At 37.2% G+C, this 60,948-nt stretch overlaps 4 protein-coding genes and 4 pseudogenes across 7 annotated transcripts; 6 read left to right on the top strand and 2 right to left on the bottom strand.

Annotated features, from left to right (window-relative positions):
- The first annotated feature begins 14,248 nt into the window (after nucleotides 1-14,248).
- LOC147478148 (alkane hydroxylase MAH1 pseudogene) lies at nucleotides 14,249-17,321 on the top strand (annotated as a pseudogene). The gene has a single exon (XR_015207938.1). The product of XR_015207938.1 is annotated as an alkane hydroxylase MAH1 pseudogene (transcript).
- Nucleotides 17,322-23,689: 6,368 nt separating this feature from the next.
- Nucleotides 23,690-24,976, top strand: LOC147478147 (transcription factor-like protein). Its single transcript, XM_086583765.1, has one exon. It carries the CDS (start codon nucleotides 24,044-24,046, stop codon nucleotides 24,764-24,766), a length of 723 nt encoding a protein of 240 aa, XP_086439891.1. The 5' UTR covers nucleotides 23,690-24,043; the 3' UTR covers nucleotides 24,767-24,976.
- Nucleotides 24,977-26,791: 1,815 nt separating this feature from the next.
- Nucleotides 26,792-27,781, top strand: LOC147478146 (protein DOG1-like 4). The gene has a single exon (XM_086583734.1). It carries the CDS (start codon nucleotides 27,047-27,049, stop codon nucleotides 27,722-27,724), a length of 678 nt encoding a protein of 225 aa, XP_086439860.1. The 5' UTR covers nucleotides 26,792-27,046; the 3' UTR covers nucleotides 27,725-27,781.
- A 1,509-nt stretch (nucleotides 27,782-29,290) lies between these two features.
- Nucleotides 29,291-31,849, bottom strand: LOC147478145 (uncharacterized; annotated as a pseudogene).
- A 1,781-nt stretch (nucleotides 31,850-33,630) lies between these two features.
- On the top strand, nucleotides 33,631-37,407 carry LOC147478144 (uncharacterized). Its single transcript, XM_086586178.1, has 6 exons — nucleotides 33,631-35,963; nucleotides 36,047-36,343; nucleotides 36,454-36,553; nucleotides 36,625-36,999; nucleotides 37,088-37,235; nucleotides 37,355-37,407. The coding sequence occupies exons 1-6, from the start codon at nucleotides 33,631-33,633 to the stop codon at nucleotides 37,405-37,407; spliced, it is 3,306 nt and encodes a 1,101-aa protein (XP_086442304.1).
- A 3,232-nt stretch (nucleotides 37,408-40,639) lies between these two features.
- On the top strand, nucleotides 40,640-44,303 carry LOC147478143 (uncharacterized). 3 transcript variants are annotated; one of them, XM_086583306.1, is made up of 9 exons: nucleotides 40,640-40,695; nucleotides 41,303-41,548; nucleotides 41,815-41,909; nucleotides 42,136-42,209; nucleotides 42,309-42,382; nucleotides 42,499-42,720; nucleotides 42,803-42,876; nucleotides 43,199-43,260; nucleotides 44,017-44,303. In XM_086583306.1, the coding sequence occupies exons 2-8, from the start codon at nucleotides 41,546-41,548 to the stop codon at nucleotides 43,224-43,226; spliced, it is 570 nt and encodes a 189-aa protein (XP_086439432.1). In that variant the 5' UTR covers nucleotides 40,640-40,695; nucleotides 41,303-41,545; the 3' UTR covers nucleotides 43,227-43,260; nucleotides 44,017-44,303. The 3 variants fall into 3 exon arrangements, with proteins under 3 accessions (XP_086439432.1, XP_086439431.1, XP_086439433.1); XM_086583305.1 differs by having other exon boundaries at nucleotides 42,306-42,382; XM_086583307.1 differs by lacking the exon at nucleotides 43,199-43,260 and having other exon boundaries at nucleotides 42,306-42,382.
- A 10,975-nt stretch (nucleotides 44,304-55,278) lies between these two features.
- On the top strand, nucleotides 55,279-58,347 carry LOC147478142 (protein DOG1-like 4; annotated as a pseudogene).
- Nucleotides 58,348-58,471: 124 nt separating this feature from the next.
- Nucleotides 58,472-59,886, bottom strand: LOC147478141 (uncharacterized; annotated as a pseudogene).
- Between the last annotated feature and the right edge of the window lie 1,062 nt (nucleotides 59,887-60,948).

The following is a 60,948-nucleotide window of genomic DNA, read 5'->3' as shown; positions in this document are numbered from 1 at the left end:
CAGAATGTCTTAGAAAAAATAATGGCGCGGACGAAAATTTTTCGCGAAAATTTTTTCGTAGAAAGATCGGCACAATGCCTTAGAAAAAATAATTAAGCTGACGAAAATTTTAGCTCGAAATTTTTTTCGTAGAAAGATCGGCACAATGCTTTAGAAAAAATAACGACGTTGACGAAAATTTTCGCTCGAAATTTTTTCAGAAAAGATCGGCACAATGCTTTAGAAAAATAATAAAAGTTTCGACGAAAAATTTTCGCCGAAAATTTTTCAGAAAAATCGCGCAATGCCTTAAAAAAAATAATGACACTGACGAAAAATTTCGCTCGAAAAAATTTTCGTAGAAAGATCGGCACAATTCCTTAGAAAAAATAACGACGTTGACAAAAAATTTCGCTCGAAATTTTTTTCGTAAAAAGATCGGCAGAATGCCTTAGAAAAAATAATGACGCTGACGAAAATTTTCGCTAGAAAATTTTTTTCGTAAAAAGATCGACATAATGCCTGATAAGCACCCAAAACTGTAATATTAAACCCCGAAAGACATAGCATTTTAGTCGATTATGTGTTTAATAATCATGTAATAATTATATTTTCGTACTTTTGCAGGTTTCCGCAATTAAAATGAATATAGTGATAAAACATGCATCGAAGTACGAATACGGGAATATTTAGAGTTTCCCACTCGACCGCGGAAGCGAAGTTTCCAAAAGAACGTAACCCGGTCGGAATGGGCCCACATATGAAGAAGCGAAGAAATTTTCAAAGCTCAAATCGGATAAATCTAGATGCCGACGTTGGCTAGTGAAGCCGCCAAGTACAGAATACGAATATTTGGAATTCCCACTCAATCCCCGCGTGAAGCCCAACAAAGCCCGATTAGAGCCGGTTCCCAAAAGAACGAGAACCAAAGGCGAATCGGGCCCACATATAAAAAAGCGTGAAACTTTCAAGATCAAATCGGATAAATCTAGGTGCCGGCGTTAGCTAGTGAAGCCGCCAAGTACAAGAATACGAATATTTGGAATTCCCACTCAATCCCCGCGGAAGCCCAACAAAGCCCGACTAGAGCCGGTTTCCAAAAAAGAACATGAAACCAAGGCAGATGATCGGGCCCACATATAAAGAGGCATGAAACTTCCGCTCAAATCGGATAAATCTAGGTGCCGACGTTGGCTAGTGAAGTCGCCATAGCGACCGGCGACGAACTCTGCGCTAGCGACAAAAGTCGTAAAACGCCAAAATCGGGTATACGCCATCGACACACTAGGTGGACACACTCTGCGGGCCCGTAAGGCATGATGAGTCAAAGATAGCAGGTGGCAAAGGATGGTTTAAATTTGATACCACCGGGCAGAGAGAAAGATATCGCACTCAATTCAAACCAAAGTGGGTTTGAATTGAAATGAGCTAACAAACAAAACATAAAATCAGCTAAAGGACAAAAATTTAATACAGGTGAAACAAAACTTTGAGAAACGTTTCAAATAGGTAACAAACAAACCTGATTTAATTGTTAGGAATTCACGTGAAGGGACATCCGCCTATATATATGAGGGGTTCGCCTTCATTATAAGGTCTTCAGCATATTAATGCTTTAGCTACGCTTAGTTTTTTTTTTCTTCTTCAGTACTTACATTCCGCCATTTTTATTTCAGCAGCTTAATACAGTAAGTTATTTTACCCTTAATAATAGTCATTTCTTTTCTAGTTTAATTTCTGTCCTGCATTTATTTACTTAATATATAAAGAAGTTTTATTATTCCTTCTATGATGATGAGCTAATCCCCTCGGGGAGGGTTATCTTTGCTTCGTGTAAAAATCCGGATTAACTCGTTAATATTCTAGAATCACTACTTAGAATTAGGCATAGAATTAACATCCGGTCCCCAAAATGATCGAGATCGCATAAAGTTGGATCACGATGCTCCAGATAGTTAGTCGCCGCGATCTAAAATGTCTCGCTACGACTCTCTCGTCGTCGTCGACAAATCTCATCTCGGCCCAAATTGATGTGAAATCGAGCCGAGGCGGAAATAATATACCGTAGATGCGGTATTATTAAAACTCCTTATGCTAGTGAAATGCGACCTAGAGATGTGGGCATGCACTAGGGATCAATACTCGACGTCGTCTCCGAAACGAGACGAATTAGAGATGTAGTGATTTGGTAATAAAAACTGTTAAGAAATGATTCTTGCATGAGCATGATTAACTCTCCCTGTTCTACATTTTGTTTACCTACATATAATCGCCGTAGTAATTTATTTTATTTGCATTACCGTTATTTTAATTAAAAACCAACTAAAAAGAAACCTAAAAATCCTTCTCACTTAAAGTTGTAACTCCAGTTGTGAACCTATCCGAGCCCTAAGGTTTGGACGATCCCTTACTCGACCTATCCTACCAATCCCACGTGAGTAAGGTAACTTGACTAAAACGTACGACTATACGGACGTTGGACTTTAGACTTTGGACTTGGACTGTGGACCTCGGACTTTGGACTGTGGACCTCGGACTTAAGAAAATAAGTAACTGAAAGCCAATAAACGTGTGTAAAGACCGTTCTATCAATGCCTTAGAAAAAATAACGACGTTGACGAAAAATTTTCGCTCAATTTTTTTCGTAGAAAGATCGGCACAATGCTTTAGAAAAAATAATGAAGCTAACAAAAATTTTCACTCGGAAAATTTTTTGTAGAAAGATCGGCAGAATGCCTTAGAAAAAATAATGACGCTGACGAAAATTTTCGCTCGAAATTTTTTCGTAGAAAGATCAGCACAATGCCTTAGAAAAAAATATTGATCATGGAAAATGGTTAACCGAAAAGTGCTAAGCCGGTTTAATGCAGATTTCAAAAAGAAAAATAAAGATTTAATCGAACAATCGTAAGACAATTGACAGAGACAATTGATTAGGTAATTGTGTGAATGTAATACCATAGAGCTAAAACTTCTTTTGATGAAAAATAAAAATAAAGATGAGTTTGTTATTGAATATTGTTGTTGTATCAGATAACATACCTGCGGAAAACTGACAATGTTGTAGATTTATGCAGTTGAAATGAAATAGAACGAGACGGCATAGAGAAAAAAACCCCAATCGCATTTTATCTTTGCAAAATTAAGCTAAGCGAGCATAAAAACGTTCAAACTTAGGCTGACGAAGCTAAACGTGGTAATCTCGTCAGATTTTGTAGGAACGATAGTAATTGACTAAGCAAGCGTAAAAGCGTTCAAATTTAAACTGACGATGCTAACGTGGTAACTTTGCCAGATTTTGTTATAGTGATAGTAATGAACTAAGCGTTTAAAAGCCGCATAAACTTAGATCGGGCGGTTAAACGTAGTAACTTCATCGATTTTTCAGAGTGATAGTAATGACTATCGAAAGCGAACAAATTCAAACGTAAACTGACAAAGCTAAATGTGGTAACTTCGTCAGATTTTTTTGTAATGATAGTAATGAACTAAGTGAGCATAAAAAGCGTTCAAACTTAGATTGACAAAGCTAAATGTGGTAACTTCGTCATATTTTTTTGTAATGATAGTAATGAACTAAGCGAGCGTAAAAAGCGTTCAAACTTAGACTGACAAAGCTAAATGTGGTAACTTCGTCAGATTTTTTTGTAATGATAGTAATGAACAAAGTGAGCGTAAAAACGTTCAAACTTAGACTGAGGAAAAGATGACTGCAAAAGTGATGTGTCTTGACCCTCGCTTCTAACGGCGGCAGAGAGATAAGCCAATGAATCTGCATGACGTATGTCATTTCGGGGTCTTTGAGTGATAGAGATGCTATCAAATTGTCGAGCAAGACTATGTATCAAACTAAGATAAGCCGCCATACGCTCACCTCTTGCTTCAAAAGACCCACCAAACTAATTGGCAACAAGGTGAGAATCCGGTATAACCGAGCTTTCGGCGCCTCCAAAGGTCAAAGCCGTTCTCAAGGCACAAATGGCGTTCCTCATACTCGGCCGTTATTTGAAGCGACGGCCAAGTCGCATTTTTTCCAATTTTTTCTCCGTCGGGTTTAACAAAAAATGCATCCAATTCCAGACCCAGATTTACTATGGGAGCCATCTGAGTAAACAATCCATAGGTCAATGGGATTAGGAATTGCGTTTTCCGTTGAAGGACTTGTCAATATAGGAGGACTGACTAAGTATTTCTCCAGTTGTTGCAATGCCATCTCACAATCAACGTTCCAAGTTGCCACCCCCTTTATAATCTGGAAGAATGGATGACAACGATCGGAATATTTAGAAATAAATCAATGAAGAGCGCAAGCCGACCAGTAAGTCATTGAATTTCCTTTTTATTTTTTGGTGATGACATATCAATAACGGCACGTATCTGATCAGGATTAGCCTCAATACCTCTACGAGCCATGAGGTATCCCAGAAATTTTCCAGAAGAGAGGCCAAAAGAACATTTGGCGGGATTGAGTCTCATGTTATACTTGTTAAGCCTATCGAAAACAAGTTGAAGATCGGAAAGATGATCACCAGTATGCTTCGATTTAATGACTATATCATCGATATAAGCCTCCATTATTTTTCCCAGCAGATCGGAAAAAATTGTATTGATAAGCTTTTGGTAGGTTGCACCGGCATTTTTCAGACCAAAAGGCATAACAATTAGCAGCGAAAAATGCCTTGGTCGGTGATGAAGCGGTGAAACTCTTAGTCATCCACATTCAAAGATATCCGGTAGTACCCTCAAGAAGCATCCATGAAAGATAGGCGTTGAAGCCCGGCGGCGCTCACCGGCCGAAATTCGCGGGCAACGGATACGGATGAATCGGACAAGCTTCGTTAAGGTTCGTTAGGTTCAGATGAACTTTATGATGAGTGGGAAGTTACACCAAAGGGACTTCGTGTTAAGTGGAGTGAAATCCATTTTATCAAGAAGATTTAAACAGACAGATGCCCCCGGTCGAGCCTATATGGAAGATGACACCTGCCATTACCTCTTACAATAGTTAGAGATTTTAGGTGGTACACACGTTCGGGTCCGACTGGAGATTGTCTTTTTCTTTGCGTGTAACCAATCTATCTAGGTCGGTAGTTTGTCTGGGATTGTGGTCTTCCCTCTAGTTGCTTCTGTGACACCTTCCTTCCTTATTGGATCAGACTTGTCTAGGACGGCGATTTTCCTCAGGTCAACGAGGTCGACCTTCCCTGTCAAGTCAGTCTCGCTTGGGATATTGGTATTCCTTATATATTTTTCGGTGACGCCTTCTTTCCCTGCTTGGTCGGACCTGTCTGGGATGGCAGTTTTTCTCAAATCTGCGAGGTCGGCCTTCCTTGTCAGGTCGGTCCAGTCTAGGATGAAGATTTTCCTTATACTTTCTTCCATGACGCCTTCTTTCGGAGGCGTTTGTATCGCCGTTTACGGTAGCGGCGGCGGCGGTGCTGCTGCAGTTGATGTTGAGAATTGATCCTACCACTAGGAGCAACTCGATTGTTCAACGGTTCTTGCATTGCCCGACTTGAATTTCGAGGGTTGCGATTCGTATTGTCTGTGGCAGGAGGAATATGTTGTCTGTTCGGTCTGCTTCTTGTGCTTACCATCTTGATTGTTTTACGTGATAATGGATTCAAAAAACCCACAGACGGCGCCAATTATGTTTCAGCAATAAACTGCTTCAACACAACGAGAGCAATGGTAAAGAACACACTAAGAAACAGAGGAATTTGATGTTGGGGGAGATGAAACTGAGCCAAATAATGGCTGCCTACGTACCCAAGATCTATTCTCTAGGGATCAAGTTTCCACGTAGTTCCTTATGAAAAATAGTTTGGTATTTATAGAGGTAGAGTAGAGAGTCCTTGTAGCTCAAGTAATTGTGATAGACTATAACTCTCAACTGATAATTATCTCTTTGATAAGAAATGAATCTGGACATAAATCAGTGTACATTAGTGACAAACCATGTGGCTAAGGTTCAGCCTTAGACACATGAGTTAATGGCCCTGTACATTGATCCATGGTATTGCAAATTAGGCTTTAGCCCTGTCGATTAAATGAATAAAATAGACCCCTAATAATGGACGTTTGCCACGTATATGGGGGTCGAAACAATTATTCGAGTCCAAATCACCAGTCAGGTCAAACTGATCAACCATCAAAAAGCCCAAAACTAAAGTCCATGAATATGAGCCTATGTGTAGTTTGATTCTCATAAAAACGTATATATCTAAGTCTTATAAGAATTCCCATCTTGTTACGTGCCAATATTTATATGCTTTACCCACTACTCACGCCAAATCTTAATTAGACAATTTTGACAATATTTTATTACTATATTTGTCCATATTCTTAAATATGTGAAAATTTGGAAAAAGTCAACATTCCACAGTCAATGGTCAATGGTTAATGTCAAAGTCAACATGTCATTGTCAAAGTCAAACTGTCGTTTCCATGTTCAACAGGTTCAGGGTCATAGTCCTGGTTCATGGCTAAGGGCAAAGGTACATGGCTCATGGACTCATGACTAAGGAAATGGTTCGGACCCAACTAGCCAAGCCCAAACCCAAACCTTAGGACCTGACCCCAAAAGTCTAAACCAACTTATTTATTCCACCTGACCCAATTGGGGACATAAGGACCAACCCACATAAAATTAGAAACCGGCCCAAAAGAAACTAATTAGTTTTGGCCCAAACAACTTAAACTAAACTGGCCCAAAACCTAAAATAGATTTTTGACCCAAACAAAACCAACCCACTTGGTCCCGACCCAATCCCAAGCCCAAGCCCAACCAAGTCGTCTCCCTCACCGCTCCAAAGAAACCTCTTCCCTCCATCGCACCAACTCACGCCCCGCTGTCATCACATTTCAAAATTTCTAAACAATTAAAAAAAATGAATATTTGAAATATAAATATATCAAACATCACTCGATTCAATTGTCTAAAAACCCAGGCTATGACGGGGTGGATACAATACCTGTCAAAACCTAAAACCCACATCATAAAGAATCTTAACAACAAAAATAATCTCCAAAAATTCTCTTTATTACTTTATAAAAAGTCTATCTTCCGTCCCAATAAAACATCAAACCACTCTGAGAATAACAAGTCTTCAACATCGTATTTTCATGTCATATGAAAAGAAAACTACGTTATTACATACTTTCAAAAGATCAGACCTAAAAGAAAACTAACGGACTGCTCCAGGCAAGAATCCCAAATCAAACGCCGCGGTTCTACTGCCTTTCCACCTATGTTCCCAAGAACACACCCACGTTGTCAAAACAAAGCAAACATGGGTCAAGAAATGGAATTTGGCTGTATGAGTAGACTAACCACATAAAACCATTATCATACTTTAATTATTCAAACAATCACTTTATATTATCCCATAACTTAATCATTCACGCTTTGAAGGCAGTGTAGTTCCGTCATTTTAACCGCATATAATTTCTTCCCAAGCAAGACTTCCATTATATTAACTCATTCAAATAACTCGCTTTAATATCTAAATCATTTAATTAAAACTTACCGATATCCACTGCTATATAAGGGTAGGATCGCATCCCTGCACAAAATGTTATTAAGTCCTACCCTCCTGCAAAAGAAAGTTAGAACTTCTATATAACCTTTGTAGATATTATATTAGGCATTCAAAAGTAACCCAAACACTCGTATAATCAAATCAATTTCTCTTATCAATTAATCAATTACTTTTCTTATACACATATTTCATAACCTATGTGCCTTAGGTCATTCCCGCCACATTCAAGGAATACAACTAACCCGCAAGGCAAATACCTTAGTTCCTCTCTAGGGCAGTCCAAAGAATCTGGTCATTTATGACACATTCAATGAATACACGGGTCATTCATGGCACATTCAATGAATACCCATATTTTAACGCTAACGGGCCATTTATGGCACATTCAATAAATGCCCACCTAACATATGACATCAACAGTCATAAAACTAAATTCCAAAACTTGAGGCGTGGAGAGTTCTAAAAGAGTGCGGTAAATTGGTTTACGCATTGAAATTTATTACATATATTATTTAGAGAACAAAGGAGTATCTTGATTCATGTATTTTTTTGTTACACGTTATTAATTAGATTGATGTCTAAGTGTCATAACGTCGTATATAAAACTGAAATATCACATAGTATTTAATGCACGTACACACGTATATATAAAGGGTCTTAGCCTAAAGCCAAGCATGCTAATAGCCCTAGACCTATCTTAATATCCCAAATCATAATCCGAGTTAAAAGGTCAAATTGGGTCAACTGGTCAAAGTCAACCCCGGGTCAATCAACTCGGTCAAAGTCAACACGTCATTGTCAAAGTAAAACTGCCGCTTTTCCATATTCGACAAGTTCAGGGTCATAGCCATGGTTCATGGCTAAGGTCAAAATGCATGGCTCATGGGCTCATGACTAAGGTAGTGGTTCGGACCCAACTGGCCAAGCCCAAACCTCAGAACCCGAAAGTCTAAATATTGAAAGACCCAAAAAAGATCTATTTTAAGTCCTATGGACTGGCCCCAAGCAATATTAGAAACTGGCCCAAAAACTTCGGGATCGAATCGCCCAAAACACAACCGAAGTTCGCCCAAAACAAATGGGAGAAGGCCCAAACAAAACAAACTAAAATCGGGCCAAAACAAAACAAAAATAGAAATGGCCCAACATAACTAATGTGGTCCAGCCCCTAACAACTTAACTAAAATCCGGCCCAAACTAAATTAGATTTCGGCCCACACAAAACCAAAAGGTTTAGGCCCAAAGCCCAACCGAGATTTACTGTTTATCTTCTCCAACCTTCTTCCTCCACCACCAGCCACCAAAAATCGGCCACCACTCCTCACTTCATCAAACCGATTTTACTCCTTATCAAAACCAAACACTTTTAATAAAACAAAACCCCCAAATCATTCAATCCCTATCTCCTTCAAAACTAGATCTAAAACTTTTATCGCCATTATCATTAATGGCTTCCGCCACCTTTCAATGTCCCCCATCCACATTCCAACATTCACACATACATCAACAACCCACCAAATCAAACAAAACCGCCCAAACCATTTTAAAACGCGATAAAACCCAAGTCCCAAGTCGATTATCCGAATGGCAAGAACGCCATTAACGCCTCCCTCCGAGCTTCACTGCCCCGACATCACGCACTACACAACCCAATATACCACAACACTTCAACCATAGGAGTTTACAAACCAAAACAAAGAGTTAAATTATACAAAACGATTTCTGTGGGCTGACGCCATTGACGTCTGTCGAGATTCAACAGTTTACCCAATTTTAACAAAGTTTCGACAATTTAATTACAAATCCGAAATCAACAAAGTTTAATAATACAAATGGCACGAAGTCCAATACAACAGGATAATGAGCAGTATATATAAAAACAGAAACCTATACACCGATATACGAAAACTATAATTTTCGGTGAAATAACAAAAATAGCTACTCACCTTTAGCGCGCTCCGACTATCAGCCAGCTACCAGGAAAAATCTTCCTTTTCTGTTGTCATTAAAACTTCTTCCTTTTATGTAAAACTCTCGCGGTGTTTTTGACCAACCCTATTCTTTTTTTCTGCTCGCTCAAAAAAAAACCCCGAATAGGGAAGAAGGTTTATCCCATAAACCCACGTCTCCTATTTTCCACTAACACTTATCCTATTTTATTTTATCTATTATTTATTATTATTATCTTTATTATTATTATTATTATTAGGAAAATAAAAGAATTAAAACACGGGGTGTTATACCGCCACTCCTCACCTCCTCCTTCCAGCGGTTTTGTTCATGAACAAAAACCCTATAGCTTTAATGAAAGCTCCAACTCAATTCCTCACCTCCAGCGCCAGCAGCCTCTTTCGCCACCAGCCACCACTAGATTTTCCTCCTCCTCCAATTTCATCACATCGGTTTGACTCCTATTGAAAAACCCGACACCTTTAATTAACCCACCACACCTTTTCAACAACTGTCGAGATCTCTCCCTAATCTAGATCTCGACCGCCATTACCACCTCTTTCGAAGCTCCACCAGCACTCACCCCAAACCATTACACAACCAAAAGTCCAATATAACAATTCAACCAACACAGTCCACCCAACAACCGATTCTAATCACAGTTCAATCAACACACTTCACCAATACCCCCGACAGTTTAACCACCGATTTCAACCAACAAAAAAACAACCCACACCACAACAGTATAATAGTTTCAACGATATACAGTACAAATGTTAGTTTGGGCTCGCGCCATTAATAGCCCCATAAAACTTTAGCACTTCATTTTCAGAGTTCCACCAGTTCCGACAGTTTCAATAATAACAAAACAATATACTCATATTTAACCATTTTAACAATAACGACCGTAATGTAACGAAGAAGAATGAATAGTAAAAACTCGAAAGAAAACATTGACAAGAAAATCTTTTTTGTATACCGTGAAGTAGAAAACTAACTACTCACCAGATTAAAAGCACCACTTAATCCCTCAGTAGTCCTAATCGTCACCCCAATGCTCTAGCAATCAAGCTTTTATCTCTGCCTCCATTTTTATTTTTATTTTTTTTTCTAAAAACCCTATTTTCTGGAAAAATATGAATATATACTTGGGTTTGAAACCTAAGCCCAACACAGACTCGGGCCCAGAAATCAGGCCCACGTATCCCAAATCCAATCCAGTGAATTTTAAATAAATAAATAAATAAATAAATAAATACGTATTTTAAATACGAGTGTTACACCTCTTCTCTGACAGCGATGCTGCGAGTGGTAGCACCACTTTTTGTCTTCTTAGTTCCTACCATCACAACGTAAAGAGTGCTTAAACTAAATCAGTCAACCGAACAAATGTTACCTGCTACCGTTCCCGGCAGACGACGCCAAAAGATGTAGGGGAATTTTTGAGTATCCTACGATCCTCCTATGTGTCGTGTGATGAAGAACTTTGGGAATATAAGAAAGAAATGAGATGTGTTTATTGAATAATCAGGGTTGAACCGCTATGTGGTTGCCTACGTATCTTCCTATATGCTTAGAATAATCAAACCCTCTTTTGCGTAGTTCCTAAGAGCGAATTCCTACTGTTTATATAGAAGGTAGGGCTGTCAATGGGTCGGGACAAGCCCGAAGCCCAATTGAATCCGAACCGATAAGATAAGGACTTAGACTTTAAATTTATCCCGATAAGATTATTGGGCCAGGTCTGGACATACCTATGTCCGATCCGATAATGTCCCGGCTCGAAATTTATAATAGTTTGTGTTTTATATTTAATATTATTAATATATCTATTATATTTATTGGAAATTGACATAGAAAATTGGAAGCCATATTGGTTAGTATTGTGTCTGCCACACAAGAGTTGTGGGTTTGATTCTACCACACAAAAGTTGTAGGTTCAATTCTTCCCACTTACAAATTTGATTAAATTTTAGACAAAAATAACAGTTCCCATGTATTGCTAATGGACCTGGGCCTGGCCCGAATCCGAACTTGCCCAATAGGACTTAGGCCGGGCTTGGACTCAAGATATCAAATATGATTTGGGCCGAGCCTGGACCTGCGTGTGTCCTATTCAGGTCCGGCCCGTTGATAGCCCTAATAGAAAGAGTCTAAGGAGTCCTAGGGTTTGGGCTTACCTCACTGCTTGTGAGTTTCCTCCCCTCATTGGACTCTGCTTTCTTATTAGGAATCCTCTCCTTTTGGAAGTCTGAACCTAGACCATATCTTATCAGAGATAAGTTTCCCTTTAGATCATAATCACCCGTCATGTACGGGAAGATTATGCCTAAAGAGTAACTTCTTAGAGATATGTCATCTTGATTCCTTCTGTTCAGGAACTGTCTATATCAGTTCCTAACGACTTGGCTAACTGTTATCTCTAGAGGTGGCATGTCACGTGACTAACACATGTTTATAAAACATTCGTGATAAACACGAGATTGCTTATTCCCAGAACTAATCTGATGGGTTCTCATCTCATTCTGGGTATTTATAGTTCCAAGTCATTCTCTGTCCACGTGTCTTTTAGCAATTGACGAGAAATCCTAGCCCCCTTACAGTTTCCCCTCTATTTTCTACCAAAAATTCTGGGATATTGTAGGGAAAAATGTGTCTAACATGGTTAAAAAAAAATCTTAGAAGGACACACTCGGCCTCTAAAGATAACAGTTAGCCAAGTCGTTAGGAACTGATATAGACAGTTCTTGAACATAATGAAACTGATAAGGACGGTCTTTGATGGTAAGGAAGGAATCAAGATGACATATCTCTAAGAAGTTACTCTTTAGGCCTAATCTTCCCGTACATGACTGGTGATTATGATCTAAAGGGAAACTTATCTCTAATAAGATATGGTCCACATTCAAACTTCCAAAGGGAGAGGATTCCTAATAGGAAAGCAAAGTCCAAGGAGGGGCGGAAACTCACAAGCAGTGAGGTTAGCCCAAACCCTAAGACTCCTCCTATATAAACAGTAGGAATTCGCTCCTAGGAACTACGCAAAAGAGGGTTTGATTATTCTAAGCATATAGGAAGATACGTAGCCAGCCGCATAGCAGATCAACCCTGATTATTCAATCAACACATCTCATTTTTATTCTTCTATTCCCAAAGTTCTTCATCACACGGCATAGAGGAGGATCGTAGGATACTCAGAAATTCCCCTACATAAACCATTAGGGCCTGGAGACTTGAGTGTTGGTCGGCTATAAGAAGATAGTTTTGAATGTTCTTCAAAGTTCAAACAACTACATACAAAAGAGTTTTTGTAAGTTGAGTAGCTCACAGGGGTTAGCAGTGCACCCGATGGATCTTCTTGTACTTAATCTGAAACAACAAAGATTCTGTGCCGGCAGAGTATCTAGATCATTCTCTTTAGTCCTTGTCCACTACTAAAGAAACAAAACATCCTGATCTTTCTCTATAGTGCTTACATTCTTTTTAACTCCGCTTCTGATCCATCGAAGAAACACAATCAATCACACATGATACTCATTAAATAATTACTAGTACAACACGAGATCATAATCATCAAATTTGGCAAAAACAATTCTTCAATTCCATCAGCAGCGTCAAGTTTGTCTCGTTCCATGGAACATTTTCCTACCAACCACTAATGATTTCCTCTTACTCAGTGCATCAGGCGAATCAACATTTATGGACCACAAATATATTTATGGCAACTAATGTAGTGTGAAGGTTGCGGTAGGTGTTTAGTCCCATATTTATTTATTAGGCACGCTGAAGGTTCTTAATTTCTTATTGACTATTGATCTATACTTCGACACCACATTTTAATTATTGAAAATAAAGCAACATTTTCCAATAAACAGAGGATATGCAAGGGAACTTCTGGAAATTTGACTCTGAGAAATTTGGAATGATCAAGTCATGAATGGATACATGAATGGTTAGAGGAACTCTTTTCATTTTGTCAGTGCACTGGAAAACTTAGATAGTTAGATGCCATCTATAATTTCTTCTTGCTTGCAATATGCACAACTTGTTCCACATTTACACGTGGAAGTGCTGTCGCATGACGTCCGTAATTAGAAATATTCCCGAAGATTCATGCTTATGGTGTGGAGGTCAGTGTACCCTCTTCATGACTTAAAGATCGAAAATACAAACAGGACTCTCAAGCATCTTAGCAAACACTTAACCGCATTACTAGCTGCATGGTAATAGCATGTAACGTAATGGTAACCATAAAAACTAACATTAGTGTTGTGAGTACGTTGCTGTACAAACTTAAAAGTTATGGTTTTATTTAGCTAGAATTTTCTCCCTTCGATATTAATATACTTCAATGATTTCAATCCTACTTTGCAAATAAAAAGAGTATCAACTAGGCCACAAGTCCACAACTATATCGTAACAAGACATCACACAAAGAAAGTGCTTTATTAACATTTTGGATTCAGAGACAGAGTCCTCAAATTAGTCCTAACTCCTAACCATCCTAGCTGTATAATTTATGCAACGTACCATGCATCAATTAATTCAGACAACATCGCACAAGACGTACGTACGTCTCAAGTCTTCATATCTTCTGGTATTTTGTATGCTTGTTTTACTGAGATTTCAATTTATCTTTTCAATAATTGATGGTACTTTATAGTTCACTACTAAAAACAAATGGATACTATGTACTTAGAAATTGAAGATGATGAAGACACTCAACAACTTCAATAAGTATCAGTTGTTGTAGCTTATGAGAGTTTCGTTTACGAAAAACGATTAAAAGAGTATCAAACTTTACACTTTTTGACAGTTTGGGGACTAAACTTTTTTTCTTGACAGTTTGGGGACCAAACGGTTTGCTTTTTGCAATTTAGAAATTTCTGTTAAATTTTTCTAACACTGTTTCTAATTTATATTTTTTTTTTTGAAAAATAAAATACATACTGACGTGTACAGCTATAATAAAAAATACAGACGTTGGAACTTCATCTTGTTGAATGGAGCTGTGGGTTTGCGAGACTTATCAATCTCCCGCTTTTTTTTTTGCTGGAAATTTCTCTCTCTCCGTCTCTGTTGTTATACCTTTGTGAATGAATCCACTTTAATGTAGCAGTGCAAGGTATTTAACTTCCAAAAGAAGATCAAAAGCTCCACACCATGGATATTGATTTGATAGGCTGGAAGAAAGAGCAAGAAAATAAAACGAACTGCACCCAAATCTTATGATATATTGATATTTACGTCAAGCTTCTTGTCAAGCTAAATAGTAAGGATGTTTTTAACAGCCAAGCTTCCTGGCTGAAAGGAGCAAATGAAGAGTCTCTGCATAGGTTTGACGAAAAGGTTTACATCAGCGGCCCAGTGTTCAGATCCCTTGCTGCAACAGTTCTTGAGAACTCAAGTTTCTTTTGTTTGTGATAAATTGCTGGGAATATTGACACAGCTTCAAATGAATTATCAGGAGAAAAGATTCTGTTTTGTTCAGAGATCAGTCCTTGCACTTCAGATTTCAGGTATAGTGATTTTCCATAATAAGCATGGAAGCTGTCCGAGGAACTTTGGTTTATCAGAGGGGTTTTTAAACAAGGCTTTTTCTCCACTTTATTATACAGACTCTATGATAAGTTCTAAAGACACCAATCGTCGGGAAAAAAAGTAGTGCAGTGCAGACAGTGGGTTTAGTTCTCATGAAAATCTGAAATCCTTCAAGGATTCACTAATGAATACTGGATGGGCTATCATATTTCTTTTTTTGTCAAATGAAGTAATTGACGAATTGACATGGGAAATTCGGCATAGAAGTTAATTGATAATTTTTTTAGGTTGCTGCTATTGCATTCACCTTGTGTGAGTTATAGTTGTACATGTCAGCATGTTTTTTATTTTTCAAAAAAAAAAAAACATACAAATTAGAAACAGTGTTAGAGAAATTTGACGGAAGTTCCTAAATTGCAAAAAACAAATAGTTTGGTCCCTAAACTGTTAAAAAAAAAATTTGTCTCCAAACTGTCAAAAAGTGTAAAGTTTGATATCTTTTTAGTCGTTTTTCCTTTCCTTTACATATATGGGTTGAAGTCGATCTAGAACTCATATTTTCATAATTAACCACCACTGGCAGAAAACAATGGAGTATCATTTGGTTGCACAGTGCCTTGCCTTCTTTCTATGTTTAGTCTCAGGGTGCGTGTATCTCAAACATAAGAATCACGCGCTATATTATTGGCCTATCTTCGGATCACTTCCTTCACTACTTTGGAATTCGTCCTGCCTACCCGAATATATGACTGAAATTTTCAGTTCACTTGGAAAAGGTTCATTCTTTGTAGACGGAGGATTCTTCTCCAACCTTAGGTACATTGTTACCTGTCACCCTCAAAACCTCGAGTACATACTCAAAACCAACTTCGACAACTTTCCCAAAGGCTCTGACTTCAACGAGGTGTTCGACCTACTTGGTGATGGGATATTCAATGCTGACAATGAGTTGTGGCGTTCACAGAGGAAGGTGGCACATGGATGTTTCTCATCAGCTAACTTTCGAAATCTTGTTGCTAAGTCCACTCGAAAAGTAATAGAGGATCAGCTAGTACCTTTTTTTGCCCATGTGGCAAAAGAAGGTACTATTATTGATTTGCAGGATGTGTGTAAAAGATTTGCATTCGATAGCAATATGGGAACCATACTGGGGGGAGATGAGAAGTACTTATCTATAGGTCTTCCAGTTAATGAATTAGCTGATGCTGTTGATGATGCACAAGAAGCTATATTTTATAGGCATGTAATTCCTAAGCTTTTATGGAAGTTCTTAAGATTGTTAAGTGTTGGCCGAGAGAGGAAATTAGCCAGGGCATGGAAGAGTGTTGATGTTAGCTTAGGAAAGTACATTTCACAAACTAGAGAAAATCTACTTAGAGGGGTAGAAACATCTGATTTGTTATCTATGCATATCAAGTCTCAAGACGAACTGTTTAGGGACGATAAGTTCCTAAGAGACGCCATGCTAAACTTATTTATTGCAGGACGTGACACAATTGCATCTGGTCTTATTTGGTTTCTATGGTTGGTTGTCAAAACTCCGCGTGTGCAGGCAAAGATTCTCTATGAGCTAGAGCTTATATTCTCTAAGAAGAATAATGAGTTGCAGTGTGGAGGTATTCCAAGGACTAAGACACCAGTGGTGTTCGATTCCGAAGATCTAAAAGGCTTAGTATACCTGCATGCTGCTCTATGTGAATCCCTAAGGTTGTATCCTCCACTTCCTCTTAATAGCAAAGCAGTTCTTAAGGAGGATGTTCTTCCCGATGGCACTCGGGTGAAGCCAGGAATGCAGATTATTCTCTCTTTCTATTCTGAGGGTAAAATGCCATGGATTTGGGGAGAGGATAGCCTGGAGTTCAAGCCTGAGAGATGGATCAATGAAGAGGGTAAGCTAAAACATGAACCTTTTTCCAAGTTCTTTGTCTTCAATGCTGGGCCAAGAACTTGCATAGGTAAAGACATTTCTTTCACTCAGATGAAGGCTGCTGTTGCTGCCATACTATTCAACTTCAGTATTGAATTGGTGGAGCATCACCCTGTATGCCCAAAACCGTTCATAAATCTTCACATGAAATATGGGTTATTGGTGAGGATAATAGAAAAGTAGTACTATGTATTTTTATGTTCATTTCTATATAAATAGAAATATGTACGGTAAAAACAGTTTCCATAAGAGGAGAAAAAGTTGTACTCCCAAATTCACCAGCAAATATGATGGTGAAACAAATTCGGACTCGGCTATTTTATTTGTACTACAATACGAAAGTATTTTTAAATGGTCCGGTTCCGGGGACTCAGCCAGTTCAACTCAATTTCTTGACCCTCATTTTGAGTCCATCTTACGGTTTAATTTCTTTCCGTTTTTGCATTGATGGAGGGCAAATTGGGTTTTTCAAAGAATTGTATTTGATTCATACTAGCTGCCTGAGGTGGTGATTGAGAATGATTCTTACAACATCACCGATTCACCGGTTCTTTTTTGTTTGAAACTCTACCCAAAAACGTCACTAATAGCATTACGATAAAATTGCTATTTTGTACAATGAACTTTCACTTTTTTATCACTTTAGCCCATAAACTTTTTTATTTTTCCCAATGATTTAGACCAAACTTTGGGCCAAAGGTGCAGTTCTGTTAAAGGATATGCCTATGTGCACAAACGGGTACCTAAGTGGCTAAGTGTACTAATGGGAGCTAACTTAGTGGTTATGTGTAATTGTGTACTAATGGAAGTTGGCATAGTGCCTATCCGATTAGCCACATAGGCGTAACAGTGGCCCAAAGTGAAACTTTTAATAAAGTTTGTGGCCTAAATCATTCGAAAAAAAAAAAAGTTCATGGCCTAAAGCAATGGCTGAGCCAGGAATTTATCTCACCTAGGGCACTCATTGATTCATATGCTAATAATTTTTTAATTTTAAACAAGTACTAGTGTACAACACACAATTTTATTTCGCAAAAAGACTACCATTGTAGTATACTAAAAAAAAGCTAAAGTTGTCAAAATACATTTCACTCTTTTGAACTCTAACAATTCTAAAAATAAAAGTTATAAATTACCTTTATGATCCACATCCTGTAAACACTTCAAGATTGCCTCATTGCTGATGTTATCAAAAATATCTTTTTCTATGTATGTCACCAGGTAATCATTCAACCACTCGTCTACCATTCGATTCTTTAAACGATTCTTCACTATGCCCATAACTGAAAATGATCTCTCAACTATAGCAGTAGAAACTGGTAGTATCAGTGAGAGCTTTATAAGCCTATAAACCAAGTTAAAAATAATATATTTTCCCAACTCAACTATTTTTCTAACCAAACTACTAATTCCTTTAAATGTTCTAAAGGCATCATTGGATTTCATATCAATCTCATAAATCTCTAGTTGATTTTGAAGGACTAAACACTCTTGCTCGGAGAAATTATCAGGATAAAATTCAGCAAGACGAATCAACTTGTTAGTATCAAACACACCAAATTAAACAAATCATTGGAGTTTAATCAAGCCATACAAAGAAGCAACTCTGTATTCACCTTATCAAAACAATTATCAAGCTCAACACGTTGCTTATCGATACAACCATAAAAAATCTAACCTGATAATAATGTAAATTAGTTGCCTCTTTTGCTTTTCTTCGGGATCTTTCTCGATGAACAAACTTAGCATTCATTTAAGGCATGTCTATACCATGTTTTGTACAAAATGCAGAAACCTCGCCTAGTACCGAATCCCAACCACATTTCCTCATTTTCTGCAAACGCTCCTTGCATACTTTTACTAAAGCTAAAGCATTCACTATATTTTGATCTTTTCGTTAAAATGCTTTTGAAAGATCATTAGTGATTCCCAATAGATTCTTCATCAAATGCAAGATGAAAATGAACTCAGACGAATGCATCAAATCTAATAAAACTTGTGCTTCTCTCTTTTGATCTGAACTTGAGCTCTCTTCCATCACCTCATCAAGAACTTCAACCACGGAGGGAAATATAACAATGAAATTAACTAATGTACCATACCATAATGTGAGCCCCAACATGTGTCGCTAGGTCTTTTAACACCAAGCTTTTGATTTAGTTTTTTACCGCTTGATAGTTCACTATTTTTAAGTTGCTCAAACACTCTAGCAACTTCTTTCTTTTGAAGGTTGTCCCTATGCTTGCACGAGACCCCGGCCAATAGCATTCACCACATTGCTAATAGAGGTGAAAAATGAAGCAATCTTTTTGATATCTTTTGCGACATGGACAAGCGCCAACTGAAGTTGATATGCAAAACAATGTACATAGATTGCAGACTTGTTCTCATTCAAAATGAGCGTTTTTAGCCCATCATACCCTTGACCACGCAATCTCGAGAAACTCAATCTATGTATGCCGAAGAATTTTTCAAGTGATGTCTTAAGTTAAGCTGATGTAGTATCAAGGACATGCATCATGCCTACAAACCACTCTATCACACAACCTTTCTTGTCAACATATCACAAACAAATAGCCATTTGCTCCTTAATTAACGTATCATGAGCTTCGTCAATCAAAACAACAAATAATTCTTCTCCAAGGTCTTTCATAATAGCATTAACAGTTTCAACAGTAGCTGCATTTACTAAAGCCTTCTGAATATCAGGTGATGTCAATTTGTGATTTTTCGGAGCATTGTTAAGAGCGACACTGTCAACAACTTTATTGTAAAGAGTTAAGAATATTAAAAGCTCAAGAAAGTTTCCTTTGTTTTTGGAGCTTTCAGATTCATCGTGACCACAAAAAACTAATCCTTGGCGCAAAAGAAATCGGATAACATCAAGAGATGCAATTAAATGAAGTCAATAGTTAATCCGTTCTTCATCCAAATGCTTAACAATTAAGTTCTTGATGTGTTGGTCTTGCTTTATTAGATTCTCACTCTTTATACACACTTCGTTATGAGCACTATTATGATTCTCAACATGATCTTCAATCCTTCTGCAATTTTTCCAACTCCTAAACCCACCATTTGATGAAAGCATCTCTATTATCTCCAAACTCTCGCCTCCATAAGTAATAGTGTAAGCAAAAAACAGCATCTGTGTGAATGCTATACTCCAACCAATTTCCATACATAGTGAAAAAGTCTTTCTTGAAATGCCGAACCTTATTTCCATCTTGTGTTGGTGGATAGTGAGCTTGAAATGGATGACTAGGCCCTCTTAGCAAGTACGCCCTTCTTGATCCTTTGGATGATAATCAGAAACTTTAGGTCGTAAACCAAGATCGGATTCAAGATTATTCGACACATCAACCTCAATACAAGTTAGACTTATCTTTTTCGATCTAGGCTCCATCTCCATTTCCTCATTGTTATGAATATTTTGAATATGAGCCACCGGATTAGACACGTCTTCACGATTTCTTTTTTAATTGAAACAAACTATCGATTTTATGATTTTTCATTACTTAAAAAAAAAAAAAAAAAAAAAAACGTCCACACAGAGAGAGAGAGATACCACTGTAGAAAATAAAAAATGGAGAATGAAAATTGAAGAGAAGAAGCTTTGAATAATGAAGAGAAGAAGTCGTAGGAATGTAGCACTAGCAGGCTAGCAACACCTAGTTTGAATTTTTGAAATCAAAAAGTGAAAACCCCATTTTTTTTATCTGTAAGAAGAGGTGAAAAATGAGAAACCCTTTTTATTTTACTAGCATCTTTGTAAAACCCTCCTATTTTATTTTATTTTTCATTAATTTATGGAGAAACTACCATTTTATCCCTGAAAACAAAATAAAACAAATAAAACCATGAGCTTTTTATTTTGATAAGTTGGAAAAAAAAATAATGGCGTGATGAATTTACTGTTGAAGCCCTCGTTTTCTTTAAAGAAGTTAGATGTTCGGTTCAATCAGTTGGGTCTGGGTGTTTTGTTCTCGCCCACAGCCACACTACTTGATTAATGATTTATTATATTATAAAAAGTCAAGGTGCTGGACTATTGGGATTGACTACGTACAGTGATTAAGTGATGCACTGATTCATAGTATTTTTTTTTTCTGGACAATTTTACCTGGGGCACGTGCTCCATGTCACTACAACGTGGCTCCGCCACTGGCCTGAAGTGATAAAGAGGTGAAAGTTCATGGCACGACAAAACGACAATTTTTTCTCGATTCAAACGGCAACCAACATGACCACACCTACAGTACATAAATTGGAAATTTAATTAAGAAATTAGCATTCTCATTGGGAAAAAAAAAACAAGTTTTTGACATAATTCCTAGTGTTTACAAGATGAATTGAGATTATCTTTTAATGGTGGTTTAAATTAGCTAGACAAATTCATCCAACTTTAAAGTGACAAGTTCTACTGAGAACTTAACGAATATAAAGTTTTGTTCACAAATCACAACACTGAGAAAATTCGCTCCAATTAGTTTTGTTTGATTTAATAATAAATATGGGATAAAAAGAGGAGATAGCCGAATCTTTTGTTCATTGGACTTCTGCGAAGAAAATGAGTAGAAACCGATAGAAATGGTGGAAGAGAAACCCGAAAAGGCAAATAAAATGAAATGGGTCCTATGTGATAATTTTAACCATTATATGAAGTCAATCTCATAGTCATCAAGAAAATGAGTACAAGTCCTACTTAATTATATGAAGCCGTGTCTCTTGAAAACACATAAATACCACCTTTGCTATTTTCTTGAGGACACCAAATTAAAGTATTAAACATACCCCTCCCAAATAATTGACATAATGTGGCAGTGAACTGGTGTTAGAATGTTAATTTTTGGATCTAGTCAAAATTTCCTGTTTTTTATTTTCTTTTATGGGTGGGATTTGAAGAACTAAAAGGAACTACTTGAAAGCAACATCCCTTTATATAATGGAGGATGGATATGAAATGTCAATAAGCATTATCTAAGCTAATAAAGAGGCTATATCATCTCCGCCTAAAAATTAAAGTTTTACACGTTACAAAAATAAATCAACACATGTCCACTCATTTTACTCCAAAGTTAATACAACAAAGGGTGTTAGATTAAAAAAAAAAAAAGAAAGATTCCATACATGGGTTGATAAGACCCAAAAAAAAAGTAACAAGGAAAGGAAACTCTCATGCATTACTCATATTACTTGGGGAATAGTTTTCAATTTGTTTTCATGCTTATATACATTTTCAACTATTTCTATAGCTAGCTCTTGCCGTACTCGTATATATCTTACCACATAGATGGTAGTTAATTCCATTATCATTGTTACTTACGATTAAGGTTATTGTAATACATGCATATATTTTTGTCTGTTGAATGCATTATCATTGTTACGAAGTTCTTTTGGAACTGTCAGTTGATGATTAGGGGCGATCCTGAACTTTGAGGGGCCCAAGGCGAATTTCTTAAAATGGGTTCATATTTTTTAGAAAAAAAAATTTTTTTACACAAGGGGGTCGTGGCCCAATGTTTGAGTGACGTGAACTAGATTGGACATAATTTGACTGGACCGAACAACCTTTACATGTGGCCTAGTGGGTATAAGATTATACTTAGGGTCCAAATTTTGAACAAGAAGTTGGGGGCCCTAGGCGGCTACCTAGTTGGCCGGCCTTGCTGATCGATGATATGTTTTTCTTGTACATTATAGCGTCGTTTTTGGAATCAGCAAAAGAATACGATGCAGCAGAATCCCCTATTGGATTCCAGGGTATTAATTGCTTCAAGTAACATAGCAAGGACTCAAAATCATAGAGTAATGCATTCAAGTTTCCTTTCCTTGCTAATTTTTTTATTTTTTTATTTTTATTTTTATGTACCCACGTTAGGGGTGCAGGTGGATATCCAAATATTCGAATCCAATTCGAATTCGTATTTGAAAAATCAGATATTATCCGAAATTTCGGATATCGGATTCGGATTCGGATAATATTGACATTCACATCCAAATCCGAACCTATCCGTTTGCACTCCTAACCCACGTTACACACTGAATATCTTCCTAATTTGAAGCAATTTTTTTTTGGTTTTTTTGTTATATATCTCTATTTAACACCATTAGTTGCATTAACTTTGGGTGTGAATGTCAATATATATATAAAGAGTAAAATCTTAACTTTTCCACCCGGGTGGAGAAGATCTAGTTTCTTATCTAAATATTGATATAACTCATATTTGTTTTGATATATGGCAGTAATGCTATACCGATCCACTTATTTGACCTACTATTTGAATCTACTGATGTGTCAAAAATCCTAATTATTGATTTACATAGAGATATGTGTCCGTGTGTATTGCAATAAAAACCAACGTTATTCAAATAGTGAGTCACAATAGTAGGTCTAAAAGGTAGGTCGGTCGTCCGACACTACTCTGCTATATCGGCTCTATGTAGTTTCATATCTTTTTCGTAAAGATATCAAATATTATTTAGAATATTAATATCTGATACTGCCGAGGGTATAGCTATATTTAAAATCAACGTTTGTGGCTTTGTGCCATGGATCCATCGAGTATCAAAGTATAATGCCAGGCATGCTATCCACGTATACATCAATAATATCTAGTACAACCTAGATGATTTACAAAGTGAGAAATGTAACTAACTAGATTGGCTGCTTGCCCATCAGGCCCTCACTAGTCACTACTTAAAGGACGCTTTGAAGGTGAAAACAGAGAGAAGAAAAATGGGAAGACTAGAATTTAATCTCTCAAACTCCCCCAAAGGGCAAAGGTGACTGAAAAACGCTTACTCCTTTTCAGTGCACACGTACAAAGCAGGATGTGTGTTTTTTGCTTGCTTGTAAGTCATGCAATAGCCACGCAGTTCCCCAAACTTAACACCCGGCCACATGCAACGGGTGAGCTCTACACACTACACCTGGTCTCTTTTCACCGTTCTCTCTCCTATATAACCCTCTTAATTTAGAACTACACAATACAAGTGCTAGCTTATTTAGAACTTATTTACAAGTGCTACACACTACACACTACACTTATTTAGAACCCTCTTCTTTGATCTCATATCAAGTGCTGGCTTAATTTCTAAAACAACGATGCAAAGCCAAGTGCAAGAGAAGTTTTCAGAGTATTATGAGAGATGGATTAGTTTACAAGAAGCTAATATTTATCAACTTCTCTCTGTATCAAGAGATTCCGAAAATGAACAAGAACACAAGTCATTAGTCTCTAAAGTTCTAAATCTTCATAAAGAATACTACACAATGAAATGGGCTGGTGCTCATAATGATGTTCTTGGTTTCTTTTCTCCAACGTGGTTAACTCCATTAGAAAATGCGCATATCTGGATAACTGGTTGGAAACCATCTATAGTTTATAAACTTATTAACTCATTAAGACGAGCTCAATTAATTCCAGGTTCAAGTTTGGCAAATCTAAGTGAAGAACAGTTGAAAAAGATTGAAAAGTTGAAGTTGAAAACAAGGTTAGAAGAAGAAAAGTTGGATAGAGAAGTGGAAAGGCAACAAGTTTCAGTAGCTGATAGAAAAATAGTGGAGTTGGCTAGGCTCAGTGGTCATGTTAGAGAGCACTTAGAAAGGTCTGTGGAAGCAAATCGGTTGGTTGATATTGCTGTGAACACACTGTTAGCTGGTTTAGAAAAAGTTATGAAGACTGCAGATTGTGTTAGATTGAAGACTATGAAAGAAGTGCTTGAAGTACTTACTCCTTTGCAATGCGTGGATTTCATGGCTGCTTCGTTGATGATTCAAATTCAGCTAAGAAATTGGGGTAAGAAAAGAGATTGCCGCAAGATCTAGCTAGTTGCTGCATGTAGACATATTAGCATATAGATGGTACGGGTTTCGTATGTAATTATGTATACGAGCTGAGCTGAGCCGCTTATCAGTCCTACATAGAAGCCGTCAGAAATCTTGTCTGGTTCCAATATATATGTAGTAAGTTTATTTGTGGACCTAAAGATGTTAGATTCTACTTTAAATCAAGCAATTAAATTTCAGTTTCGATCATTTTTTCGGTGACCACAAAAAAAACGAAAATATAGAAATTTTCACGAAAAGTAAGAGAAAAATTACGAATACATTAGGAAAAATTATAAATATGGGTAGCAATTATATTTTAAATTTAAATGTCCATATACCAAAAATGACCAAAATAAGTAACTCTCTTTATTTCAAAATTAATAATCCTCTCATATATATCTCACTAATCAAAATAGAGGGAAAAGAGAAAGTCTATTTAGGTGAAATTAGATGAGTCTTGAGAAAAATTAGATCATTAATGATTAGTAATTTAGTCAATAAAAATACAAAATAGACAAAACTAGTCTCTATTTTAAATCTATATCTTAATATTAAAGCTCTCCCAGCTCCCACCAAGGATATTTTTCGAACTCTATTAAAATTCCACGAAATCTCTTATTAAAACATAAATTTATCTCATATTTGAAAACGGAAATCTTTTTTTACAATGGGAATTCCTCTCCTATTATAACGGAAATTATTCTTCTATTAAAATAAATTCTAGCACTTTTAATTAAAGCGGGAATCTTTCTCCTATTAAAACATAATGTCTCTTCTAATTGAAAAAATAGATTTTTAAAATTTCATTAAAAATAATTTGTTATAAAATTAAAATGGATTAACCATTAAAACGGTAGTCTCAATTTTCTTAAAACAATCTACATGTTTTCAAAAGAGTCGTGCATATGCACAGGCCTACAAACTAGTATTTATTGTATTTACTATTATTTTGAAATTTTTGAAATTTTCGTGAAAAACTATAAATTAGTTAATAAAATGGACGAAAATCATCGATAAAATATCAAAATTTTCGTGAAAAGTGACGTCATCACTTCAAAAACTTGCAAATAGAAAGTGTAAAGTTTGAAATGTTTCTATGCCCACGGAAAACGAAAAATTTCACAAAAATTTTCAAAATTTTGTTCCTTGCTTTGAAGTTTAAGTAATAAGACTTCATTCGCATGTGTATATGTGCAACCCTTTAGAGGCCCGAGTCCCGAGGCCTCCAATATCCACCAGAATGGCAAACACACCTCATGCATGCGCTAAACCAAGACCAGAATATACATATTGTAAACATCTTGCCGCACATGATATACCAGACCCTCCAAATTCGAATAAATATCACTGATAAGTCATTAAAATATCTCAATGCATAATATATCGATAACTTGACAAAATTCAGAAACAAAAACAACAAAAATGTCACTGAACTGGTAGAAAATATATAGATATTCATATATATCAAAAACATCTGTAGCCAAAGGAGCACAGGGTAGATGCAGCCTATTCAATTCGCTTCAAAATACCCTTCCTCAACTCTCAATGAATTAATGATATTACAACTTTACAAATTACAAGTACGCCCAAATGTGTACAAAAGTAATAAGGAAAAATGCCCAGACATATCATGCAAACATATAAATCCAACTCCCAAGCCCCATCTTTCTTGCATCCTTCTATGTTCTTAGGGGTATTACCAACAGGAATATGTAAAATCACTTTTAAGTTGAAAATCACTCATTCCTCTCCAATTACTATCACTAGTAGTAACTGGGATCCGAAGTTCAAATGCATAGGAGTTTGAAAATTTTATAAGATTGCATTTGATTCGTGGATGTATGTACACACGATATGACTATATGCGCCAATCAATGCCTAAGAGCCTCTCAAGTTTCAATCTGGCTCCTCGTATGTAGATGTGTAAATTCATTCCAATGCAGGTGATGCTCTATATTTCCATTTAAAACAATTTTATATGACGCAAGTAGTTTTATTTTTCCTTTTAATAAGTTACATAATTTTACAAATATCAAGTCTTTTTCATTGATAAATTCAACCACTTCGAGCAGACACACAAGTCTAATTCCTACACTAGTCCCTCACACAGTAAATAGACACATATTGAAGTACTACAACAGAATCACACTAAGCTGTCAACCCAAAATAGGATCATAATACAAAACCTCAAGTTCCAGGGTCCAGATAATCCCTGACACCACTAATAAATCCAACACCCAAGCCCCATCTTTCAACAACACACCTACAACAAAGCCAATGAACTTCAGTCGCTTTTATCATGTTTGGCTTCAACACCTTCAGCTTCTTCTTGAACAACTAGCTGCATCGCCAAAACCCATTACTAATGAAGATCAACACTATACCATTCAACTCATTAGCAGAGTCATGAGTCACTATGATGATTACTACAGAGTCAAAACACATGCAGCTAAAAACGACGTCTTCTCCATGTTCAGTGCTTCTTGGCTAACTTCCCTTGAACAATCACTTAACTGGATTGCTGGGTGGAGACCCACTACGATTTTCCACCTAGTATATACTGAGTCAAGTGCATGTTTTGAAGCTAGACTTTTGGATCTTCTTCAAGGAAATAGAACTGGAGATCTTGGTGATTTATCACCAGCTCAACTCGCTCGAGTTAGTGAGTTACAATGTGAGACCGTAAGGAAAGAAAATGAGATTACTACTGAGTTAGGTTCGTGGCAAGAGAGTGCATGTGATATCGTGTCATTGTTACTTGATCAAGAACCTGAGGTCGAACGGTTGGTGAAAGTTTTAGAGAAAGCTGATGATCTGCGACTGAAAACTATAAAGAGTGTTGTTGAAGTTTTGACTCCACAACAAGCCGTTGAGTTTTTAATTGCTGCTGCTGAATTGCAATTTGGTGTTCGTGGATGGGGTCTGGCCATAGATCAACGGCGTGGAAACACCTGATGATGATAGTTTGACGGTTCTGAGAAAATGTAGCTTCTTTTTTAAGTATCATGAATAAGTGGTGTTTTTCTTGTGTCTGTTGATCTGATGGTAGCGGAAGTGAGAGCAAGTTACTATCAAAGGCTGTGGTGCTTTTCGTTTCATGGTTATGGTTGTGTCAGAAGTGAGAACTTCGCATGAACATGCAAGGGTAACACTTGTAAGTCGGGGGTTGAATAAGGTGACACGTATCATCTGTGTAATACCAGTGGCATTAGTGAAGGACGAGTTTATTCTAGTCCTGTTTTCATTAGTTTGAAAATGCCTCGCAGTCTGTAATTTTCTTCCAGACAGAATCACATCAAGAATCTATTCAATTAGAATACTAATGGCATCCATGTTGAAAACTTTTGACTACAACTAATCAATAATAGGATGGATGAAGACGATTAGACGAAGTATCACTTGTCAAAATTGGGTTTCCACTGTTCCCGATTCCATTATACCGATTGTACCTACTTGCATTGTCACACCTCGACACACAGCAAATTAGAAATAAACTTCCAAAAAGTGTCGGTGTCCGAGTACTGACATCTGCGACACACCAACTATGAGATAAAACTTTAACGAGTCTCTCCACAGAGAGCAACAAGAAATTACACCTTCCATAACCTAGAAAATACTATAAAATGAACATAGAAAGAAGAGAAGAATTTGGTGTCAGTTCGTTCAGGACTATTCCAAACAATAGTTGGAGATATAGCCTAAAGTTACAGCCTTACACTCAATTAAGATGCATTGGAGTGTTAAAGCAGCATGGGAGCAGCTCCAGACTAAAGCAGCCTGGGATCTACATCCCCATTCCCTAGTACATCGAGTGTATGACACTATACCTAAACTATAAAACAACTAACTCTACCCAAAGGAGTTAAAAATAAGTAGGAATGGCAGGGCACCCTTTTTCAAGAGGACCGAGCGACAATATAATACCTACTACAGATTTGTTCACTAAAGTAGTATGATAAAAGGAGTGGATCTATAACTCCTTATCAACTACCTGTAACATCTTTCCTATTCTAAGGGACGATATATAGCTTCAGACATTGTTTCGTTGATTCTTATTAACATTGTCTTTTTCAAGATAAATAACAAGCCTAATTGTTTGTATACCCATATGATTGAAATATGTGAGCATCTTCAATAGCTTTTGATACTTAGGATGCATGTTAAAATGCTTTGGAAAATCACAGTAATCTTCTAAAACCTTCTCCAAATATTTGCGGTTTCCTCCAAGGACGCCAACCTGCATATAGAAGATGTGATTCTATGTTCTAGAGCTACTCTATAAGATGATTCTACGTTCTACAGGTACCAACTCAATAAGACTTAAAAGGAGATACCTTCCGCATCCAGAATGTTCTATACCTTCCGCATCCAGAATGAATAATAGAATCTCAAAATGCACTAGACAAATTTGCTTCATTTTCAAACATTTTTGAATCTTAAATCACAAACCTCGATAAAATTATAAGAAATTCAGCAAAAGATTCATACATATATTGATATTTCTATATATTCATGGCATAATTAGCTTATAAAGAACACATATTTCATCATCGAAGTACATAAATTTACATTACCGGGTGGATTGGAACCTTCCTTCAAAGCGGTGACTTAGAACTGAAGCAACTATCTCTTCCAAATCTTGTCAAGCTCCTACCGCTTTTGGAGTCCCTACCATTGGGCTTGCACCACGGTAGTAATGGCACGAAAGAGTTTCATCAATTGTGCTTGAAGACTTAGCCATGCTTCTAACAAACTTCGGCGGCCGGAGAAAAGAGTTCTGACACTTGGACTAGCACTATCTCCACGAAATGGGTGAAGGCAATGGAGGTTTCAAACATCTTAGACCTCTCCCTCGTTTTACGAAAGCGGCTTCCCCTAGACAAGGAGTGAGCCTTGACATCTCTAGGAGACGGATATGCAATACTGAATTGAGGCCCTCTACTACCTCCAATACCAACCGGTGTATCCTCCCTGTTCGATCTCAAAGGTGTCCCTTCAATCTCTCCCCATGTAATAAATCGGTGACTCATCAACACCAAGTGCGAGAGACGGCGTCTTTACATAGTTATACCCATTATCCGCCTTCTTCCCGGACTCAACATAAAACAGATTCGAGTTTTCCTCATATCTTCCAAATCATACTTCCTAGTTTTCTCCGCTTCTCTTTCCATCTAATGAAAAAAACACCGGAGTTCCTCCCCGACGAGGAGTATACATCAACTGCAATAGTATCCTCTTCCTTCGGTCTAGAATCCACCGACTTTCCATGAAACCTAGTATTCGTCCTCTGAATCTCCTTAGTCAAACCCTTAATCCTCTCCGCCTTCTCTTCTTCCGTCAACGCCACTTCACCATTATCCACCGGATTATACATAAACAAATTCTTCACCAGATATTTCCACCCTCCAATGTACTCAACGGCTGATCCGAAGTCCCGTACCCATCCGTAACACGTTCTTTCTTAATATCTTCCAACAATTTCACTTCCACTTTCTCCCCTTCTATTAAAAACCCATACCTCTCTCTCTTCTTCCTATTAACCTTTTCTAATATCTTACTAAAACTATCATTATCTTCACTAGTATACCTTCTACAAAACTTATCTAGACTATACGACCCAACAATGGAATCAACATGCCCATCACCATCACCACCACCACCAACAACAACATTATTTCCCTCAACAACTTGCGGAGTTTTATCGAAATCGAAAGGAGTAGTCAACAAATTAACATAATTAGACTGGGTACCTGGCGTCTTGGAATGGGCTTCAGCATTGGTACGTAAAGTTTTGCCACCACGACGTTCAAGAATCTTTAATTGGGAAGCTACTTGAAGAGCAAAACATTCTCAATCATAATAAAATAATTATGATAAACACTACTTATAATACAAAACTATATTTGTCGAGACATTCCCCCTACATGTAATACAAACATGTTTTAGGGTTATTAGTTCAATGCATATGCATCAAGTTTCTGATTTTCCATTAATTATTATTTGTCTTTTTCAATGTAGTACATTCCATCCAAGATGATTTCTCATTAATTATTCTTTGAGGTTAGTTCAATGCAATAATTGCATCAAGTTTCCAATTTTCCATTAATTATTATTTAAGGTTAGTTCAGTGCAATTGCATCCACTTTATGATTTTCCATTTGTTATTCATTAAGGTTAATTCAATACAGTTGCATTTCATCTTTGTGTGTCACCATTCTGGTTTACTTTCGTTCGTTTTTGTCTACGACACGTTTGGGTTAGACCAGAACCGACTTGAATTGAATCTGGATCTCAAAAGATTTTTATGATTACCAACGGGGCTGTTTATCCTCAAATTTGGAGGACCAATCCCATAAACAGCCTCCAACGTAGCTCTTAAATGGGCCCAAATTTATAATCCAGAATAACTAACTTCATTTCCATCATTCCATGTTACCTAAGTTTATTTTGGAGAATTTTGACTTAATCCCCCAAAGTTTGGTAGTGTTATGACTAAACCCCCCATTTTTAAAATAGTTTGAGTTTGCCTCCCGCTCCATCAATTTTGTGTGTAACAGACGTTGATATTTTAGCTATTGACCATTTTACTCTTATGAAATAGACGTTGCATTGCCCCCCACATTAACACGTTAAACCCAGCTTTGTGAAAACCCTCCAAAGGTTGCCATTATTTAATCCTTGCACTCTCTCTCTCGTATTTTACATATTGGCCATATTTTATTCCTTTCGTATAAATCTCATCTCCTCCTCGACCCTTTAGTCTGAAATCAACACAAATCTCCTCTCATTTTTATGGGCGGTGGCACTTGCGAGGTTAGCAACACAAATCAACCATCTCAGGTTCTATTCTCACACTTAATCTTCTTCCTGACCTTCTTCTTTTTTTTCTTCGTTGACTGTTTACTTAAACATTGGGGGGTTTATGCAAATAGCATATTGACGTTTGAAATTGAAGAAGAAGACATCATGAATATGGTAACACCTCCTGACTTCTACTGTGATTATCAACAAGAAAATCGTCTTGGTTCATGCATACTCACTCTTGTTGAGCATACCATCTATGTTGTACAACCTCTTCATCAACCAGAAGCCCAGTCTTCTTCTTCTCCCAAAAGATGGATAATTAAAGTGAAAGAAACAAGGCCCAATGTATTTCAGTTCCTCGAGCCACTTTCTGGATGCCCAATTAAAGTTCTACCCAACTCCTTTCCAAAGATGCTCAACACACTGGACTTCAAAATTTATGTTATAGGTAAAGAATATCATCTTGAGAAAGCGACCTGAACGCGGATGAGGGGTCGAAAAAGCAAAACAGTTCATGGATCATTTTGATGCTAGGAAGCATGTTTTTTCTCGAGTAGCAACCAGCAGTGATTTTGTAGTCATGGCAATACATTATAGTGGGAAATTGGTATTGTTCCAATCAGGTGATAATAATTGGAGTGTTATCGAATATCAAGAAGATAAGTTTTTTCTTGAGATTGTTGTGTTGGATTTCTTTGAGGGGATTATCTTGCTTTCTGTCACATGAGGAAGAGATCCCAGTAAGGAAGTTCAGTTTAATTTGTAGTCTGAGAGTGTTGTTAAGTTAGGAGAGAATAGGTGAAATTCTTTGAATCTTTGAGGGGGAGCAATGAAGTTGGGTGATTTGGGCTATAGGGAATCTGTTTATTTCCCTGGAGGTTCTACTCAGATCTGGATGCCGGATAGTTTCGCTGGATATCCAAGGAAGTGAAAGAACTGAGAAAATCAGAGACTTGTCCAGGTGCAAAGAGTCTCACACCCAAACTTCTAGTTCTACCCTATAAGCAAATTGTTTTCACTAGTAGAAAAAAGGCTTTTTGTGACTGTTTTAAAATGGTATTTGTGACTGTTCTGTTCGAAACGGTCACAAAAGGCAGAAAAGGGTTTTTGTGACTGTTTTAAAAAGTTTTTAGTGACGTGCGTTTTCGAAACGGTCACAAATGGTTTTTTTCTAAAGAAGGTGTATATGTGTGGAGAACTATTTGTGACTATTTCACTAAAATAGTTACGTATTATCCAACTTGTAAGTGACCGTTTGACCATTATATGACCTAAGTAGTTTTGGGTCCACGCCCACAACTCCACTAAAAACAAAAAACACGACACACCCACGTTCACTCAACTCCCGCTTCGTTCAAACTCTTCAAATTCTCTGAGTATACAGACACATGCACGAAAAAAAAAACACTTTCGCGAGCTTTCTTCAATTCAAACTCTCATAGGTATAGAACCAATAAAATAGAAAACACGTACTTCGCGACTCTATCTTCACTCTCTCAACCTAAATCAATTCCTCAGGACTCTCTCAACCTAAATCAATACCTCACGACTCTCTCAACCTAAATCAATACCTCACGACTCTCTCTTCACTCATTATCGATCTAAAATTTATTACCTCTCCAAAATTCAGTGCGGTAATTGAAGACGGACAAGGTTAGTTCTTTATCTCTCTTCGATTTTGAACTTGTTGCAGTAAAAAGTTTTGGGTTTTGAGTTCTATACCAATATTTTTTTTGGAACAGGGGAATTTCAATTGATTGTGATTAGGATTTCTACGTGTATCAAACAACAATACCCAGGTATGGTTTTTCATTTGATTTGATTTTTTTTTTACAATTTGTGTTTTATTCCTGATTTGAGGTGGTCGTTAGTGTTTTTTTCTGTTTATGAAAAGAAGGTTTACTTTAGGGGCTATACAGGGTTTCACAAATGGTTATCTAACATGATTTTTTGTTTTTTCATTTTAAACTAGACTATCTTTTTCAGTTAACTCTATTTTCGTATTTGCTCGTTTGTCGACGATAAGGACTTATCGTATTTTGTTTTGGTAGTCTGAGATGGACAAGTCATGGATGTCGAGAGATATATTTTCTACTGAATATGTAGAAGGCGTTAAACAGTTTCTTACATTTGCTTTTGATAATGCAAAACGTAAGAATTGTATACCCTATCCATGCATTGAATGTGGGAATATGTACGAATTTGATATAATGGAGGTGGGACATCATCTGAGAATGAAAAGGATTGAACAGACGTATTGCACATGGGTGTGGCATGGGGAAGATGCTCCAAAGGAGTCAGCATCGAGTAGGGAGTCAGAGGAAGGTTTTGATGAGGGTGGACTAGATGAGGCCGCAAACATCGCAAAAATGTTTAAGGCCACTCAGGAGACTTTCATGGGGAACCCTAAAAAATTTTGTGAACTGATTGAAGAAGCTGATTTACCTTTGTACGACGGGTGTAAAAAATACACCAAGTTATCATCTCTGGTTAAGCTTTTCAATGTGAAGGCAATGAGTGGGTGGTCTGGTAAAAGCTTCTCTATGGTGTTGGCTCTGTTTAAAGATATGCTCCCAGATTGCAATGAGCTGCCTTTGACCATGAGAGAGGCGAAGGAAACTTTGTCTGTTTTTGGAATAAAACATGAGAAGATTCACGCATGTCCCAATGATTGTATTATCTATAGAGGTTTAATAAACAAGGATAGAACTACTTGTCCTACATGTGGAGCGTCAAGGTATAAGGTGAAAAAGAATAATCCTGACCAAAATTATAGTGTTCCAGCAAAAGTACTATGGTATTTTCCAATAATCCCTAGACTTAAAAAAATGTTTCAATCTGTTGAAACGGCGAAGAATTTGGTATGGCTTGCGAATGAAAGAGAGGTAGTTGATGGTCAAATGAGTCACCCAGCTGATTCCCAAGCATGGAGACACGTCGATCAATCTTGGCTAGAGTTTGCAGCTGATTCGAGAAGTCTTCGGTTTACACTTTCAACCGATGGCTTCAATCCACACAGTTCTCTTAGCAGTAGGCATAATTGTTGGCCTATTATATTGGCGACTTACAACCTACCACCATGGCTGTGCATGAAGAGAAAGTTCTTAATGTTAACATTGTTGATATCAGGTCCGCACCAACCTGGTAACAACATTGATGTTTATCTTGCACCTTTGATTGAAGATCTTCAGTTGTTATGGCAGCCCGGTGTTGAGGCATATGATGCCTATAAGCAAGAATCCTTTATACTTAGGGCAGTGCTATTATGGACAATCAATGATTTTCCCGCCTTTGGAAACTTAGCTGGTTGTACTGTCAAGGGGTATCTTGCTTGTTCAGTATGCGGCGAAAATACAGATTCTATTAGATTGAAATACGGCAAGAAGAATGTATACCAAGCGCACATGAGATGGCTTCCAGAAAACCATCGGTACCGGAAGGAGAAAAGACAATTTAATGGTAAGCAAGAGATGCGATCAAGTCCAGAATCATTGAACGGGGTGCAAATCTTCTCAAAAGTTGAGCATTTCAAAAACTCATGGGGAAAGCCACCAGAAAGTGCTAGAAAGTCAAAAAAATCAAAGAAGGAGAAGGCGCGAATTAGGTCCAAAGATTCAAAGAAAAGAAAAAGGGGAAAGGAGCAAATAAGTTCTAAGGATACAGAAACACCAAAATGGAGGAAAAATGACGGTGTACACAAAAATCATGAGGAAGGTCGCTGGAAAAAGAGATCTATATTTTTTGAGTTGCCTTACTGGAGACATTTGCTTTTGAGACATAACTTGGATGTCATGCATATTGAGAAAAATGTGTGTGATAGCATCATTGGGACTTTGCTTAACATTCCATTGAAAACAAAGGATTCACTTCAAAGCCGACTTGACCTTGTAGAGATACACTTAAGGGAAGAACTAGCACCAGAGAAGAGAGGGACAAGATTCTACCTACCGCCAACATGTTATACATTATCTAGAGAAGAGAAAGAGGAAGTTTGTAACACACTGTTTGAACTGAAGGTCCCAGATGGATATTGTTCTAATTTCAAATCTTGTGTTTCAATGAAAGATTTGAAATTATATGGTCTTAAATCTCATGATTGCCACCGACTAATGCAACAACTTCTTCCTATGGCGATACGATCGGTGTTGCCAAAGCATGTGAGGTATACCATTATTCGGTTATGCTTCTTCTTTAATGCTCTTTGCACAAAAATAGTGGATGTATCGAAATTGGATAATATTCAGAAAGATTTGGTGGAAACTTTGTGTTTGTTAGAAAAGTTTTTCCCACCATCATTTTTCGACATCATGGTGCATTTGACAATTCATCTTGTAAGGGAGGTCGAGCTATGTGGTCTAGTTTTTTTCCGATGGATGTATCCTTTTGAGAGGTAGGTGAATGATTTTTTAATTTATTTATTAAATGTCTCACAATGCACATATCAAAGGTTTAAAGCTTTAAAAAACTTTCTAGGTACATGATGGTGTTAAAGGGATATGTTAGGAATCGAAACCGTCCAGAAGGATGTATGGCGGAGAATTATATTGCAGAAGAAGTTGTTGAGTTTTGTGCTGAATTCTTGAGTGAAGTAGATGCAATTAGAGTTCCTTCCACAAGAAACATGACAGACAATGATTTGGAAGATGGAGATACAATTTGCAGTAGAAGACCGATTGGGGGTTCGCATGTTGTTGAAGTTGATGAGAAGTCCTGGCAACAAGCACATCTTTATGTGTTGGAAAACATGAAAGAAGTTCAGCCTTATATCAAGTAAGTAGATAAACGCACAATAGTTCAATTTAACTAGATATTTATCTCCAACGTTTCCATAAGGGAGCTGGTAGTTAATACTTGTATTCTTTTAATTCTTAACATAAAAGGGAGCATATGGACTACCTAAGGCTTCAAAATCATCGCAAGGGTGTAAAATGGATAAAAGCTGAGCATAATCACACCTTTATTAATTGGCTTCGCCAAAAGGTATGTTTTGTTAACACTCCATTGTTACTTAAAAAATTAAAACACTGTTCTTAACATTGTTTGAGAACCAGGTTGAGGAAGAGCAAGACATACCAAATAACAAAGTCTCCGACACGTTGCAGTTTTTGGCCATGGGACCTAGTCTAGATGTGCTAACATATTCCGGATATGAAGTTAAGGGTTTTCGCTATCACACAAAGGACCGAGAAGCTAAACTAGTCAACCAAAACAGTGGAGTCAGTGTAGTGGCCTCAACAATGCAGATTTCTAGTGCCAAGGACAAGAATCCTGTAGTTTCGAATATGTGCTTTTATGGTGTGCTTATTGAAGTATGGGTGTTGGATTACTTGACCTTCGAGATTCCTACTTTCAAGTGTGATTGGGTTGACAGCAAGAGAGGCATTAAGGTTGATGAATTGGGTTTCACATCTGTGCAACTTGGTAAAGTTGGCCACAAGTCCAACCCTTTTATTTTAGCGTCCCAAGCCAAGCAAGTTTTTATGTGGACCCACCAACTAAATTTGGGATGGTCAGGTTGTCCTTGCAACTCCTGAAAGAGACTATTGCAATAAGAATGATGATGCTGGGTTCGATGATGATTCCATTACAGACAAGGCGCTGCCAACTATTGACTCCTTTGATTTAGCTAATGAATTGTCATTGCCTTATGCTCGTGAAAATTGTGAAGGGATTTGGGTCGAGCCCAAATGAGTTTTTCTTTAAGTTAAATAAGACTTCTTACTAGTCATTATGGGACTTTTCTTTTCTTTTTCTTTTTTTTTTTGTTGTTTTTTTTATCAGGTTTTAAGAATGCTTCAAGTTTTTGTGTTAAACTTATAGCTAAACTGAGATGACTAGTGCTGTTTGCATTTCTAAACAATTAAAGACCTTCTACTTGGTGGAAGCTTTATATATGGAAGTATATATATATATATATTGACAAAACTTGCAAAAACAAAAATGGTCTTTACAGGTATACTCATGGATCCAGAAGAACATTTGGAATCACAAGAGTATTCAGATTTTGAAGAGAATTCAGACTCGGAAGATGGCTCAGAAGAACATTCGAACTCCAAAGATGGTTCACAATGGCATTCAGACTTCGGAAGATGGCTTTGAAGACCATTCAGACTTCGAGAGAAGCGGTCGGCTCAAAAAGATATGGAAGTTGACGAGGCAAGAGCAAAAGGTTCAAGCAAAAAAAAGAAAAGTCAAGAGCGCAAAATGTGTAAAATTAAAAAAAATTGAAAAAGGGTGAATATCAAGGAGTTATTTATAATGAATCTGGGCAACCAATTGGTCAAGGTGGAACCGACATCGGTAGTTATGGAGGCTACTTGGTGAGGGGCAAGAGTAAGGATTACAATAACTAATTGGAAAGATGTATCACCAACATTGAAGAAAATTTTGTGGATATCTTTGAAGGTACATTAATCTAATGCTTTATAAGCTAATTTCATTTTGTTTTACATGATTAACTAATATGCTACTTACAAATAGGAAAAATTTAAGTTGGACACAAACGAAAGATCTATTCGTACAAGTGCGATGGGCAGGTTGTGGAAAGCATTCAAGTCTCGTCTTACTAGACGGTATATCTTACCTTTTAAGAATAAACCGAAACGACTCAAGAAAATACCAAAGTTGTATAGAAAAGTAATCAGTCAAGAAGATTGGGATACTTTTGTAAAAAGTAGACTTACACCTGAATTTATGGTGCGTATTTCTCTTAATTTTATTTTGCTTTTGTTTGTACATGCATGCAAGCTATTGTTTTCCCCATCTTAGTTTCTTGAAAGTCCTAAAGAGGCTAATATCCATGTAATCTTGGTGGATTCCAAGCAAAGAGGTTGTGCACGGGAGGTTGGACTTGTGGCGAAGGCTAAGTTTAGTTTGAGTGGATTTTGTTGATTTGTGGTTTCCTTTTTTTTTTTTTTGAGATTCCAAAGAGGGTTGATCATACAAGAGAGCTTCACGAGAATTTATCTTGTAAGATTCTAGGTGGATTCCCTTGCATCATCTGTTCTTGGTTGCATGTCATCCTTAGTCGTTGTAGTCTCCACTTCCGAAGTTATCGGTTGGCATGACTAAGTGTTTAAACCTGTTATCTTCATACTGCAATAGTAAAAGTCTCGCTTTATCTCTATGCTTCTACTTTAGATTTGTCATTTGGTTTTGGTTCGTCTTCATTCTTTGCTGCTTCTTTGTTTGTATTCCTTGTCGAGTTTGCCATTGTTTAATCATGCTTACCGAAGTTCAAGTCGCGCGCCGACTGAAATTGTGTGCGAGAATGTGACAAAATGATATTCGTCTAAATTTCTAATAACTAAATCTATGTCTAGATGATTAGAATTCTGTGGGAGTTTGTATTCACACTATACTAGGAAGTATACCCAGAAGGCCAGAAGCATCATTGGATGTTTTGGTAGATTGAGATTGCTGTCCCTTATGGCTATTGTGTTTGATTTGTTTAGAACTTTCAAGTGTTTGTTCTAAAAGTCGTTGTCTCTTCCTCAGTGTTGCCAACATGACTCAACTCTTTTTTTACGCAGCTAGCTTCAATGGTCGATTGATTTTCAAAAAGTTAAAATAGGGAGTATTGAAACTTGTGTAAGTGGAGGACTGAAACGAAATAGATACCCAACGATATTTGCCACCTTTTTTTCTTGTTTTTGCATGGAGACCAATAACATTAGCAGTCTGATATTTTCTGTGTTTGTTTGCAGTTGGAATTTTTTTAGTTGAATACTTGAATAGGGGTTACTACTAGTGCATGAAAATATGAGGCCAAAATGAAATGGTCGACTAGCAGTGGGTTTCATAAGTGGATGAAATTTGATACAGGTCAAGGTTAATTATGATCATCTCTAGAGATAGACTCTTAGACACTAACAATTTAACCTGCGGTTAGAACTTCATGAACCAAGCTAAAAGAAACATTAGACACAATCAACCAGTAGCTAGCTGCAACATAACTCATAGGTTATATACGTTTTATATGCTTAGCGAGAAGAAAAGTTCTATCAATGGCACCTTAAAAATAAAATTGGATTGGACAAAAAGGATTAGAAGCATTCTGTTTCTAGATTTGGTTTTTCCTCTCACCGACCTCTCCTCCCCGAATCGCGTGATTGTAGTTTCAGCTTTGTTTTATTTTTTAAGCCAAACTCTATTCCTAGTCATTCTTTGGACTTGGTTTTTTTTGCGCTTAGGTCAGTATGCCCAAAACCTTGCATGCATCGCAAAGATGGTGGTTTTCAGTTATACTTGAATGATACCTTGTATATTACACTACCAAAAAAGTGACTTTTAGCCTCAAACATTTTGCCGCGGCCAGGGATTTGGTGGCTATATCTTACTTGTTGCCACGACAAACCAAATATGTGGCAAGAAGTACCTTTTTTGCCTCGTGTTTATCCTTTCGTAGCAAAAGGTGCATTTTTTGCAACCGTTTCAATGTCGTCGTGGCTTTAAGTCACACCTTTTGTAGCGAACAAGTTTTGTGCGTGGCTTTAAGTAAGTGTTTGGCGTCAATGGCGGCAAAAAGACTATTTAAAACATTAAATAATTATTTTCATTAAAAAAAAAGGCGTAAAATAGATGTTAGCATTCCAAATTTGGTTCCCTCATTTATTTTTGTGAAAATTGAATCTCAAATAACAAAAAGAAAAGAAGAAAAAAAAACCAAATATTTTTCAAATGATGCAAACCGGTTGCTACCTTCTTCTTCACCCCAAATATTTTTCACCGGGGCCACACCGGTTGTTGCCTTCTTCTTCACCCCAAATGTTTTTCATCTACCGCACTTCTTTGCCTTCTCTCCTTCACCGGTTGCCGCCTTCTTCACTACTTCTACCTCCTTCTCCATCAGCTGCTTTACCTTCAAGTAATCCATCATTAGTTTGTGTGCTCATGTTTATTTATGGAGAACGGTGCATGTGATCTATAGTTTCTTACAGTCGTTGGGCAAGATTATCACATAATTACCCAAGCATAATGGCGGCTTGTTGGGGGCAAGTTTCTAGTATTTTGTTTTGTTGGGGGAAACTACTGCATTCCCTAGCTCGAGTGTTCAACTAGGGTTTGATATATTAAATTATGTAGGTTCACTTGGAGAGAGATGCATAATGGCTGATGTGAAGGTAAAATATTTTGGCCTTTCATTTTCCTCATTGAACAATTAAGGGTGTGTTTGTTAAATTTTAACTTCATGGAAAGGAAAGGAAATAAAATGGGTTAATATGGAATGGAATGGAAAGGAAATAATTTTAAGTGGTATGTGTTTGGTAAAACTTGGGAAAGGAAAGTAAAAGGGGGAAAGAAATAATCATGTTTGTTTGCAAAAGCTATGGAAAGGAATAATTGTATTGTTGGGTCATAGGTGTATTAGTAGTAAGTCCCATCTATTTATTTCCTTTTCCTTTCCTTTCCACAAAATTTCGGGGGTTAAATAAAGACACAAAACCTTTTCCATTTCAATAATTTTGTTTCCATATGGAAAAGTTTCATTTCCTTTCCATGGGTAAACAAACGCCTTATAAACTATGGAAAAGGTGGACCACTCTTATTTTCCTTTCCTTTCCATAGTGTTTCCATCATAACAAACACACACTAATATATATTTAAATAGATACGTTTACTACATGGGCAAGGTGCTCTTCCAAAATATTATGCATCTGTCAAGTTCTGTAAACTACAATTTGACTGCTATTACTGCATACCTAAGGTTGTAAACAAATGTTGATTTAGGTATTAGATGAATGTCTCCGTGCAATATCTGGATTTAAAGGAACCGAGGGTGTTCTAGATGATAGGTCTCTGGACACCCCATTTACATCTGAATGTACCAGAACAAAAAGAATTTCATATGCTCCATCATATGGACTTGTTGATCCAGAGGAAGGAACCCCAACATAAGATTCTTCAGGAAGCGAGCAGTGGTGTGAGGCTATTGAGAAGCATCTACCACTAATTTTAAGGCATAATTCTGCGATGGTATGTTTGCTAATGTTTGTTAATCTTTAATTCAGTTTTTTCTATTCAAAGTTAATTATTAAATTTGAGTCTGTAACTTGCTTTGCCGATATAACTTCATATGTTTTCTTCTCCCTCGCAAAAGAAAAGCAGGATTTTGTGTTGTCATCTTTTGTAAGTGTGAATAATAATGTTCACTGAAAGTCATCATTTTTTCCTTCCTTTAGTCTATATAATATGACTTTCCTCATTAGTCAGTGCATTCTTTGGATATTTTTCATTTGTAGATCAGTGCAGCACTCAACGATGAGGTTCCTTCAGTCAGGTCAGCTGCTTGTAGGGCCATTGGTGTCATTGCATGTTTTCCACAAATCTTTCACAGGTAAATTTGATTTTGTTATGAGATCTATTGAACTTGATCTATTTGCCACTTACGAAAGATGTTTATTCTTTTAGAGCAGAAACTTTGGACAAGTTTATCCATGCTGTTGAAATGAACACACGAGATCCTTTGGTCTCGGTAATTGTTTTGTTATATCCAATTTGTAATAATATTCAAAATGAATTTTTTTTGTCTCTGCATCTCTGGACCATGTGCATATAAGTAGGTTTTCCCCAGGTTCGGATAACAGCATCCTAGGCTTTAGAGCAAGTGATTTCAATTTGGATATGGTTTCCACTGGTGGGTTCATTGTCACAAAGCTTCGTGAATATTCAATTTTTATCTTGTTTTTGTGTTTTTCCGTCTTACTTTCCTTTCCTCCCTTTTACTTTTCAGTAGATTCAAAGGCATATTCTCTTTGGATAGCTCTTTTAGCTGAATGTGTTATGAGATTGAGCAAGGATGGTGACAAGGTAAATTTATTATTATTATTCTTTTCATCCTAACTCATGCTCTTCTTCACTGTCCAGTATAATTTGTTGTTGTCTTCCTTGTGCATACACACGAACACTGAAAATCTGTCTTTTAGATAAAATCAAATGATGTGAGAGCCCTTGGAAATCTTTCAAGATTTTTCAGATTTACTAGTCTACCAACTTCACATTCTGAAGCATATTTTAGAGGTTCATCTCTGAGAATCTATAATGATAGTCACAATGCACAAACTTCAAAAGAAGTTATGGGAGATCCTCAATGGTTGGGAAAAATGGTCCAAGCATTTGTTTCATGCGTGACAACTGGAAATGTGAAGGTAATCTCTGGTTCTCGATATATTTGTGCTTGTCTTCTTTTATCCATCTCTTGCTTATTTGAAATTCGAGATCAAATAATAGGTCCGATGGAATGTCTGCCATGCATTGAGCAACTTATCTCTGAATGAGGCTTTAAAGTTGGAAGATATGACTTGGTAAGGATACTTCAAGTACTACATTTTTTTCATGGGTAGCACGCTGAATATTTGTTTTGACCATAATATTGCCAAGTTACATTGAAATGGCTTGGTGTGCCCGTGCATGACACAACAAAATATCAAAAAGTGAGGTATATCACATACAATATGTGTTCGAAACGGACACGTGGTGTGTCCATGTAACATAGTAATATTGTGATGAACACGGGTGTGATCCCCCCCAAAACCCTCAGTCTCCCAGACCAACTTGTACCATGTTTCCTATGGCTCTATGGCTCTAATTTTGAGAGCTTTACACTTAAAATCTTTTTATGTGTAGGTCCACTGCAGGAATGATTGTGGACTGATTATTTCTGGGGATATGAAAGATGTGTATAAAAGGTAACTAATCATATCGTTGGTGGGGCTTGTAGTATTTGCAGTTGCTACTGCTTTTATATTACTAATGATGGAGACCCTAAGTGCTTTCCTCCATGCCTTGTGTTTCATTGGCTGGAACATTTTACCACTGTTATGGTTAGAGTCAGACTCTTCTCATTTGCCTCTTTGGCTAAAGAAGAAGTTTGATCTTTTTTTGTATAAATCACCTTTTATTTTTCATTTATGGAAATTCGCATGCAAAAAGAGTATATTGTTTCATTTTCGGTGATTATTTGTGCGAGATCTTGTTTTCAACTACTTAAAGTAGAATAAGCTGATGGGGTTTAAAGGGCGATTATTGGGTATTGTCAACTACGTCATAATCTATTTGTTTGCTACATTATAATATTATCCATCTATATTATTCAATTTCTAATAATGGAATTGCATCTACATCTACTCTTTTTTGTCTAGAATTTAGAATCTAGAATTCTAGATATGCTACAAGCGATGATCGGTCTTGACTTGTTCATTTTTCCTTTGGCGGTGAGAAAAAAAGGTGGGGAGTGGTTATCATCCTTGGTCTTTCGGGTCTTAGGTATGAAATAGCTACACAACTTCTAATGAACATTTTGGTTTATAGAGTCGACACTAATGAAGCATATGTTAAGCTTGGTAGATGACTAGGCATTGTTGGAGTGATAAATCTTTAATTATTGTCTTCGGTTTATGTCTTTCTTGTTATTTCTAAACTTTTCTTGTTGTTTGTTTACGCAGAAAATAAATGCACATTGATGGCTTCTTGTACATGCATGATCGATTCCAAATTTTGTGGTTTTTGCGATTTTGGCTCTGATAGGCGGAATATGGTACTACTGCGCATGCGTACTGCTGGATTTTGAACTTCCAAATCACAAGGGTTTTTTGTGTAGACATTTTGATACTTTTATTTGTGTGATACTGAAATACTCCAAAGATGGATTGTTGTTTCTCTTCTTTTTGGTATTGATTGGAATTGGTTTATATAGCTTCCATGTGAAATGAAATTTCAGTTTAGATTCTCATTCATAGCTCTATGTGGTTTTAGTACACAAATTATTATTATTATTATATATACAACACTTTTTGCCGCGGCCATTTGTTGTAAAAAAAACCCAAAAGTAATGTCTTGCGGTCTTGCCGCGGTCATTTGCTGCAAAAAAAACCAAAAGTAATATCTTGCTGTGGCCATTTGTTGCAAAAAAAAAAAAAAAAACAAAAGTAATGTCTTGCCACGGCAATTTGCAACAAAAAAAAACCAAAAGTAATGTCTTGTCGCAGGCATTTGCTGCAAAAAAGAACAAAAATAATGGCGGGAGAAACATTTATTGCCACGACTTGTGGCAATAAATACTTTTCGCAGCGGCCGTGCCTGTAACAAAAAGAAATTAATTTATTTTGGCAATTACACTAATTCAAATAAAAAACAATGTCTTGCCACGATATGGTCGCGGCTAAATGTTCATTCTCTTGCAGCGGTGGCAAAAGTCGTGGCAACAAACTTCTTTCCACACCCTTTTTTGCCTCGAGCGAGGCTAAAAGTTTTTTTTGTGGCAAAACACATGTTGCCACGAATTTTGGGTCTTTTGCCACCACAACTGACCGCGGCAAAAAATCATATTTTTAGTAGTGATTATTCTCTGATATGGCAAAGCTTGAGTCCTTGGTCTTTACTTATGCGCTACGCTTTGCTCCATCGCATCCATTCGGTTCTCATCCGGAGTTGAATCTGAGTATAGAAGCCGGTGTACTTCGTCGGTAGAACTCGCCGACGCCAGAGAGGCGAGGTACTCCTAGATCGAAAAGAGATCCCTCGCATTAGTGTTCTCAGCTAAGAAGCTTAGGCCTTACTTCTAGGCTCACACGATTAGAGTAATTACAAAGTCTTCTCGGCTTAACATGGTTCGGGAGCTCGGCATCTCGAAGTCTAACTGTCTTCGATGACTCCGACTCATTGTCAACAAAATCGGGGCGATACAAGGATCGAACAAATGGCTACCCACCTTGACCCGGATCAAGGGCCTCTACCCACTTCCAAATGATTCGGGATATTCCGGCTTCCCCGACTTGACAATAGGCACGCCGATGCCTTTGCCTCACGTGGGTCTCCATGTTGGGAACTAATGAAGCTCGGAGTATCCCCAATATTAGGAGCTACCCAAGATCTCCGAGGCTCCGCGTGGCCCTAAAATGACCTAAGTAGCGGCCGAGAAATGGATGGACCCCCGGCCCGATACCTTATTGGATGATTACTCTTCCATCGGATGAGAAGCAAGCATGGAAGCCGGGAAACAAAGCGACTAGGTACTTTGCTCTAGTTGGCTATGTGTAATGCGCTATTAATATCGTGGGATCCGTTCTCTTTCCCTCTATCTTCATATTTGTCATTCTTTGGTCCTGCTCCCCTATTCGATCGGGAAAGAGTACCCGATCTGAGGGAATACTTGAGTATCACATCGTCCCACCGCCTTGCGCCAAACTGCAACAATCTAGCTACTAGAAGCGGCCTAGCTACTAGAGGAAGGGAACTCAAAACTAGCTACTAGGGGCGAGAGAACAAGAAAGCTATCGTCCGCATTCACGTTAAATTTGTTATGCTTGTTCTCTTTATTTGCATCCATGCCGCATTCACGTATCTCACTACGCTATTACCTTGAGGTTTTAAGGATGTCTGGCGGATATTGATGTTTTTTGAGTGTTTAACCTAGGAGTGTAAAAAAAACCGTTGACCCATCATCCGGTAAGGTACCCGGTCTTCACCTGCCACCCAAACCCGCACCGACCCGAAAATAGACCCTTCCCGCCCCGCCACCGTTTTTACGCGATCGGGCTATGGGTGTAGGTTCTATGCTCAAAATCCACCCGTCAAGCCGCCTGACCCGTACCGTGTCAAAAGCAGTTGACCCAACCCCGTTGATCTGCACAATTTCAAGACTCTAACTCTAATATTTTTGCATTTTGTTTATATTTTCTTTTAACTTTTGTAAGAATTTGAGAGATATGAACACAAACTTATGAGTTCAACATCAATTTCAAATATTCAAGTTTGAACGTTGGGCAAATATTAAAAGTTTAAATTCAACTTTCGAATTTTGGAGAAAATGAATCATTTATCCTTGTATTAATTTCAAATTTTTTTAGTTTATATTTTTTTGTTTTTTACTATAGATCCTCGCTCCCATCTTCATTTTATCATGCTATGGAAAATAATCAATTTACAAATGGTAAATCAGGAGAAAAAAGTTTCAAATTTAGAAATATGGTTTTGGGTTCAAGTTTAAGTTTTTTTTTTATTTTTGTTTATTTTTTATTGATTGATTCTATTTTTTTTTCTATGTTGTGAATTGGAAATATATTACTTGCAGAATTAGAAAGTTTTTTTTTTTTGGTGAAATTGGGTTAAAATGATAATTTCCACCCGACCCGAATGACCCGCCCAAAACCCGCCCCGTAAGCTGACCCAACAGGCCGGGTGATGGTATTAAAACATGACACTTCAACCCGCCCCGTCAGGGACCACTGGATTTGTATCTCCTAGACCCGCCCCGCCCCGATCCATCACTATTTGACCCGTAGTTGACCTGGCCTGCCTCATATTACACCCCTAGTTTAACCCACTGCCATTTTACAATCCCATATCAGTAATTGTTCCTATAGACGTATGAGTTATCTTATTGAGTTAATCACTTTAAGGGTATATAAGAATGCTTTTCTCATTCAAAACTACTTCCAGCTAAAGTATTATCTCAAGAAATGGTTTAAACAGCTCTAGTACATAACACGTATTTATTTTTATTTTTAGTTTTTAATTTGTAAGAATCTTAGCGAAGTGCAATCTATGCGGTGAAAGCAAAAGAAGTTTAACCACCGAACAGGCAGGATGAGTATTGCTAATCGTGTGGAGAAAAAGGCAAGTAAATGTATATAGCATTCCTCTAATTTGTTATTTGATTTGTAATATAGCATTCCTTTAATTTTTTATTATTTATGTAATACAACATTCCTCTAATTTGTTATTATTTGATATGCTATATACTTCAAAACAGAGACAAGAGGAGGGCGCATCATTTATTGGAAAGGACAGGTCTTATGGGTGGCAACTTTCCCTCCAAGGCAAAGATGGTAACTATGCAAATGATGCTACCAAGGAAGTTGCAGAGAGAATAGTACGTTTCAGTCTAGTATACTTCCTATTATAGTGTGAATGTTATATTAATAGTAATAATAATGTTACAATATAGAGGCAGTAGAAAGGTGCCACATTGACCAAGGTGATGATTTGCTTCTCTTGTTTTACTTTCTATATTGGATTATGTTGCTTAGCTTATCATACTAAGGAAACAATAAACAAGGTGTAGATTATGGTTGTGACCAACCCTCTTATTAATTCAAATCTTGCACTATTTTCTTATTTCGTGGTTTTGGGTGGATCGATAAGTCTACATCCACACTCTCATTATCTTGTAGGATGATTATCAAACGCAGGTCAAGGAAGGAACTTTAGAGGTTGAGGGTACTAAAGACGTACTCACTCAAGGCGTTGAGTACTCGATTCGAACACGGAAAGTCGTGTTAAGAGGCGTAGGAGATGGAGTCACCCCCATACAATTACTTTCGCTGATAAAGCGTGGATCTAAGAAACATGTGCGTGCATTGGAAGTCGAAAAGCTTCGAGGAAGAGGAAAAAAAGAAAAAAGGAATAACAAAAAAGAAAAAAGGCAGAAGAAAAGGGAAAGAAAGAACGGAAAAAAAAAGAAAAGAATTGAAGAATAAATATAAGGAGTTAGAAGCAAAATTTAATGATCGTCTCACTTCTCTTGCGTCGGAAAAAATTGCTTCGAATAGCCACAAAAGTGACAATAGAGACCATATCCCCCCTTTAGGTGGTGCACATAGCAAGCGTAAAGTAAGCTTTTAAATATTGTTTGCACTACTTTAGAATTGGGTGTTTTTGGGAGGTAAAGATCATGTTGCTCTTCCTATACCATTTCGCGATGAGCTGATAATTTTGAAAGATGCTCTTGGATCACAAGTTGCTTGGCCAAAGCACTTAGTATTGAAAGGCATTGAGGTAATTTCATTAAGTTTTAATTTATTTTGAAGTACTTTCAAATATTTTTTGTGTGTGTCTAGTTGTTTTTTTTTAGTTCTAAATATTCTCACCTAAAATTTGTTGAAAACCAAAAGGATAATTCTCGATACCAGCAAAAATTCTAAAAAGGAAAATCTGAAGTAACAAATTAAGTCGCACCAAGTTTAAATCATACATTGGATCTTGGAAAGGTGAATACTAATGCTCGAATCCCTATTTTATGTTGTATTTGCAATTAACCCATTATGACTTTACAATTCATCTTAAGGCCGGAGTTACAATTTGGCTGTGGATTTCAAATCCAATGTTGTTGCTAAGGGTATAGTCTACGAGGAGCTTGGACCGGAAACTAAGTTGCACAATGTTCCCTTAGGGCAATACAACTCACATGTAGCAGTTGGGAAGATTTTGGAAGGTAAAGAACAAGCTCTTCTTCCTGTACCAGTTGGTGATAAGTTGAAATTTGTGGAAGACGCTATTGGATCACACGTTGCTTGGCCCAGGGAATTAGTGGTGAAAGCCAACCATGTAAAAATATCGATGATTGTAAATTTATAAGAATCCCCCTTTAGGATTGGACCTCTCCCTTTCTCTATCTAGCTCCCTCTATTTATACATTTCTTCCTTCTAATCCACCTCATGATCCTTACACAACTCAACATTCCACCTCCAATTTGTGTAGATGTGCATCTGGCACTTCCGCTCCACGTACACATAGGCCATAACACAACCTACTACAGGCCATAACACAGCCCACTGTAGGACACTTCAAGCCACTGCCGGCCACCTACAAACCACTTCTAGTCCACGTACACATAGGCCATGTTGTGGCCACCCTTGCTAGACATGACATTATAATTTTTTATGCTTATCTTTTATTCTTCGATTTCTGAATCAAGAAAAAATAGGGCAACCGAGTAAAAGTAAAGGCGATAAAACTAAGTCAGCTGGCCACAGCAAATGAAGCGATCTATGCACTTCCTTTGGTGCCATGATTGGTACAATTATTCAAAGTGGTCGACTTAAGTTTCCATATGGACAAGAATTATTCGGAGATAACATAGAGTTTTCATACATAGAGACAAATGATGTGAAGGATGTTTGTAATCTTGAATATGTCGAGTCTCCTTGTATGGTTGCATATATGAGGTGATAAAACTTACATTGTTACTAACTATTTTATTGAATGTTTACTGCGCTTATAAAATGAGTTGTGTTTTCACATTTCAGATGCTTGTATGAGAAATTTGTTTGTTCTAGAGATGGATATTTGTTTGTCAACCCAAAATTGTCTTTAGTGCTGCGGATTCAAAAGAAAAAACTAAACTTGTTCTTGATAGATTGAGGGAAGCAAACATGAATGAAATTGTTTTCATTCCTTACAACCCATGGTATGGACATATATTATATTGGTTTTGTTGAACTCATATTTGGTTACAAGTACATATTAAATGCTAGTTAATAACTTGTTTGGTTTTAGCTTCCATTGGATTGTGATTGTCATCGACTTGTCTAATATGGATGTTTATTGGTTGGATTCGTTACATGGTAAATGCACGGTGACATAGAAATCATTATCAACACGCATTTAACTATTTCCATAATGATTTATTGGTATACTTTTTTTATTATATATGTAGACTTTTTATTTCTTATATTGACATTAATTGCTTAATTTTTTTAACTTGAAGTCGTTGATAGCTTTAAAAGGATCCAAGTTAATATAAGTTCTCAAAACCATGCCGCACCACATCAAGGTAAACGACATGTTAATATATATATATATATATATATATATATATATATATATATATATATATATATATATATATATATATTTTTTTATAAATAAGCGAGGTTGTTTGAGAGGTCCCTACCCCCTTTTCATTAATAATTGTAAAATTGTATTACATCCTCGACATACACTTTCCCCATAGCATCATCATAGACTATTTTCTTTATATCCTCAGAAAATGAGCTAGGGATAACTTCTATGTATCTTACATCTGTACATTACTTGCTAAAGCATCAGCTAATTTATTACATTCTCTATAAACATGTCTTATAGAAAACATTTCCATTTGACCCATAAGTTCCAATGCATCTCAAAGCTTCCTTGCTTGCCACTTCGGGGTGTTGCTCCCCGTTTTAAGTGAAGGATAACATTTGTAGAGTATGTCCTTGCCTCCAACAAATTGTCCCCCACCAAAAAGATGTTTGGAGTCAATGCCCAACTTATTCTTCCCTCAAGGAAAACACATGCTTAGTTGAGCGGAGTTGCTCCAAAAAGAGAACTCCCTCACCAAACGGCTTCCTTACAACCGGAAGAACCGACACCGCGAAAGTGCCTATGTAGCACGCAGTTGAAAAACCGTACCACGACATCACGGTTAACCAACATGACAGCAGTAGGAACCACATTCGGGCAAAGGAAACCCGACAACCAACTAGCCCAGGAAAGAGAAGAGACTACACTAGGAAGACCAAGGGCCTTACGAATAAGGACTCATAGCTTCCCCTTACCACATATGCTCTCTATACCCAAGCCGAGAGCACGCCATCTCTTAAGCTAAGACGACGCCTCCGTGTAATTTGATTGAACAAGGTCAACTCCGCGAACTCACGGTAGATTGAATGAGTGGTTCGTTGTACCATCGGAACGCCTTAACAACTACTGTGGCGTGGGCTTCTCGGCTCATCACCTCTGCTCTCGAACTATAGCGGCCTTTTCCACGAAGAGCGAGATATCCCTAGTAGTTTCATACCTGCGACGATATATTCATCCAATCGACCTACCTGCAGGAAAGGGACCGCAAAGATAACCGTCTGTAGGTTCAACACCAAATACATCCGCAATTCCGGGCGGGGTTCTTCCTTACCAAAAGTAAAGATGCCAAGAGTTCCTGCCTAGAGTGTCAAACCAATATCCGATCAACGCATCTTTGACGCACGGTGGAATACACCTCTCTCAAAACGAAGAAACTAATCTATCCAATCTACATTACATAGACCAGCGATCAAAATCATTGCGTAGGACCCTTTCAAACTTGCTATCCCCTCGCATTGATGAGCTAATAAATTACATGCGGGTTATTGATAACACCCCAGCCAAGAACCCTTCAGAGAACTCTTGAATGACTTCGGAGACCGTGAAAAGAGTAAACATGATCCATCCTTAGGTTAGGTACTTCTCCTCGTGGTTTATTCCTCGCGCGGTAGAAAATGTGAGGATCGCTTTACGACGGCTTTCTTCGGTTATAGAGAAAGACAAGGGACACACGAAACAAGATAACTATTCGCTACCAAAAGTCTTCCCCCTCTCAATCAAGAGAGGATCACATAACATTATTAGGTATCGTTACCTTTGGGAACTTTTTCCCTCCCGCAGTATGCTTTCCTTGGAAGCCTAGACCAAGCATAGCTTCCATCCGCAACTTCAAAAGCGAATCGCAGATATACTTGTGAATAGTCTTTTCTCGCCAAAATAATTTCAAATCGAGGAGGATGAGTAGTCCGGCCGATCCTTCTAAAATCACAAAGTTGCCCACTCACAAAGGAAAAATAACACACCAAATGACAAGTTGACTTTTTACCTATCCACTTCAAGGATGCTCGTAAGCAAGGACTAACTTCAAAGAATCCGCACTTCCTTACCCACCACTATCACAAAGATCCTCAAAGAGATAACTATAAGCTTCTCGACGCCTCCCACAATCGAAGCTTTATCCGAGGCACAATGCGAAAATTTTAGCTAGCCACACCACTACCTTGAGCTCCATGGCTTACAACCTTTGACAAGATTGTCCACACGTTTCAAGAGACGAAACAGTTCATCGAAGGATAAGAACTTGCAAAGAATCGGTCGACATACATGCCCCTTATTGTGAAACCTCTTGCCTCCGATTGTGTTTTTCTATTTAGAACTAATTTGTTATGAAAATACAGTTTTGCCCCTAATAAGTAATTTGCACCCTTAATTCAATTTGATATTTTTGCAGGCCTCGCAACCGGATGGTAAACAATGTGGTATTCATGCAATGCTTTTATGCGAGACATAATGAGCGATCCTTCTCCTTTGCCATTGAAAGTAAATAAAATACCTCACATTTTAACTTAATTTATGCTTTTGATATCTTTAGCAACCTGTTTTAACTTTTTTTCTCTATTTTGCAAAATATTAAACTTGTTTCTTATATTCCAGATAAAAAATATTAGCAATAAAAAGGCCTTCACCGACAAGGAAATAAATGAAGTTCGAATGGATTTTGTTATGTTCATCCAAGAATGTATTATGAACTATCCTCAAGATGAAAATGGACCATAAGGCTGAAGACATATATGTGGGTGATCGAATTTGACGAGATTAGGTTATTTTTTCATTTGGATTTGGATGAGGCTGATTATATTTATATGAATTAGATTGGAAATGTGTTATTTATTTCATTACGTTTTACGATTAAGTACAAATATATATTGGTTATCCAATGGGATTGGAATGTTTCAATGAAATTAGCAATATATATGTGTTATTTGAAATTTAATGGATTATATTTAGATATGTAGTTTATTCAGGTGTGTAGTTTATTGCAGGTCCCCAATTTTGGGGGTTTTTATATATATTCACGTTTTTATTTTTATTTTTAATGATACTTTTTATGACCGTTAAAAAGGATGAATGTATAACCGTTTATTTAAAACCGTCACAAATGATATGATTTGTTGTGACGGTTTTTGAGTAGTTGTTACCGTTTTATGGTAGAGAGGCTAGTCTGGAACAAATATTTGTGACGCTTTTCACCGTTCTCTCTATATAACCCTCTTAATTTAGAACTACACAATACAAGTGCTAGCTTATTTAGAACTTATTTACAAGTGCTACACACTACACTTATTTAGAACCCTCTTCTTTGATCTCATATCAAGTGCTGGCTTAATTTCTAAAACAACGATGCAAAGCCAAGTGCAAGAGAAGTTTTCAGAGTATTATGAGAGATGGATTAGTTTACAAGAAGCTAATATTTATCAACTTCTCTCTGTATCAAGAGATTCCGAAAATGAACAAGAACACAAGTCATTAGTCTCTAAAGTTCTAAATCTTCATAAAGAATACTACACAATGAAATGGGCTGGTGCTCATAATGATGTTCTTGGTTTCTTTTCTCCAACGTGGTTAACTCCATTAGAAAATGCGCATATCTGGATAACTGGTTGAAACCATCTATAGTTTATAAACTTATTAACTCATTAAGACGAGCTCAATTAATTCCAGGTTCAAGTTTGGCAAATCTAAGTGAAGAACAGTTGAAGAAGATTGAAAAGTTGAAGTTGAAAACAAGGTTAGAAGAAGAAAAGTTGGATAGAGAAGTGGAAAGGCAACAAGTTTCAGTAGCTGATAGAAAAATAGTGGAGTTGGCTAGGCTCAGTGGTCATGTTAGAGAGCACTTAGAAAGGTCTGTGGAAGCAAATCGGTTGGTTGATATTGCTGTGAACACACTGTTAGCTGGTTTAGAAAAGTTATGAAGACTGCAGATTGTGTTAGATTGAAGACTATGAAAGAAGTGCTTGAAGTACTTACTCCTTTGCAATGCGTGGATTTCATGGCTGCTTCGTTGATGATTCAAATTCAGCTAAGAAATTGGGGTAAGAAAAGAGATTGCCGCAAGATCTAGCTAGTTGCTGCATGTAGACATATTAGCATATAGATGGTACGGGTTTCGTATGTAATTATGTATACGAGCTGAGCTGAGCCGCTTATCAGTCCTACATAGAAGCCGTCAGAAATCTTGTCTGGTTCCAATATATATGTAGTAAGTTTATTTGTGGACCTAAAGATGTTAGATTCTACTTTAAATCAAGCAATTAAATTTCAGTTTCGATCATTTTTTCGGTGACCACAAAAAAAAACGAAAATATAGAAATTTTCACGAAAAGTAAGAGAAAAATTACGAATACATTAGGAAAAATTATAAATATGGGTAGCAATTATATTTTTAAATTTAAATGTCCATATACCAAAAATGACCAAAATAAGTAACTCTCTTTATTTCAAAATTAATAATCCTCTCATATATATCTCACTAATCAAAATAGAGGGAAAAGAGAAAGTCTATTTAGGTGAAATTAGATGAGTCTTGAGAAAAATTAGATCATTAATGATTAGTAATTTAGTCAATAAAAATACAAAATAGACAAAACTAGTCTCTATTTTAAATCTATATCTTAATATTAAAGCTCTCCCACCTCACCAAGATATTTTTCAACTCTATTAAAATTCCACTAAATCTCTTTATTAAAACATAAATTTATCTCATATTTGAAAACGGAAATCTTTTTTTACAATGGGAATTCCTCTCCTATTATAACGGAAATTATTCTTCTATTAAAATAAATTCTAAAGACTTTTAATTAAAGCGAGAATCTTTCTCCTATTAAAACATAATGTCTCTTCTAATTGAAAAAATAGATTTTTAAAATTTCATTAAAAATAATTTGTTATAAAATTAAAATGGATTAACCATTAAAACGGTAGTCTCAATTTTCTTAAAACAATCTACATGTTTTCAAAAGAGTCATATACACAGGCCTACAAACTAGTATTTATTGTATTTTACTATTATTTTGAGATTTTTGAAATTTTCGAAAAAAGCGTAAATTAGTTAATAAAATGGACGAAAATCATCGATAAAATATCAAAATTTTCGTGAAAAGTGACGTCATCACTTCAAAAACTTGCAAATAGAAAGTGTAAAGTTTGAAATGTTTCTATGCCCACGGAAAACGAAAAATTTCACAAAAATTTTCAAAATTTTGTTCCTTGCTTTGAAGTTTAAGTAATAAGACTTCATTCGCATGTGTATATGTGCAACCCTTTAGAGGCCCGAGTCCTGAGGCCTCCAATATCCACCAGAATGGCAAACACACCTCATGCATGCGCTAAACCAAGATCAGAATATACATATTGTAACCATCTTGCCGCACATGATATACCAGACCCTCCAAATTCGAATAAATATCACTGATAAGTCATTAAAATATCTCAATGCATAATATATCGATAACTTGACAAAATTCAGAAACAAAAACAACAAAAATGTCACTGAACTGGTAGAAAATATATAGATATTCATATACATCAAAAACATCTGTAGCCAAAGGAGCACAGGGTAGATGCAGCCTATTCAATTCGCTTCAAAATACCCTTCCTCAACTCTCAATGAATTAATGATCTTACAACTTTACAAATTACAAGTACGCCCAAATGTGTACAAAAGTAATAAGGAAAAATGCCCAGACATATCATGCAAACATATAAATCCAACTCCCAAGCCCCATCTTTCTTGCATCCTTCTATGTTCTTAGGGGTATTACCAATAGGAATATGTAAAATCACTTTTAAGTTGAAAATCACTCATTCCTCTCCAATTACTATCACTAGTAGTAACTGGGATCCGAAGTTCAAATGCATAGGAGTTTGAAAATTTTATAAGATTGCATTTGATTCGTGGATGTATGTACACACGATATGACTATATGCGCCAATCAATGCCTAAAAGCCTCTCAAGTTTCAATCTGGCTCCTCGTATGTAGATGTGTAAATTCATTCCAATGCAGGTGATGCTCTATATTTCCATTTAAAACAATTTTATATGACGCAAGTAGTTTTATTTTTCCTTTTTAATAAGTTACATAATTTTACAAATATCAAGTCTTTTTCATTGATAAATTCAACCACTTCGAGCAGACACACAAGTCTAATTCCTACACTAGTCCCTCACACAGTAAATAGACACATATTGAAGTACTACAACAGAATCACACTAAGCTGTCAACCCAAAATAGGATCATAATACAAAACCTCAAGTTCCAGGGTCCAGATAATCCCTGACACCACTAATAAATCCAACACCCAAGCCCCATCTTTCAACAACACACCTACAACAAAGCCAATGAACTTCAGTCGCTTTTATCATGTTTGGCTTCAACACCTTCAGCTTCTTCTTGAACAACTAGCTGCATCGCCAAAACCCATTACTAATGAAGATCAACACTATACCATTCAACTCATTAGCAGAGTCATGAGTCACTATGATGATTACTACAGAGTCAAAACACATGCAGCTAAAAACGACGTCTTCTCCATGTTCAGTGCTTCTTGGCTAACTTCCTTGAACAATCACTTAACTGGATTGCTGGGTGGAGACCCACTACGATTTTCCACCTAGTATATACTGAGTCAAGTGCATGTTTTGAAGCTAGACTTTTGGATCTTCTTCAAGGAAATAGAACTGGAGGATCTTGGTGATTTATCACCAGCTCAACTCGCTCGAGTTAGTGAGTTACAATGTGAGACCGTAAGGAAAGAAAATGAGATTACTACTGAGTTAGGTTCGTGGCAAGAGAGTGCATGTGATATCGTGTCATTGTTACTTGATCAAGAACCTGAGGTCGAACGGTTGGTGAAGGTTTTAGAGAAAGCTGATGATCTGCGACTGAAAACTATAAAGAGTGTTGTTGAAGTTTTGACTCCACAACAAGCCGTTGAGTTTTTAATTGCTGCTGCTGAATTGCAATTTGGTGTTCGTGGATGGGGTCTGGCCATAGATCAACGGCGTGGAAACACCTGATGATGATAGTTTGACGGTTCTGAGAAAATGTAGCTTCTTTTTTAAGTATCATGAATAAGTGGTGTTTTTTCTTGTGTCTGTTGATCTGATGGTAGCGGAAGTGAGAGCAAGTTACTATCAAAGGCTGTGGTGCTTTTCGTTTCATGGTTATGGTTGTGTCAGAAGTGAGAACTTCGCATGAACATGCAAGGGTAACACTTGTAAGTCGGGGGTTGAATAAGGTGACACGTATCATCTGTGTAATACCAGTGGCATTAGTGAAGGACGAGTTTATTCTAGTCCTGTTTTCATTAGTTTGAAAATGCCTCGCAGTCTGTAATTTTCTTCCAGACAGAATCACATCAAGAATCTATTCAATTAGAATACTAATGGCATCCATGTTGAAAACTTTTGACTACAACTAATCAATAATAGGATGGATGAAGACGATTAGACGAAGTATCACTTGTCAAAATTGGGTTTCCACTGTTCCCGATTCCATTATACCGATTATACCTACTTGCATTGTCACACCTCGACACACGGGCAAATTAGAAATAAACTTCCAAAAAGTGTCGGTGTCCGAGTACTGACATCTGCGACACACCAACTATGAGATAAAACTTTAACGAATCTCTCCACAGAGAGCAACAAGGAATTACACCTTCCATAACCTAGAAAATACTGTAAAATGAACATAGAAAGAAGAGAAGAATTTGGTGTCAGTTCGTTCAGGACTATTCCAAACAATAGCTGGAGATATAGCCTAAAGTTACAGCCTTACACTCAATTAAGATGCATTGGAGTGTTAAAGCAGCATGGGAGCAGCTCAAGACTAAAGCAGCCTGGGATCTACATCCCCATTCCCTAGTACATCGAGTGTATGACACTATACCTAAACTATGAAACAACTAACTCTACTCAAAGGAGTTAAAAATAAGTAGGAATGGCAGGGCACCCTTCTTCAAGAGGACCGAGCGACAATATAATACCTACTACAGATTTGTTCACTAAAGTAGTATGATAAAAGGAGTGGATCTATAACTCCTTATCAACTACCTGTAACATCTTTCTTATTCTAAGGGACGATATATAGCTTCAGACATTGTTTCGTTGATTCTTATTAACACTGTCTTTTTCAAGCTAAATAACAAGCCTAATTGTTTGTATACCCATATGATTGAAATATGTGAGCATCTTCAATAGCTTTTGATACTTAGGATGCATGTTAAAATGCTTTGGAAAATCACAGTAATCTTCTAAAACCTTCTCCAAATATTTGCGGTTTCCTCCAAGGACGCCAACCTGCATATAGAAGATGTGATTCTATGTTCTAGAGCTACAAACTCTATAAGATGATTCTACGTTCTACAGGTACCAACTCAATAAGACTTAAAAGGAGATACCTTCCGCATCCAGAATGTTCTATACCTTCCGCATCCAGAATGAATAATAGAATCTCAAAATGCACTAGACAAATTTGCTTCATTTTCAAACATTTTTGAATCTTAAATCACAAACCTCGATAAAATTATAAGAAATTCAGCAAAAGATTCATACATATATTGATATTTCTATATATTCATGGCATAATTAGCTTATAAAGAACACATATTTCATCATCAGAAGTACATAAATTTACATTACCAGGGTGGATTGGAACCTTCCTTCAAAGCAGGTGACTTAGAACTGAAGCAACTATCTCTTCCAAATCTTGTCAAGCTCCTACCCGCTTTTGAGTCCCTACCATTGGGCTTGCACCACGGTAGGCAGCACGAAGAGTTTCATCAATTGTGCTTGAAGACTTAGCCATGCTTCTAACAAACTTCGGCGAAGGGGAGAAAGAGTTCTGGACACTTGGACTAGCACTATCTCCACGAGTGGTGAAGGCAATGGAGGTTTCTGAAACATCTTAGACCTCTCCCTCGTTTTACTGGAAGCAAATTTCCCTAGACAAGGAGTGAGCCTTGACATCTCTAGGAGACGGATATGCAATCTTGAATTGAGGCCCTCTACTACCTCCAATACCAACGGTGTATCCTCTGTTCCAGTCTCAAAGGTGTCCCTTCAATCTCTCCCATGTAATAAGCGGTGACTCATCAACACCAAAGGTGCGAGGAGGCGTCTTTACATAGTTATACCCATTATCCGCCTTCTTCCCGGACTCAACATAAAAAATGATTCGAGTTTTCCTCATATCTTCCAAATCATACTTCCTAGTTTTCTCCGCTTCTCTTTCAAGATCTGGCCGAAAACACCGGAGTTCCTCCCGCCACAAGGGAGTATACATCACTGCAATAGTATCCTCTTCCTTCGGTCTAGAATCCACCCGACTTTCCATGAAACCTAGTATTCGTCCTCCTCAAATCTCCTTAGTCAAACCCTTAATCCTCTCCGCCTTCTTCTTCCGTCCAACGCCACTTCACCATTATCCACGGATTATACATTAACAAATTCTTCGCCGTATATTTCCACCCTCCAATGTACTCAACGGCTGATCCAAGTCCCGTACCCATCCGTAACCGTTCTTTCTTAATATCTTCCAACAATTTCACTTCCACTTTCTCCCCTTCTATTAAAACCCATACCTCTCTCTCTCTTCTTCCTATTAACCTTTTCTAATATCTTACTAAAACTATCATTATCTTCACTAGTATACCTTCTACAAAACTCATCTAGACTATACGACCCAACAATGGAATCAACATGCCCATCACCATCACCACCACCACCAACAACAACATTATTTCCCTCAACAACTTGCGGGGTTTTATCGAAATCGAAAGGAGTAGTCAACAAATTAACATAATTAGGTGGGTTTTGGCGCCTTGGAATGGGCTTCAACATTGATTGCGTAAAGTTTTGCCACCACGACGCCTCAAGAATCTTTAATTGGGCATCTTTAATTATCATTGGGTCACCAGTTTTAACAAAATAACTAGCCAATCTAAACGGTCAAAACTAGCTTGGGTAAGTCGGGGAAGAAATCACGTTCTATTATGTAGCCCATTGCGTCTCCGTATGTTTCTTCGTCTAGGACATGGGCTTGTCTTTTTTTTGAGATGGGTAAAAAAATTGAAGATGATGATGATGATGATGATGATGATGGGGTGTTTAGAGATGGGGAGGGGGACAGGTGGCGGGGTGAGTTACCTGGAGAGAGAAGCATGGTTGTTTGGTTTTTCGGAATAGGGTTAGGGTTGGAGATGGAAATAAGGATTGGGAAATAATAAGAGACGAGAAGTGGGAAGTTTGGATGAAGAAGGTTCTGGTTTACTTTCGTTCGTTTTTGTCTGCGACACGTTTGGGTTAGACCAGAACCGACTTGAATTGAATCTGGATCTCAAAAGATTTTTATGATTACCAACGGGGCTGTTTATCCTCAAATTTGGAGGACCAATCCCATAAACAGCCTCCAACGTAGCTCTTAAATGGGCCCAAATTTATAATCCAGAATAACTAACTTCATTTCCATCATTCCATGTTACCTAAGTTTATTTTGGAGAATTTTGACTTAATCTCCCAAAGTTTGGTAGTGTTATGACTAAACCCCCCATTTTTAAAATAGTTTGAGTTTGCCTCCCGCTCCGTCAATTTTGTGTGTAACAGACGTTGGTATTTTAGCTATTGACCATTTTACTCTTATGAAATAGACGTTGCATTGCCCCCCACATTAACACGTTAAACCCAGCTTTGTGAAAACCCTCCAAAGGTTGCCATTATTTAATCCTTGCACTCTCTCTCTCGTATTTTACATATTGGCCATATTTTATTCCTTTCGTATAAATCTCATCTCCTCCTCGACCCTTTAGTCTGAAATCAACACAAATCTCCTCTCATTTTTATGGGCGGTGACACTTGCGAGGTTAGCAACACAAATCAACCATTTCAGGTTCTATTCTCACACTTAATCTTCTTCCTGACCTTCTTCTTTTTTTTCTTCGTTGACTGTTTACTTAAACATTGGGGGGTTTA

This window comes from Coptis chinensis, chromosome 9 (genome assembly GCF_015680905.1).
Source record: "Coptis chinensis isolate HL-2020 chromosome 9, ASM1568090v1, whole genome shotgun sequence".
Lineage (NCBI taxonomy): Eukaryota > Viridiplantae > Streptophyta > Magnoliopsida > Ranunculales > Ranunculaceae > Coptis > Coptis chinensis.
The sequence above is the reverse complement of the archived record's forward strand: the minus strand, read 5'-3'. Positions and strand labels throughout refer to the sequence as shown.

What these genes read in the sequence shown, in the direction of transcription:
- LOC147478143 (XM_086583305.1), top strand. An exon ending in TTTGGATATGGTTTCCACTG is followed by an intron (nt 42,210 to 42,305) that starts GTGGGTTCATTG and finishes TTTACTTTTCAG; the next exon opens with TAGATTCAAAGGCATATTCT. An exon ending in TGAGCAAGGATGGTGACAAG is followed by an intron (nt 42,383 to 42,498) that starts GTAAATTTATTA and finishes TCTGTCTTTTAG; the next exon opens with ATAAAATCAAATGATGTGAG.
- LOC147478146 (XM_086583734.1), top strand. Translation starts at nt 27,047, where the DNA reads ATGAACTTCAGTCGCTTTTATCATGTTTGGCTTCAACACCTTCAGCTT.
- LOC147478147 (XM_086583765.1), top strand. Translation starts at nt 24,044, where the DNA reads ATGCAAAGCCAAGTGCAAGAGAAGTTTTCAGAGTATTATGAGAGATGG.
- LOC147478144 (XM_086586178.1), top strand. Translation starts at nt 33,631, where the DNA reads ATGGACAAGTCATGGATGTCGAGAGATATATTTTCTACTGAATATGTA. An exon ending in TTAATTGGCTTCGCCAAAAG is followed by an intron (nt 36,554 to 36,624) that starts GTATGTTTTGTT and finishes TTTGAGAACCAG; the next exon opens with GTTGAGGAAGAGCAAGACAT. An exon ending in GCCTTATGCTCGTGAAAATT is followed by an intron (nt 37,236 to 37,354) that starts GTGAAGGGATTT and finishes TTTTTTTATCAG; the next exon opens with GTTTTAAGAATGCTTCAAGT.